Source organism: Loxodonta africana, chromosome 5 (genome assembly GCF_030014295.1).
Source record: "Loxodonta africana isolate mLoxAfr1 chromosome 5, mLoxAfr1.hap2, whole genome shotgun sequence".
NCBI lineage: Eukaryota > Metazoa > Chordata > Mammalia > Proboscidea > Elephantidae > Loxodonta > Loxodonta africana.
This window is the reverse complement of record NC_087346.1, coordinates 135,763,685-135,835,773: the sequence shown is the minus strand read 5'-3', so window position 1 is coordinate 135,835,773 and position 72,089 is coordinate 135,763,685. Positions and strand designations below refer to the sequence as shown.

Below are 72,089 nucleotides of genomic sequence, written 5' to 3'. Positions count from 1 at the left end.
GGGATAATGTGCACTGAAATACCTACCACAGTGCCTGTCACATTGTGAGTGCTCAGTAAATGTCAGCTATCATTCCTAATATGATCATTATCATTATTTAAACTTCCATCTACTACCAAGGAGCCCTGGTGGTTTAGTGGTTAAGAGCTCAGCTGCTAACCAAAAAGCCGGCAGTTCTACTCTAACCAGCCACTCTTTGGAAACCCCAAGGGGCAGTTCTACTCCGTCCTATAGGGTCTCTATGAGTCGGAATCTACTCGATGGCAGCTTGTTTTTGATTTGGATCTACTTGAGGGCACTGAATTCTTGCCTGCTACATGGGAGGCCAGCTTTGATTTCTGGCCAATGCACCTTATTTGCAGCCACCAATCAACTGTCACTGGAGGGTTGTATGTTGCTATGATGCTGAACAGGTTTCAGCAGAGCTTTAGACTAAGATGGGCTGTGAAGAAAGGCCTGGAGACTTGCTTCTGAAAATCAGCCAGCGAAAGTCCCATGGATTACAGTGGTCCGATCCAAAACCAATCATAGGGATGGCACAGGACTGGCAGCATTTCATTCCATTGTGTGTGGAATCTCCATGAGCTGGGGGCCAACTCCATGGCAGCTAACAGTAAGGACTACTTGTCAACATGATTTCGGTGCAATAACACCAGATAAGGAATCAGAACGTTTGAGTTCTAGACCTGGCTGAGATATTCATTTATTGCTATTCTCCTTACCTGTAAAAACAGACAAGGAAAACAAACCAACTGCTGTGAAGTTGATGGCAACTCATGGCGGCCCTACACGTATCAGAATAGAGCTGCTCCATAGGGTTTTCAATGGTTGTGATATTTTGGAAGTAGATTATCAGGCCTGTCTTCTGAGGTACCTCTGAGTGAACTCGAACAATCAATCTTTTATAGTAGCCCACCACTTAACTATATATGCCACCAAGGGATTCCATAACTGTAAAATAGGGTGTTAAATACCTGTCATGCCTCTTTCAAAAAGAACTTTGTAGAAGGTAAAGAGCTCTGTAAATGCCAGCCCTCACGCACGTAAGCATATTTCGTCATGATCCAGTCCCAGGGTCCTCTCTGGTGCACTCCATGCTGAGGCAGAGCTGGTGGGCTCTCTGACATTGCTCTGATTACCGGACCTCATTAAGGAGCCAGCTTTGCTGCTTATAACAATGCTGACAGAACACAGTACCACTCAAAGGTCAGCAAAGCCTTTCCCACCGCCTGCTGTGGCATCTCCTTTACTTTCCCTTCCCTATTCACGGGAGACTCGGAGCCACATGGAGCTGCTGTATGAAGCAAATCCATACCTCAGGCTTTTTTTTTTTTTTTTTTTTTTTGCTCTATTCATTTATTTTAGATATTCTGTCAATGCCATTTGCACCACTCAAGTTAGAAGTTGTCAGCATTTCCCATTTAGGCTATTTCTAGGGAATGATCATTTGGCTGCACCGTTTGTTCTGCGTAGCAATGGGCCAAGCAGAGGGCTCCTTTCCAAAGCATCTTCCACCCACTTAAAAACAACAGCCACATAACGCACTCCTTATGTGACCAATTTAAAATGATGTAGGTGGACAAAAAAACACTGATATTTTGCATTCTGGGGATGGAGAGGGGGTTGTCTCCACATCGGCGTGAAGCTCATGGTTGCAGGTCATCAAGAGTTTGTGCTCTAGGTCAAGGCCTGATCGCAGAGGCTGCCCAGACTCCTCCGAGCACAGCTGCAGACACAGCGGGTCCTTCCTTTCCTGGAAAATGGGTCTGTGTGTGCTGCCTCCTTGCCTTCCCTCCTCCTCTCCTCTCTTCTGTTCCCCGCTGGAAGATGGAATAAGTGGGGAGGGAGGTCAGAGTCAGCCCCTCCTTTTGGGAGTTTGCCCAGTGACAGAACGGTGGGGAGCTGGAGGGGGGGAAGTAGAAGACACGTTATCATTAAGAGGCTGGCGCTCCACATCTGCACGGCTTTTAGGTTTATCATCTCGCCTGCCATCATGAGAAGCCTGTGAGGTGCGTCTAAGGGAGGGACTGTAGCGCCTGTTTCACAGGTTTATTTGTTCAAGTGCCGTTTACTGAACATCTGTTACCTGTCTTAGAGGGCTTTAGTGGTTCAGTGGTAGCATTCTAGTCTACCAGCGGGTGACCAGTTCCATTCCTGACCAATGCACCTCCTGTGCAAACACCACTCATCTGTTCATGGAGGCTTGCATGTCGCTATGACGCTACACAGATTTCAGTGGAGCTTCCAGACTAAGATGAACTAGGAAGAAAGGCCTGGCAATCTGATTCCGAAAATCAGCCATTGAAAACCCTGTAGATCACGACTGTCTGATCTACAATGGATCATGGGGGTGGTGCAAGACTGGGCAGCATATAATTCTTTTGTGGGTAGGGTCACCATGAGTCGGGGCTTGGTATGAGTCAGGCGCCAACTTGAAGGCAGCTAACAACAACTATGTGTCTTGTGCTTTGTGTCTTGCTGGGTATATGAAGTTAAAAATGTGATAATTCTTCCCAGGGAATCTGCTACTGGCACGAAAGACAGTCACAAAAAGTGTGTACGTTATGATTATAAGGAGCCTTGGTGGTGCAGTGCTTAAGAGCCTGGCTAATAACTAGAAGGTTGACAGTTCCAACTCACCAGCTGCTCCAAGGGAGGAAGATGTGGCAGCCTGCTTCCATGAAGACTGCGCCTTGGAAGCCCCTTGGGGCAATTCTACCCTGTTCTATAGGGTTGCTGTGAGTTGGAATCAATAGCAACAGGTGTTCTGTTTTTATACATCGCAATTAGAACTTCAAAGGGAAGTCAGAAGTTGCTTGGAGAGGCCCAGCTGAATAGTCACATTAGAGAAGGCCTCTTTGAGGAAGTGATGTTGAACTTGAGAAAGTTAGGCTGAATTCAGGGTGTACGGAATACTTCAGTGGGCAAATCAGCAACCAACACTTCTGCTGAGCAATGAGTATGTTCGTTGGAGTCCCTGAGTGGTGCGAGTGGTTAACAAGCTCAGCTGCTAACTTAAGGTTGGAAGTTCAAAGGCTCCTTGGAAAAAAGTCCTGTGATCTCTTTCCGAAAAATGAGCCACTGAAAACCCTGTGGAGCACAGTCCTACTCTGACACACATGGGGTCACCCTGAGTCAGAGTCGACTTGGTGACAATTGTTTCTTTAGTATGCTCGTGTACCATGTGCCCTGGTCAGTGTTTGTCTGAGCCAAGGTACAGCAAGGTGTGAGAATCAGACACCTATTCAAACTGGCTTAAATTAAAAGGTCCTCATGGGAAGTGGGTTAGGAAATGAATGGCTGCCCCCTTCCACCCTGGAAGTGATGAGACCAACTCCATTCTGAATAGGAATGGGAGTAACTGGATACTGCAGAGAAGCCCTAGGTAGCAGCCTTTGAGAAGACTCTAAGCCACACAACCATCTGAGGGAACCCTAAGGCTCTTCAGCTGGAGTCTAGAAGGCATAGGAAGTGAAGAGAGTAAAGAAGTTGGGAGTGGTAGCGATGGCGATGGCCAGCCAAGACCAAATCATGAAGACCCCCCCTCCCCGTTCACCTAAGGGGCTTGCCCTTGCCTGGAGGTGGAGTCAATGAAGGAAAGAGAAATGACCAGATAAAGATCACATGGGGAGGATGAAGGAGAGGCTGGTGGCAGGGAGGCTCAGGAAGGAGGCCTTCTCTGTAAGGATTTGAGGGAAACGTTTGACATTTGTTTTGGCCCCAGCATCTGGATACAGTTTTTGCTTGTTTGTTTGGAGAACTTCTTACTTTATGAGTGTTGATGTGGGACAAAGACTGCTTCCCACTATAAAAGCAGAAAAGACAGACATTCCCAGCCTTCCTTGCAGCTGGGGCACAGGCATATGACCTTAGAGTAGCCAATCAGATACAGCCATGTGACATTATTATTCAGAGGCAGTGACATAAGACAAGAGTGTGTACTCTTTCTTTTATGCAGAGGTGCAAACCGTAGTGTTCAGTGCACATGGTGGCACCCCAGTTTCCTCCTCTGAGCAGATCTGTACCTCGGGATTGGTCATTTTCCCCAGAATCTTAGTCTCAAGCTGGTTTTTAAGACTTTTTAAAATAATTACGGATTCGTGTTGTTGTTGTTGTTGTCAGGTGCCGTTGAGTCGATTCCAACTCATAGCAACTCTATGCACAACAGAAAGAAACATTGCCCGGTCCTGTGCCATCTTACAATCGTTGTTATGTTTGAGCCCATTGTTGCAGCCACTGTGTCAATCCACCTCACTGAGCATTTTCCTTTTTTCTGTGGACCCTGTACTTTGCCAAGCATGATGTCCTTCTCCAGCTACTGATCCCTCCTGACATCATGTCCAAAGTATGTAAGATGCAGTCTTCCCATCCTTGCTTCTAAGGAGCATTCTGGCTGTACTTTTTCCAAGGCAGATTTGTTCATTCTTTTAGCATTCCATGGTATATTCAATGTTCTCTGCCAACACCACAATTCAAAGGCATTAATTCTTATTCAGTCTTCCTTATTCGTTGTCCACATTTCACAAGCATATGACATGATTGAAAATACCATGGCTTGGGTCAGGTGCACCTTAGTTTTCAAGGTGACATCTTTGCTTTTCAACACCTTAAAAAAAATTCTTACAACTCTACCAATAAGGAACATCATGATTAACAGAGAAAAGATTGAAGTTGTCAAGGATTTCATTTTACTTGGATTCACAATGACACCCATGGAAGCAGCAGTCAAGAAATCAAAATCAAATATGCATTCGTAGGAAGTTGCAAAGAGAGTATAGAGTGGTCCCCTTGACCCAGTTTCCTCAGATGGATACATCTTAAGTAACTCTAGAACATTATGAAAACCAGGAATTTGACATCAGCGAGTGTACGTGTATTTTCACACACATTTTATCACATGTAGCATTTTATCATGTATGTAGATTCATGTAACCACCACCCCAATCAAGACACCAAATGATTCCATCAACTCAAAGACCTCCATGGCACTACCCATTTATAATTTTTATAGTCATCTCCCCACAACCCTACTCCTGGCAACTGCTAACCTTTTTTCCATCTTCATGATTTTGTCACTTTGAGGATGGTTATACAAATAGAATCATAGAGCATGTGATTTTTTTTTGTACTTTAGATGAAGGTTTACAGAACAAACTAGTTTCTCATTAAACAGTTAGTACACATATTGTTTTATGACATTGGTTAACAACCCCATGACACGTCAACACTCTTCCTTCTCGACCCTGGGTTCCCTATTACCAGCTTTTCTGTCCCCTCCTGCTTTCTAGTCCTTGCCTCTTGGCTGGTGTGCCCTTTTAGTCTCGTTTTGTTTTACGGGCCTGTCTAATCTTTGGCGTAAGGGCGAACCACGGGAGTGACTTCATTACTGAGCTAAGAGGATGTCCAGGGGCCACACTCTTGGGTTTCTCCAGTCCCTGTCAGGCCAGTACGTCTGGTGTTTTTTTTTGTGAGTTAGAATTTTGTTCCACATTTTTCTCCAGCTCTGTCTGGAACCCTCTATTGTGACCCCTGTTAGAGCAGTCAGTGGTGGTAGCTCGGTACCATCTACTTGTACTGGCCTCAGTCTTGTGGAGGCTGTGGTAGTTGTGGTCCATTAGTCCTTTTGTCAAATCTTTCCCTCATATATTTAGTTTTCTTTATTCTTCCTTGCTCCCGATGGGATGAGACCAGTGGACCATCTTAGATGGCTGCATGTGATTTTGTTTTAAGATTAGCATTTTTTTCATTTGGTACAATAACTTTGGGATCTGTTCTAGTCGTTGTGGGTATCAATATTTTGACCTGTTTATTGGTGAGTAGTATTCCATGTTGGACATTAGTGGTTCAGTGGTAGAGTTCTTGCCTTCCATGAGGGAGATCTGATTTTGATTCCTGGTCAATAGACCACATGCGCAGTTACCACCCATCTCTCAGTGGAGGCTTGTGTGTTGCTACGATGCTGAACAGGTTTCAGTGAAGCTTCCAGACTAATATGGACTAGGAAGAAAGGCCTGGTGATCTACTTCTGAAAATCAGCCAGTGAAAACCCTGTGGATCACAATGGCCCAACCTGCAACTGATCATGAGGATGGTACAAGGGTGGGCAGCATTTTGTTCCATTGTGCGTGGGACATCTATGAGTCAAGGCTGGCTCAACTGCAGCTAACAACGACAACAATATTCCATGGTATGAAAGTACCAGAGTTTGTTTAATCACTTATCTACTGTAGACATTTTGTATATTTCTGGTTTTGGGCTATTACAAATCGTGCTGCTATGGATTACCAGAAGAACAAACAAATCTGTCTTGGAAGAAGTACAGTGAGAATGCTCCTTAGAAATGAGGATGGTGAGACTTTGTTTCACATACTTTAGACATGTTATCAGGAGGGACCAGTTCCTGGCAGAAGACATCATGCATGGTAAAATAAGGATCAGTGAAAAAGAGGAAGATTCTCAGCGAGATGGATTGACGCAGTAGCTGCAACAATGGGCTCAAACATAGCAATGGTTGTGAGGATGGTGTAGGATCAGGCAGTGTTTCCTTCTGTTGTGCATGCGGTCACTATGAGTGAGAACAGACTCGCGGCACCTAACAACATGAGCAATTGTGTGCAAGTTTTTTTTTTTTTTTCCAGTACTCGGGAGTTCAATTGCCAGGTCATATAGTAAATGTTGGATCCCTGGTGGTGCAATGGTTAAGAGCTAGGCTGCTAACCAAAAGGTTGGCAGTTAGAACCCACCAGCTGTTCCTTGGAAACCCTACGAGGCAGTTCTGCTCTGTCCTATACGGTCGCTATGAGTCAGAATTGACTCAATGGCAATGGATTAGGTTTTTCGAGTTTATGGTAAGTGTATGTTTAGATTTTTTAAAAAAGAAACTGCCAAACTATTTCTTAATGTGGCTGTACCATTCTACATGCTCACCAGCAACACGTGAAAGAGAGGTTCTCTGCCTCCTCACCTGCATCAATACTATTTTTTATTTTAACTTTCCTAAAAAAAAAAAAAAAGTATAGTGATATCTCATTGTGGTCTTAATTTTAATTTCTCTAATGGGTAATGTCCTTCTCATGTGCTTAATTCCCATCTATATATCTTCTTCCAGAAAATGTCTCTTCATGGCTTTTGACTATTTTCTGATTGGATTGCTTGTTTTTGTCATGTTGACTCTTAAGTGTTTTTTGTGTATCCTAGAATTGAGATCTTTGTCAGATATGTGGTTTGCAAATATTTCCTTCTGGCATGTAGTTCGTCTTTTTGTCCTCTTAACAGGGTCTTTGTTGTTGTTGTTAGGTGCCATCAAGTTTGATGAAGTTCAATTAATTGATTTTTTTTTCTTCTGTGAATTGTGCCTTTTTTGCCATGTCTAGGAAGAGGGCACTGGGTGTTTTTTTTAGCAACTCTTCATCAAACCCTAGGTTCCAAAGATTTTCTCGTATTTTCTGAAAGTTTTATAGTTTAACATTTTGCATTTAGGAAGCTGTATAATTCATTTTGAGTTAATTTTGTATAAGGTTTAGGTTGAGATTCATTTCTTTTTTTGCATATGGGTATCCAATTGCTCTAGCACTATTTGTTGAAAAGTCTGTCTTTCCTTCATTGAATTATTTTGGCATCTTTGTCAAAAATCAGGTAGCTATTTCTGGGTTCTCTGTACTGTTCCATTGATCTATATGTCTAGCTCTCTGCCAATACCACTCAATCTTGACTGTTTCAGCTATATAATAAGTCTTGAAATCTGGTAGAATGATTTTTAGGCATACCTCATTTTATTACACTTCACTTTATTGCACTTCACAGATATTGTATTTTTTACAAATTGAAAGTTCGTGGCAACCTTGTGTCGAGCAAAATTATTGGCGACATTTTTGTAACAGCATGGGCTCACCTGGTGTCTGTGTTACATTTTTAGTAATTCTCACAATATTTCATACTTTTTCATTACTATTGTATCTGTTATGGTGATCTGTGATCAGTGATCTTTGATGTTACTGTTGTAATTGTTTTGGGGCACCATGAACCGGGCCCATGTAAGACGGTGAACATAATCGATAAATGTGTGTGTTTTGACCGCTCCACCAACCAGCCATTCCCTGGTGTCTCTCCCCCTCTCCAGGCCTCTCTATTCCCTGAGACACAGTTAATAACCCTACAATGGGCTCTAAGTGTTCATGTGAAAGGAAGGGTTGCACATCTCTTACTTTAAATCAAAAGCTGAAAATGATTAAGCTTAGTGAGGAAGGCATGTTGAAAGCTAAGATAAGCTGAAAGCTAGGCCTCTAGTGCTGGACAGTCAGCCATACTGTGAATGCAAAGGAAAAGTTCTTGAAAGAAATTAAAAGTGCTACTCCAGAGAACACATGAATGACAAGAAAATAAAACAGCCTTATTGCTGATATGGAGAGAGTTAGTGGTCTGGGTAGAAGATCAAACCAGCCACAACATTCCGTTAAGGCAAAGCCTAGTCCAGAGCAAGGCCATAACTTTCTTCAATTCTGTGAAGGCTGAAAGATATGAGGAAGCTGCAGAAGAGAAGTTTGAAGCTAGCAGAGGTTGGTTCATGAGATTTAAGGAAAGAAGCCATCTCCATAAGATAAAAATGCAAGTTAAAGTAGCAAGTGCTGATGTAGAAGCCGCAGCCAGTTATCCAGAAAATCTAGCTGAGATAATTGATGAAGGTGGCTACACTAAACAAGAGATTTTCAGTGTAGATAAAATATACTGGAAAAAGATGCCACCCAGAACTTTCACAGCTAAAGAGAAGTCAACGCCTGGCTTCAAAACTTCAAAGGAAAGGCTGACTCACTTATTAGGGGATAATGCAGCTGGTGACTTTAAGGTTAAGCCAGTACTCAGTTACCATTCTGAAAACCCTGGGGCCCTTAAGGATTATTCTAAATCTACTCTGCCTGTGCTCTATAAATGGAACAACGAAGTCTGAATGACGGCACATCTATTTACAACATGGTTTACTGAATAAGCCCACTATTGAGACCTACTTCCAGCATCACAGCAATATGCAAGCATTGGAAGCTATGCCACTGATATTCAGATACTAGCAGGGTCACCCATGGCAGATAGGTTTCAGCTGAGCTTCCAGACTAAGACAGACTAGGAAGGAGGACCCGGCAGTTTACTTCTGAAAAGAAATAGCTAGAGAAACCTTACAAATAGCAGTGGAACGTTGTCTGATACAGTGCTGGAAGATGAGCCCCCGCGGGTTGGAAGGCACTTAAAAGATGACTAGGGAAGAGCTGCCCCCTCAAAGCAGAGTCGACCTTAACAACATAGATGGAGTCAAGCTTTCGGGACCTTCATTTGATGATGTGGTATGACTCAAAATGAGAAGAAATAGCTGCAAAAATCCATTAATAATTGGAACATGGAATTTACAAATTATGAATCTAGGAAAATTGGAAATTGTCAAATATGAAATGGAATGCATAAACATTGATATCCTAGGCATTAAAAAAAAAAAGGCATTAGTGAGCTGAAATAGACTGGCATTGGCCATTTTGAATCAGACAATCATATAGCCTGTTATGCTGGGAATGACAACTTGAAGAGGAATGGCTTTGCATTCATTGTTAAAAAGACCATTTCAAGATCTATCCTGAAGTACAATGCTGTCAGTGATAGGATAATATCCATACGCCTACATGGAAGACCAGTTAATACGACTATAATTCAAATTTACGCACAAACCACTAAAGGCAAAGATGAAGAAATTAAAGATTTTCACCAACTTCTGCAGTATGAAACTGATCGAGCATGCAATCAGAATGCATTGGTAATAACTGCTGATTGGAATAGAAAAGTTGGAAACAAAGAAAGATCGGTAGTTGGAAAATATGGCCTTGGTGATAGAAATGATGCCAGAGATTGCATGATAGAATTTTGCAAGACCAATGACATCTTCATTGCAAATACCTTTTTTCGCCAACATAAACTGTGACTATACACATGGATCTCACCAGATGGAACACACAGGAATCAAATCGACTACATCTGTGGAAGGAGACAATGGAAAAGCTCAATATCATCAGTCAGAACAAGGCCAGGGGCCAACCGTGGAACAGACTATCAATTGCTCCTGTGTAAGTTCAAGTTGAAACTGAAGAAAATTAGAATAAGTCCAGGAAAGCCAAAGTACAACCTTGAGTATATCCTACCTGAATTTAAGGACCATCTCAAGAATAGATTTGACACTGATTGAACACCCAAACCAAAAACCAAACCCACTGCTGTCAAGTCGATTCCGACTCATAGCGACCCTATAGGACAGAGTAGAACCGCCCCATAGAGTTTCCAAGGAGCGTCTGGCAGATTTGAACTGCTGACCTTTTGCTTAGCAGCCATAGCACTTAACCACTACACCACCAGGGTTTCCTGATTGAACACGGATGAGAGAAAACCACACAAGTTGTGGAATGATTTCAAGGGCATCATATATGAAGAAAGCGAGAGGTCATTAAAAAGACAGGATAGAAAGAAAAGACCAAAATGGATGTCAGAAGAGACTCTGAAATTTGCCTTTAATGTTGAGCAGCTAAAGCAAAAGGAAGAAATGATGAAGGGTCGAACAAAAGATTTCAAAGGGCAGGTTGAGAAGGCAAAGTATTGTAATGACACGTGCAAAGAGCTGGAGATAGAAAGCCAAAATGGAAGAACACACTCAGCATTTCTCAAGCTGAAAGAACTGAAGAAAAAATTCAAGCTTCAAGTTGCAATATTGAAGGATTCTACCTGGAAAATATTAAAGACACAGGAAGCATTAAGAGAAGGTGGAAGGAATACGGAGTCACTATACCAAAAAGATTGGTCATCGTTCAAACGTTTCAGGAGGCAGCATATGATCACTAACCAATGGTACTGAAGAAAGAAGTCCAAACTGCACTGAAAGCATTGGAGAAAAACAAGCCTCCAGGAACTGACAGAATACCAACTGCGATGTTTTAACATATGGATGCAGTGCTGGGAGTGCTCTCTTGTCTCTGCCAGGAAATTTGGAAGACAGCTACCTGGCCAACTGACTGGAAAAGATCCATATGGATCATTATGTAGTGATCTGTATTTATGCCTATTCCCAAGAAAGGTGATTCAACCAAATGTGGAAATTATAGAACAATACCATTAATATCACAGGAAAGTAAAATTTTGCTGAAGATCATTCAAAAGCGGGTACAGCAGTATATGAAGATCAAAGACCACAGCCTTCAGTACGGATTAAACCTCAACATAAAGAAAACAAAAACCCCCTCAACTGGACCAATAAGCATCATCATGATAAATGGAGAAAAGATTGACGCTGTCAAGGATTTCATTTTACTTGGATCCATAATTGACACCAATGGAAGCAGCAGTCAAGAAATCAAACGATGCATTGCATTGGGAAAATCTGCTACAAAAGGCCTCTTTAAAGTACTGAAAAACGAAGATATCACCTTGAAGGCTAAGGTGTGCCTGACCCAAGCCATGGTGTTTTCTATTGCTTCATATACGTGAGAAATCTGGACGATAAATAAGGAAAACTGAAAAAGAATTGATGCCTTTGAACTGTGGTGTTGGAGAAGAATATTGAATATACCATGGACTGCTAAAAATCGAACAAATCTGCCTTGGAAATACAACCAGAATGCTCCTTAGAAGCAAGGATGGTGAGACTTTGTCTCACAAACTTTGGATATATTATCAGGAGGGATCAGTCCCTGGAGAAGGACATCATGCTTGGTAAATTACAGGGTCAACTAAAAAGAGGAAGACCCTTAACAAGACTGATTGACATGGTGGCTGCTACAGTGGGCTCAAGCATAACAATATTGTGTGGTTGGCACACGACTGGGCACTGATCCATTCTGTTGTACATGGAGTCGCTATGAGTTGGAACCAACTCGACAGCACCTAACAACAACTGCTTGCTTTGAGTTTATTGTTTCCTTCTTTTTCTAATCTCTTAAAGTGGGAGTTTAGGTTACCGATTTGAGACTTTTTCTCTTTTCTGATACACTTAGAGCTATATATTTCCCTCTCAGCACTGCTTTAGCTGCGTCTTAAAACTTTTGATACTGTATTTTTATCTTCATTGAGCTTACCTTTTTTTTTTTTAATTTCTCTTAAGACATCCTCTTTCACTCAATGATTATTTAGAAGTGTTTTGTGCAGTTTCCCAATGTTTTGGGATTTTCCTCTTGTCTTTCTGTTGTTGATTTCTAGTTCAATTTCATTGTCGTCTGAGAATATTTTCTGTATAAATAAAATCATTTTAAATTTTTTGAAATTTGTGTTGTAGTCCAGCATGCAGTCTATCTTGGTATATGTTCTGTGGGTGCTTTAAAATAATATGTATTTTGCTGCTGTTGGGTAGTTGTTGTTGTTAGGTGCCATCGAGTCAGTTCCGACTCATAGCGACCGTATGCACGACAAAACGAAACACTGCCCAGTCCTGCGCCACCCTTACAATTGTTGTTATCTTTGAGCCCACTGTTGCAGCCACTGTGTCAATACAGCTCACTGAGGGTCTTCTTCTTTTCCACTGACCGTGTACTTTGCCAAGCATGGTGTCCTTCTCCAGGGACTGATCCCTCCTGACAACATGTCTAAAGTATGTAAGACACAGTCTCTCTCTCCTTGCTTCTAAGAGCATTCCGGTTGTACTTATTCCAAGACAGATTCATTCATTTGTTTGGCAGTCCATGGTGTATTAGGTATTCTTCGCCAACACCAGAATTCAAAGGAGTCATTTCTTCTTCAGTCTTCCTTATTCATTGTCCAGCTTTCACATGCATATGATATGACTGAAAATACCATGGCTTGGATCAGGCTCAACTTTGTCTTCAAGATGACATCTTTGCTTTTTAACACTTTACAGCAGATTTGCCCAATGCAATGCGTCTTTTGATTTCTTCACTGCTGCCTCCACGGGTGTTGATTGTGGATCCAAGTAAAATGAAATCCTTGACAACTTCAATCTTTTTTCCTTTTATCATGATGTTGCTTATTGGTCCAGTTGTGAGAATTTTTGTTTTCTTTATGTTGAGGTGCAATCCATACTGAAGGCTGTGGTCTTTGATCTTCATTAGTAAGTGCTTCAAGTCCTCTTCACTTTCAGCAAGCAAGGTTGCGTCATCTGCCATAACACAGGTTGTTAATGAGTCTTCCTGCAACCATGATGCCCAGTTCTACTTCATATAGTCCAGCTTCTCTAATTATTTGCTATTGTTTGGTAGAGTGTTCTATAGATACTGATTAGGCTCTGTTGGTTGCTGGTGTTGTTGAGTTCTTCTACGGCCTTGCTGATTTTCCGTTTAGTGTTTTTTTCAATTGTCTATTAAAGTGTTAAAATCTTCAATTACAATTATGGATTTGTCTATTTCTTTTTCCAGGCCTATCATTTTTTACTTTCACATAAGCTCTATTGTTTGATGCTTGAGCATTTGGATTGTTATATATTCTCCCTGGATTGACCCTTTTATCATTATGTAATGCTCTTCTCTGTCCTAGAAGATTTTGCTCTGAAGTCTACTTTATCTGATATTGATATAGTCACTCCTGCTTTCTTTTCATTACTGTTTGCATGGTATGTGTTTTTCCATGTTTTTACTTCCAGTCTACACATATCAATATATTTGAAGTGAGTTTCTTATAGATAACATTTAGTTGGGTCATGTTTTCTCAGTCACCTTTCCATTCTCCATACTCTGTTTCTAAATTGGTGTATTTAGATCATTTATATTTAATGTAATCATTGCCATTTTAAGCCTCAGCCCACCATTTAACTTTTGCTTTCTATTTTTTCATTTGTTTTAGTTTCTTTATTTTATTTTCCTACCTTCCTATTGATTACCTAAACAATTTTTAGAATTCCATTTTAATTTATCTGTAATGTTCTTGAGTGTATTTCTGTATAGTTTTTTTCCCCCAGTGGTTGCTCTAGGTATCATACTATATATGAATAACTTTTCAAAACTTATAGGTGTCAACATTTTACTAGTTTGAGTGAAGTATAGAAACCTTACCTTCCTTTACCTTCTCCTATTTTTAATACAATTTTCTTAAATATTTCCTTCATATACATTGAGAGCCACATTATACTGGTGTTACAATTTTTGCATGAACCTTCAGGCATAATTTAGAAAACTCAAGAGAAGGAAATTTTCTTGTATTTAGACATATTTTTGTTCATACTGTGTTCTTTCTTCCTTCCTGATATCACAAGATTCCTTATTTTATCATTTACCATCTGTTTAGAGAAATTCCTTTAGCCATTTTTTAAGGGTAGATCTGCTGGTGACAAATTATTTTAATTTCTTTTCATGTTAAAATGTCCTAATTCCCTCTTCATTCCTAAAGGATATAGAATTTTGAGTTGACAATTCTTTCTTTTTAGCACTTTAAAAATCTTGTGCCACTTTCTTCTGTCTTCTGTGGTTTCTAATGGGGAATCTTCTGAGACTCAAATTGCTTCCCCCCTGTGTTGTTTCTCTCCTACTGCTTTCAAGACTTTTTCTTTGTCTTTTTCAGAAATTTACTATGGTGAGTCTTAGAGTGAATATTTTGGGTTTTCCTGTATGGAGTTTACTTATCCGCTTGAATCTAGAGTTATGTCTTTTGCCAAGTTTGGGAATTTTTAAGCCATTTATTTCTTTGAAAGTTTTTTCAGCTTTACACTCTTTAGTCTTTCCATCTAAAACTCCAACTACCTGAAAGTTAGATCTTTTGTTGCAGTTGCACATGTCCCTAATGCTCTGTTCATTTTTTCCAGTCCATTTTTCTCTCTGTTGTTTGAGTTGTGTAATTTCTATTGTTCTGTTTTCAATTTCACTGATCATCTTTTTCTCTCCTCTGTATTCTGCTGTTGAGCCCATCTGCTGAGTTTTTAATTTCAGTTATTATTTTTTTTGTTCTAAGTTTTCTATTTGCTTATTTTTTAGGTCTTCTATTTGTTTCCTGAGACTTTTCTAGTCCTTTGCAGAGGCATCCTATTTTTTTTTTCTTCAAGATGCTTAAAATTCTTTGTTGAAGCATTTTTATGACTGCTGTTGCCATAAATCAGAATCAACTTGATGGCAACCACCATCACCACCAACAGCTTTAAATTCTTTATCTAACAGTTCTAACATCTTCTCATCTTAGTGTTGGTGTCTGTTGTTTGTCTTTTCTTATTTAGTTTGAGATCTTGCTGGTTCTTGTACCATAAGCGATTTTTTTAAAATAGAAATCAGAACACGTTGAGTACACCTATTCCTCACTTACTGATTATCTTGTTATCCAACATTTAGCATTTATGACAATAGTAAAAAGTCTACTATCTGACTATTTGGGATATTAATGATCCCACAGACCTGTATACCCTCACCATGCACAGCTCGTCCAGGGCGTGCCGAGGGAGGACTGACTCCATCCCTGGGGCATTTAACACCAATCTGGAACCCATGGGGCACCCCACTCCAGCTCCTTCTGGGCTACACCTCCCATCTCTCCTCCCAGCTCTTTCTCAGTGCACCTCGCCCTCTGCCCCATGCTTGCCTCACACGCAGGCACTGGCCAGCGGTTGCCGGGAACAGGGCATGGGCAGTGGGTGAGGCTTGCCTCTGTGAAGTCACCCCCTGTCTGAGACCACCTTGCACTGCCCAGTTTCCCACACTGAGTGCACCGTGGGGCTCAAGCTGGGACACCAGGCACCTGAGGACTTCTGGCCAGCAGCCTGTGGCATGGATTTGGATTCCAGTGAGAGAGTGAAGTCAAGCCCATGACTGCCACAGGTACAGAGGGGCCACAGCTGCCTAACTGAGAGAGCTGGAGCGAGGGAAAAGGGTAGTCTAAGGCAGGAAATTGCAAATATTTTGCATAATGCTGATGTTTGCAGAACAACTTGGTCTTTGGAAACTACCATGTCAACAAGTGAGGTGTGTTAGATTATACAACTTAGGATCTATTTAAATCTTGTGTTTTAGTAGGCCTCCTACTCTGGTGAATGAAGCAGGAGTGTTGCCTCATTACTGGCAGCTGGGGGTAGAAATTTAGGTTTTCCACTCGACCTTTGTTGGACTCCATGTTAGTGCTGGATGGAGTTGGGATTTCAGGCTCCCTACTAGTATGCACTGATACCACCCTGCTTGGGAGGGGGAGTGGCATTTTGTGGCTCCCACTGACACTGTGGGAGGTGGTCTTGTTACCACTGAGCAATAGTCCTGACTCTTCACTAGGACTCCTCTGGCACATCGCAGCAAGAAGAGGTAGGGGTGTCTTGTTACCACGGTGGTGTGGGTGGATGTCCAAGCTCTCCAGTGGTCTCCACTGACATCACAGGAGAGGAGGAGTCATTACTGTCCGATGGGGAAGAAAGTCCTGGCTCCCCCACTTGGCTGCCTCTGATACCACCCAGGAGGGAAGTTAGAGTGCCTTGTTATAGCCTGGTGAGAGTGGAAATGTAGGCTCTTCTCTTGGCCTTTGTCGGCAGACGTTGGGTGGGGCCATAGTTTTTCTGGCTGTAGTACAGTAGTAATCATCTTAACATTTTCTTTCTTGGCTTCTTCTGTCCTGGTCATTTGGATAAAAACAGCAGGCTTTTCTTGGGGCTATGTTGCATTGGTGCTTCTAGTTTGCCATCTTCTCCAGTATCCCATCTGGAATATATGAGGCTAAAAGAAAGTCCAAGTAATTTGTCACAATGTCATTTCTGGGTCCCAAGATTCCTAGCCAGTCTGTCTTATTTTCTCCACTTTTCAGAGACTTATCATGCTTGTTTATATATAATATTTAGTATTTTCAGTTGTACTTAGCAGGAAGAACAGGGAAAAATATGTCTAATCTATTTTCACAGAAGTAGAAGTCATTCCATATCCTTTTAATCAACTGCTTTCTGTCTTATCAGTCAAAGTCAGCTTCTATTGTTTAAAACTAAGATCCTGTCTGATACAGAACTTGTAGTGGTGAATAACAGAGAACCACACAAGCTAGTTTTATCAGAACAGGACTTATTAGAGAATAGTAGGCAAGTTCTAGAATCTCTTGAATGGCCAGAGAGGAGGTGTGGAGCCAGAAAAAAGGCCCAAGTTATATCTGGGAACAGCTGCAGTGGAGATGACAATGCCACCATCACTGAGCACAGATACTGGGTATGACGGCCAAGACCACTGCCCCTGGAAATGAAATAATTTTACCACTACCCTTGCCAGGGTGATTTCACTGTGGCCCCTGCTTCTCTACATCACTTTTTCTGATTCGAAGTCTTGTATGTGGGTGTTTGGTGGCACACAAGTCACGTATCTGTATCCTAGCTGCAAGGGATGCTGGGAGAACTAGTTTTTGGCTTCTGCCTGAGAGATTTGAAGACATTTCTCGAGTATAGGAAGAGTTCTGGGTGGTCCAAACCATGGCAAATGCCCATTACAGGGTTTATTTTAACATCACGTGTGAAAAGGGTAAGGGTCCAAACTAAAAAGAGGGTGGTGGGAGTGAAGAGGAGAAATTTTATTTGAGAAATAGGAAGGAGGTAGAATCAAGAGAAGTTCATAATGGATTGGATGTGAAGCATGAGTAAGACAGAAGAATCTAGTGACTGTCAAAAATCTATGATTTTGAGCAAAAGATGGCTAGCTATTGAGTCAGTGGCTGATGAAGAATCCAGTTACCAATGCCTGTTACTCTTTTGTGTCCTCTATGAGTCAGAATTGACTCGATGGCAATGGGTTTTTGGTTCTAATACTCTTGTGTGGGGGTAACTTTCCTGAAGAAAAGCACGTGAAACAGAGCTCATCTCTTTTTCAGCATTACCAACCGTTGTTACGGAACTCTCAACAAGTCATCTTTAGTTGTGTGGGTACACCCAGCTGGGACCTTCAACAACAATCTAAGCAGATTTTCAAGAATAAACAAACAAATACATCTGAAGACTATCTTTCCTCATGGTGTCGCAACACAAATCCTTTATTGTATTTATCGTATTTAAATCCAACCCACTCTCAAAAATTTGGAAGATTTATCATTAAAACGTACCTACAAAGATGGAGTAAATAAACAGAGAAACACTGAGAATAAAACAAAATTTTTCATTATCACAAGGGTGAAACACAAGTGCTGATTAATGTGGATAAGGGGGCATGGAAGAGTTACAAATGAAAACCTTAGTTAAAGAAGCTAATGAAACTGAGTCCTAAACTTTGTTATGATATTCTTAGCATCGAGGGAGAAAATAATATTGGATGGGTTGTGTACATGTGCACTGTGCATGTCTGGTTATCCAGAAAGAAGACTTCCCACTTCTGAGCTTTGAGGGTATCCCAGTCTGCAGGTTGCTTAGATAAGAAACATTGAAGAATAGGTTAAAATTTGATAGAAGTTCCTCAAAATACTTGAAGATAACCTTGTAACAGCCCCTGATAAAAAGTTGATGCCTGAAAGCTATATTACAGTTCTTTGAAAAGATTTTTGGGACCAAGTAATATCATACAGGTTCTGAGCTTCTTGGTGATAGAAATTGATAAAAGGCATGTAGCAATCAGCTTCAAGGTGGAGGTCTTGTTGGGGTCCAGAAATTGGTGTTACTCCCAGCCCATACTTTCTCTGCTAAACCCTATAATTCACAATATCCATGAGAGTGTGAGAGGGGTGTATGTGTGTGTGAATTTCACATGTGCCAAACGGAAGAAAAGAGGTGAGCCCAGTGTTATGGATTGAATTGTGTCCCCCCAAAATATGTGTTGTAAACTCTAACCTATGAATGTAATCCCATTGAGGAATAGGTTTTGTTTGTTACATTAATAAGGTGATATCAGTGTAACCTGTTGCCATTGAGTTGATTCCAACTCATAGTGACCCTATAAGACAGGGTAGAACTGCCCCGTAGTGTTTCTAAGGAACAGCTGGTGGATTCGAACTGCTGACCTTTCTGGTTAGCAGCTAAGCTCTTAACCACTGAGCCACCAGGGTTCCTTTTGAGATATAAAGGGAGCAGAACAGGCACAAAAGCAAGGAAGCAGAGATGGGGGAAGATAGAAGCCACTCCACATGAAGATTGCCAAGGAATCGAGGAACAGAAGTTGAAAAGAGACACTGTCCTTTCCTCAGAGCATTCTCCCTCAGAGGGAAAGCCTTCTCCTAGAGTCTGTCTCCTGAATTCAGACTTCCAGCTTCCTAAACTGTGAGAAAATAAATTTGTTTGTTAAAGCCACCTACTTGTGGTATTTCTGTTATAGCAACATTAAGAAACTAAGTCACCAGCTTTGGAGAAACATTTGATCAGGATCACAAACTCACAAATGCTTTTAGGAGCTGGACAGGTGAGGTAGTGGGTAGGGTGGACCTGAAGAGGGCACACCTGGTCAAAAAGGGTAGCTGATTTTTACAGAAGCTAATAGCTGCCTTGAGGACATTGATGGTTCTGTGGTTGCTTTGAGGACATTGATGGTTCTGTGGTAGAATTCTCACCTTCCATGAGAGACGGAGGTTGGATTCCCAGCCAATGTACCTTATACACAGCCATCACCCATCTGTCAGCGGATGCTTGCATGTTGCTATGATGGTGAATAGATTTCAGCGGAGCTTCCAGACTAAGATGGACTAAGAAGGAAGGCCCAACAATCTACCCGAAAATCAGCCATTGAAAATCCTATGGGTCATAATGGTCTGTCTGCAGTTGATCATAGGGATGGTGCAGGTCTGGGCAGTGTTTTGTTTTGTTGCTCATGGGGTCACCATGAGTTGGGCCAACTTGACGGCAGCTAACTGTGATGGTTAAGTGCTCAGCCTTACACTAATACTGCCTTATTAACATGACAAAGAAAACCCATTCCTAAAGGGGATTATAACCACAAGTGTAGGGGTTAGGATTTTCAGCACATATTCTGGGGGGACACAATTCAATCCATAACAAGTAGTAATGACCATATCAGGACTATATCACAAGAATTTGGAGAATCAATATATTTTCCCATATTGCAGAGTGGCTTTTTTTTTTTTTGCTTTTTCCTTGGATTTTACTTTGGCTTGTTTCCCAACTGTGTCCCCTTCAGTGGGGTTTCTAAATGGGTTCACAACACCACCCACCCCCGAAGTGCTTGGTCAGGACATCTGTGGCTGTTTTGCAGCCATGGAAAATGCACACAGGGATTGAAAGGCCCAGTTCATGCAACATTGCTCAAAGGATTTGAGGATTCCATTACCGCACAAATCCTTTAATTAAAACCAGTTCCTCCAGGCCCCTGTTGCCCAGCCCAATCCATGAAGTCCCTGGTGACCTTGGGAGGGTTGATTAATTGACGAGTTGGCTGTGCAACCATTTCTTCAAAGATCCCAAGATACATCTGCTAAAGCAAAATGGTCCTGTGTTTGCGGTGGCTCTCAGAATTTATCTGCTACTTCTCCCCTGTGTGACTAATGCCTGCTGCCTTCTACTCAGTGGCTGTTGCGACCCATCACCCTTCTTCTCTGAGGCAAAGAACTCCTCAGCAACGAGGTATTTTTGGAAGCTCAAGAGGGCATCTTTGCAATTTGGCAATTGGAAGTAGTATTCTCCACTGGGCCCAAGTCATTATTGATATCAAAGTGGCCATATTTTTGAAAAATATCTCTGCCTTGGCTTTTCAGGGATTCAGCAGCAAGCAATTATATCTGGGAAGCACCACCATCTAGATTCTGCTTATCAGAAGAGTGAATTGAAGGGAAACCAAATAACAGAAATGTCAGACACGTTATAGGTGGGAGCGTTTTTCCATGGCAACTCTTAAGGGTGACTCTAAATATTTCTTTATAATTCTGGGTTTTTTTCACTTACCTTTGTCAGCACCCTATCGATAATATACGAGAAAAACTGAGTTCTTATTCCTCATCTCAGAAATGAGAGAAACACGGGGGTTCGGTAAAGATAAACTTTTTAAAATTGTTTAAAGGTGAGTGGATCCTATGACATTTTTCCACTTGAGCACAATGATGGGTCTGGGTATGCAAATGTCAGAGAAGAAGCTTGATAAAAGTTGTATAATAAAGGGAGGAGAATTTGAAGTTTCCAAGGCAATTCTCGTGGAAGAAGTAAGAAGGGGAGAGAGAGGAGGAAAAGAAAGAGGCTATTGAGGAGGGAGAAGGCTGTGAAGTTATCTCATGATTCCACTCTGTGAACTATCCACCTCCATCTTCAGTAAAACTCAAGCATTTTTTGCTGTTGGCTACCATTAAGTCAAGCCCTCGACTCCTGTTGAGCCCATGGACAACAGGGTGAAAAGCTGCCAGATCCTGTGCCATACCCATGCACAGAATGGGAATTCCAGAACACTTAATTGTGCTCATGTGGAATCTGTACATAGACCAAGAGGCAGTCTGAACAGAACAAGGGGATACAGTGTGGTTTAAAGACAGGAAAGGTGTGCTTCAGGGTGGTATCCTTTCGCCATACTTATTCAATATGTATGTTGAGCAAATAATCAGAGAAGCTGGACTACATGAAGAAGAATGAGGCATCAAGATTGGAGGAAGACTCATTAACAACCTGTGATATGCAGATGACACAACCTTGTTTGCTGAAAGTGAAGACGATTTGAAGCACTTTCTGATGAAGATCAAAGACAACAGCCTTCAGTATAAATTACTCCTCAAAATAAAGAAAACAAAAATCCTTATAACTGGACCACTAAGCAACATCATGATAAACGGATAAAATATTGAGGTTGCCAAGGATTTCATTCATCTACAATCAATGCCCATGGAAGCAGCAGTCAAGAGATCAAATGATATAGTGCACTGGGAAAATCTGCTGCAAAATCTCTCTTTAAGGTGTTAAAAAGCAAAGATGTCACTTTGAGGACTAAGGTGCGCCTGACCTAAGCCAGGGTATTTTCGATTGCCACGTGTGCATGCCAAAGCAGCACAGTAAAAAAGACAGAAGAAGAATTGTGGCTTTGGCAAAGAATACGGAATATACCATGGACTGCCGAAAGAACAAACCAACTAGTCTTAAAAGAAGTACAACCAGAATGCTCCTAAGAAGCCAGGGTGGTGAGACTTCCACTTCCACTAGCTTACTTTGGACATATCATCAGGAAAGACCAATGCCTAGAAGAGGACATCATGTTTGATAAAGTAGAGAGTCAGTGACAAAGAGGGAAATCCTTAATGAGTTGAACTGACACAGCAATGGACACAACATACCAATGATCATGAGATTGGTGCAGGATCGAGAAATATTTTGTTCTGTTGTACTCAAGGTCACTATGAGTCAGAGCCCATTCAATGGCAACTAACAACAACAAAAACAATACAATAAGGGACTCGAGCACACCAATGATCATGAAGGTGGTGTAGGACTAGGCAATGTTTCATTGTGTTGTACATGGGGTTGCCATAAGTCAGAGCCAACTCGACAAAGAACTAACAACAACAGTGAGTTCAGTTCACTTGTCAACTCATGACAGACATGGAGCATGAGCGAGAAATGAACTTGGTTGAGTTCAGCTGCTAGGGTTTTCAGATTGTTACCGCAGCACAACCTAGCTTATTCTGACACATACAGTGCTCATTCAATTCTTCCTGTTTTATTCTCTCAAGCCTCTGACCCCAAACACAGGCAATACTGAGCCAGCAAAAGAAGGGAATTGCAATTCCAAGGTCCCCTCCAAGTGCCCAGGCTGGTGGTAGGTGTTATTCCCAAGCCATTTTATTTCAACCTCTCAACAGCACAATGAGGTGGATAGGGAACCCTAGCTTCAGTATGTTGTTGTTGTTGTTAGCTGCCATTGAGTCAGCCTCCAACTTATGACAACCTCATGCATAACAGAATGAAATGCTGCCTGTACCATCTCCATGATTGGTTGTGAATCAGACTATTGTAATCCAGAGTTTTCATTGGCTGATTTTTGGAAGTAGATCTCCAGGTCTTTCTTCCTAGTCCATCTGAGTCTGGAAGCTCCACTGAAACCTGTCCAGCATCATAGCAACATGCAGACCTCCACTAATCACTGGTTAGTGGTTGCTCAAGAGGTACATTGGCTGAGAATCAAACCCAGGTCTCCTGAGTGAAAGGCGAGAATTCTTCTAGTGAACCACCAATGTTCTCAGCTTCAGTATAGAGTTGAGGAAATTGAGGCTCGGAGAGGTTAACCACCCAGTGCAGGGACCCCCTGTTTCCACTCCAAAGTTCTCACTGTTTCCACTACAGGAACTGCCACCCACTGAAATGCCTGCTAAGGTCATTCTAGGAGAGCTGCTTTTGGATCTTAAAAAAATAATAACCTTTACTAATGACCTGGTAATTGTTTTTATAGCTTCCCAATGAAGTGTGAAGTGTTCTGAGAGACAACACAGGACAATTTCCTTTGATGGTGAAGTTTTCGAAAGAGTGATTGCCTAACTCTTCTGGTGTCCTGGCTTTGAAGCGATATTAAACAGATGCTGAACCACAGTCCTGGGAAGGTTGAGAAAACTGCCGAGCCTGGGCGGAATGTTGGTTCAGCCTCATCTTTATTTTAAATTCTTCTCTTTCTTTTTTGAAAATGGTTATATAATAATATATGAGCGAATAGTAAATAGTCGATGTTGTTAGTTACCATTGAGTCCATTCCTACTCATGGTGACCCCGTGTGTTACAGGGTAGAACTGCGCTCTGTACAGTTTTCAAGACTATGAACTTTCAGAAGCAGATTGCCAGGCCTGTCTTCCAAGGTGCCTCTGGGTGGGTTTGAAGTGCCAACCTTTTGGCTAGTTGGTTGAGTGCTTAACCATTTTTGCCATCCAGGGCCTGCAAAAAAAGGGACTAGTGGGTTAACCTTTTGGTTAGCAGCTGGGTGCCTTAACCACTGTACCACCAAGGCTCCTAAAGTAGAGGGTGAGCGAAAAGAGGAAGACCCTCAATGACATGGATTGACGTGGTGGCTTTAATAATGCGCTCAAACATAACAACGACTGTGAGGGTGGTGCAGGACCAGGCAGTGTTTTGTTCTATTGTGCATGGGGTGGCTATGAGTTGGAACTGACTCGACAACACCTGACAATGACAACATTTACCAAGCACTTTACCCTGTGGCAGCCTGGACTAAGCATTTAAAGCAACCACCCCCTCTGTCCAGTGCACAGGGCAGAGCCTGACACACACTGAGAGCTCCGTAAACTTTTCCGCAATGAAGGAATGACCTACAATAGACATTAGTGGGACTTGCTGTTTTGAGCCCTGCTCAAACGGAATGCAATGCTTTCAACGGGAAAATTTATTTAGAGAGGGGGGAAAAAGTGTTCAGACTATTTGGTCATCTAAATCACACCCAAAAAACCATTCTAAATCCCAAGATGGTGAGAACATTGATTTTAACTGGAAACTTTAATGATTATGTGAGCTCACATATTAGAATTAGGTCAAACTTATGACATAGTAGAGTTGCCTTTATTTGCTTTAGTGCACATAATTGGACCCAATCTTTCCAGGGCATTACTTTGCTTGCAGAATAATGCCTTATATTAAGACATTTAAGAGTTTACTTGCAAAGCCTTTCCAAACAGTTGCCACATTTTATTCTCACCATTCTCTTGTGCAGTAGGCAGGACAGATGTGTTCCTTATGAAGTTTGGAGATGTTCAGTGGCCTGCCTAGAAATCACACATTAATCAAGGGATCAAACCCATTGCCATTGAGTCAATTCTGACTCATGGCACCCCTACAGAACAGAGTGGAACTGCCCCATAGGGTTTCCAAGGTTATAATCTTTAGAGAAGCAGACTGCCACATCTTTCTCCAATGGAGCAGCTGGTGGGTTCCAAACACTAACGTTTCGGTTAGCAGCCGAACACTTAGTCACTGTGCCGCCATGCTCCTTAATAAAGAGACAGAGAGGGCTAAAAGTTGGGCAATGAGCTTCAAGTGTGGCATGATTTCCATCACTACAGGTACCTTTCTTCTTCATGACTTTGTATAGGTCCTAAAGAGGTCTAATCAGGAGACTGGCTGTTGTACCTCTATTGTTTTTATACTTTTTTAATGGTGTGTTGTTAATCTAAGATGTATTCAATGCTCACTGTTTGGTTAGGAATGCTATCCCCAAAGGTAAGATTTTCCTAGAAGTCAGAGATGACATACGTATATGCCTTCTATTAGCTAATGATGGTGATGATCACTCCCACTCTTTTTTTTTTTTAATTTTTATTGTGCTTTAAGTGAAAGTTTACAAATCAAGTCAGTCTCTCATACAAAAATCTATATACACTTTGCTGTGTACTCCTAGCTGCTCTCCCCCTAATGAGACAGCACACTCCTCTCTACCCTGTATTCCCCGTGACCATTCAGCCAGCTTCTGACCCCTCTGCCCTCTCATCTCCCCTCCAGACAGGAGCTGCCCACATAGTCTCACGTGTCTACTTGAGCCAAGAAGCTCAGTCCTCCCCAGTATCATCTTCTATCTTATAGTGCAGTCCAATCCCTGTCTGAAGAGTTGGCTTTGAGAATGGTTCCTGTCTTGGGCTAACAGAAGGTCTGGGAACCATGATCCCTGGGGTCCTTCTAGTCTCAGTTAGACCATTAAGTTTTGTCTTTTTATGAGAATTTGTCCCTCCCACTCTGGATTGCCTGCTGTGTGCTAGATGCTTTCCTTGAGTTATCTCATTTAATCTGCACAACAACTCTTTGTGGTGAACACAGTCCCCTCCTCCGAGTTTCAAATGAAGAAACTGAAGCGAATTAAATAACTTGCTCAAAGTTAGAAAACTAGTTAAGTAACAGAGAATGAAGCCAGGTTTTCAGTCCTAAGCACTCAAACAAATATTTGTGGAATTCATCTAGCATTTCATTTGCTAAGGCAGCCTGAGAATACATTACGGCAAAATTTGGGCCATTGACTATATTTGCAGATGTGATATTTTATTCCATGGGAAACAACGGCTCATTGCTGAAATACGATTTGGGCAGACATAACCAACCAACCAACCAGTTGATGTCAGGTTGATTCTGACTCATAGCAACCCTATAGGATGGAGTAGAACTGCCCCATAGGGTTTCCAAGGCTGTAATCTTTACAGAAGCAGACTGCCACATCTTTCTGCCACGGAGCAGCTGATGGGTTCGAACTGCCAATCTTTCTATTAGTAGCAAGCACTTAACCACTGGGCTACCAGGGTTCCTTTCAAATAGACACAGTATAGTGATATTTGACTAATGCACTGTTATTTCTCATAGAATAAAATTTGGGTAGACACAGTATGAAAGGAGCCCTAGTGGCACAGTGGCTAAGCACTCAGTGGCTAAATGAAAAGTCGGTTGTTCAAATCCACCGGCAACTCTGTGGGAGGAAGATGTAGCAGTCCGCTCCTGTGAAAATTATAGCCTTGGAAACCCTATAGGACAGTTCTACTCCATCCTATAGGGTTTCTGTGAGTCAAAATCAACTCAACAATGGGTTTAACTTTTTTAGATGTAGTATAAGAAGCTCCAGTGGAGTAACAGTTAAGCATTTGGCTGCTAACCAAAAGGTTGGTTGTCCAAGCTTACCCAGTGGCTGTGAGGGAGAAAGACCTGGCAATCTGCTCCTATAAAGATTACAGCCTTGAAAACCCTGTGGGTTAGTTCTCCTCTGTCACAGGGGTCGCTATGAGCCGAACATTGACTCGAAGTCACCCAACAACAACAGACATATTAGCATAAAAAAAAATAAAAGAAAGTGGAAAACCTCTTTGAATATTTACCTCTTTTCCAAATTCATTACAAAGAGGGCTCCGATATCTGTCAACTGGCGACTCAAAAACCAAGTTCCATTTGTGGGACAGAAGAAAAAAGCCTGTCCCTTTCAGCTTGGTTTTGGGTATGCAGAGGTATGGGACTCAAGGTGGGGCATGGGGGAGAAGCTGAGCAGTGATAAGTGATCCTCAAGTTGGTGCTTTTCTCTTTGCAGGAAACATGGCCCTCAGGAGCATAAGCTAATGTTCCAGAAAAAAAAGAGATGAAAAAGAGATGGAGTCTGAGAGCGGCTGCCACCTGGCCTTGTGTAGTAGGTACACTATCGGTGTCATTTATTTCACCTGTCACACATACACAAATATGTAAAAACCCCAGGAAAATGAGCTCTCCATCTTTCTGTGGGAAATTTGATGTGAGCTCTGGAAAAAAAAAAAGGCAGGGAGCCTCCTTCACAGGCGCTTATTTTTAGCTCCTCTCTCCTTTGCAGAAGGGCTAACGCCAACTCAAACTATTTCTGAAAAGAGTTGCTGGGGACAAAGTGGAGATGTGGGTAGACCTCCCCTAGCTGGGCTCTCCGAAGCAGGTGAGATGCACGATAAAGCAATCGCTTTGCAGCCACCTTTGACGTAAGTGCTAGAGGTTTCTTCAATTAGCTTAATCCTTTCCTCCTGACACGCACTTTATAGGAAAGCAAATTCCATCATTATCCTCCCCCATCCTCTCTAATCCCTGCCTGCGTGGAATGCCGACAGATGTTTTCTGCCTGCCTGCCTTGCCTGTCTCTCGGAGCCTGGTGTCACGATGAGGCGGGCTGTGTGTGACAGATTGCTAAATCTGGCCTCCTTGAGGCAGGGGACTCGGCGTTCAAGTGGTACCGGCTGCTCACTCCTCCCCGAGGGGCTGAGGCAGGCCTGGCTCCGGGCAGGCCAGGAAAGTTCTGGAGGGCTGCCATATGAGTCAGGAAATCCCTTGAAAAGAAGGCCAGCCCTCCCCTGCCAGCGGAGCCCGCTGTAGGTACTAGCCTTACTTAGGATTTAAATCTGGGACCCTGCCCAGAAAAAGCCTCTCTCATCCAGCAAAGAATGCGCAACCCCCAGATGCCATGGTGGCATGGGGCAGTCATTTGATAGCAAAGGGAATGTACCTGGTTTTGCCTCTCCTATCTAAACCAGTGGGGCCCCACATATTTGAAGCCGTTTAGTCATCTAATTATCTCTCATTTATGGCCCTCAAACATTTACATTTCTGTTTGGGGGCAACTGTTTTAGTGACCATGGGGTCACTAGTTAGAGTTCAGCCCTACCTCCAACCACTTTTGTGACCTAAAGCCACAGTTTCTGAGCCATGGTTTCCTTGACTATAACCTGGTGAATAACAATCTCTTCTTCGTATGATTTTTGTGAGGGCTGAGTAGGACCATGGAGTAATGTATCTAAAACCAAACCAAACTCGTTGTCATCAAGTCGATGCCAACTCATAGTCACCCTACGGGACAGAGTAGAGCTGCCGCATGGGGTTTCCAAGTCTGTAAATGTTTACGGAAACACATTGCCATATCTATCTCCCTTGGAGCGACTGGTGGGTTTGAACCACTGACCTTTTGATTAGTAGCTGAGCACTTAACCACTGTGCCACCAGGGCTCTTTGTAATGCACCTAGTATACCAAAGAATCGCATCAGTTGCTGTCAAGTCGATTCTGACTTATGGCGACCCCTTGTGTCTCAGAGTAGAGCTATACTCTGTAGAGTTTTCAATGGCTGCAATCTATTGGAAATAGATTGTCAAGGCTTTTTTTCAGGGTGCCTCTGGATGGATTAGAACCTCCAACCTTTCAGTTAGTAGCTGAGTGCTTAACTATTTGTGCTGCCCAGGAGCTATGTTACTGCTGCTACCGGTAATGCACACTTCTCTAATGCTTTAGTACACTGTACCCGTTGCCATCAAGTAGATTCTGACTCATGACGACCTTATAGGACACAGTAGAATTGCCCCATTGGGTTTCCAAGGAATGACTGGTAGATTTGGACTGCCAACCTTTTGGTTAGCAGCTGAGCTCTTATCCAATATGCCACCAGGGCTCCTAGCACATTATAGTTCTCAAAAATAATTTTATATAACATTTCTTCATTTGCTATAAGACAGACAGAATATCCCCAATGTGCTTTTTCAAATAAGGTTTGATATGCTAGAGGTCACAGAGATAAATCAGCTTATTGCTTTAATCTATCCCTCTGACTGGGCGTGTCTCCTCCGATCATCTTTTTGCTGGATCTTAATACCTTGTGATCTTCAACATTTGCCCATAACCATTAAAAAATCTGGGTCCCATTGCATAATTCAGGACCAAGGGTGTGGCTTGGATCCTTATCATTCCGTTAGACAAATACCAAAATGGTACACATGCTATGAGTTAAGCAAGGGAATATTTCCATGCATTTGAAGACAATAAGACAACCAAGGGCCATGGTTTATCATGCATGGTTTGCTCTAAGAAGTGAGTGAATTCTGATCTTCCTTAATCCAGGTGCAGTTGAAATTGCTTAATTGGGGTGAGTCCAGAATACTCTCTTAGTTCCACCAAGGACATCTTGATAGGCCAGGTCAAGCCCTGCGTTACATCATGAGGAAAGGAAGTTCCAGAGACTTTAAATGACTTACCCAGAGCTTCCAAACATTTAAAGACAAAGATGGGTCTTGAGCCATATGACGGTTAACATTATGCGGCAGCTTGGCTAGGCTATGATTCTCAGTGGTTTGGTAGACACTAGACTGCTGCTTCCACCTTCTGCCATCTTCCTGAAGTTGGAAGGAACACACAGTCACTGTACCAAAAAGAATTGCTCGATATTCAACCATTTCAGGAGATAGCATACGACCAAGACCAATGGTATTGAAGAAAGAAATCCAAGATGCATTAAAAGTATTGGCAAAAACAAAACTCCAGGAACTCACAGAATACTAACTGAGACGTTTCAACAAATGGATGCAACTCTGGAGGCACTCGTTAATCTATGCCAAAAAATTTAGAAGACAGGTACCTGGCCACCTGACTGGGAAGAGATCCATATCTGTGCCCATTTCAAAGGAAGGTGATTCAATTCAATGTGGAAATTATCGAACAATATCATTAATATCACAGACAAGTAAAATTTTGCTGAGGATAACTCAAAAATGGTTGCAGCAGTACACTGACAGGGAACCCGCCAGAAATTCAAGCTGGGTGTCAGATGGATCCTGGCTGAAAGCCAGGAATATCAGAAAGATGTTTACCTGTGTTTTATTGACTATGCAAAGGCATCTGGCTATGTGGATCATAACAAATTATGGATAACATTTTGAAGAATGGGAATTCCAGAACACTTAATTATGCTCATGAGGAAACTCTACATAGCCTGAGAGCAGTAGTTCGAACAGAATAAAAGGATACTTCATGGTTTTTTTTTTTTTTTTTCATGGTTTACGATCAGGAAAGGTGTGCATCCGGGTGGTATCCTTTCACCATACTTATTCAGTCTTTATGCTGAGCAAATAATCCGAGAAACTGGACTTTATGAAGAAGAACGGGGCATCAGGATTGGAGGAAGTGAAGAGGACTTGAAGCACTTACTAATGAAGATCAGAAACTACATCCTTCGGTATGGATTACACCTCAACATAAAGAAAACAAAAATCCTCACAACTGGACCAGTGAGCAACAACATAATAAATAGAGAAGATATTGAAGCTGTTGAGGATTTTATTTTACTTGGATCCATAAGCAACACCCATGGAAGCAGCAGTCAAGAAATCAAAAGACGCATAGTGTTGGGCAAATTTGCTGCGAAAGACCTCTTTGAAGTGTTGAAAAGCAAAGACGTCACCTTGGAGACTAAGGTATGCCTGACCCAAGCCATGATATTTTCAATCACCTTATATGCATGCGAAAGCTGAACAATGAATAAGGTGACACTGAAGAACTGATGCCTTTGAATTATGGTGTTGGGGAAGAATGTTGAATATACCATGGGCTGCCAGAAGAACTTGCTCCCTGCCTTTGGGGTCCTGGCAGGCTGGCTGCATCCTTTGCACAGCTCCTTTCAACCATCCCTCTCTCGCTTCTGTTCTCTCTTCACTCCACATGACCTTGTAAGTCTAAGAACGCCAACAGCTTCCTCTCCAGCCTTTGTGGGGGTCCCTGTTATTAGCTGCCATTGAATCGGCCTCTAACTCATGGTGACTCCATGCCAACTGAACGAGTGCTGTCTGGTCCTTTGCCATCCCAGACTGGTTGTGGATTGAACTGTTATAATGCATAGGATTTTCATTGGCTGGTTTTCAAAAGCACTCTCCAGGCCTTTCTTCCTACTTTGTCTTGGTCTGGAAGCTCTACCAAAACAATACACAAGCCTCCACTGACAGACAGGTGGTGGCGGCAAATGAGGTTCCTTGGCCAGGAATCGAACCCAGATGAGAATTCCACCACTGAACCACCACTGCCCCGCTGTTCAAAATTTTTTAATGACAGTACACATGATCAAAACATTTTGGAGAACAGTGGGCTAAGACACTTTCCCCAAGTAGTGTCCAAAAACTGCTTGCTTGAGCCTCACCTAGGGGTGCTGGTTAATATGCAGATTCCTGGGCCCCTTCTGAGACCTCCTATATCTGGAAGCTGCATTTTTTAATAAGCACCATGGTGATGCTTAGCACATTAAAGCTTGAGACCCACAGGTCTATAGATGAAGAGGCTGCTACATGTCCTTTCCAGGGCAGCTTCTGAACACAGAGGATTACAAAACGAGAAATACAAAAAACTTTTTTTTTTTAGTTCAAGTATGTATCTTTTCGAGGAAGTGAGGTTCAAAGGGTAAGTATGGGGTCAGCTACATGAAAGAAGGCAAGGGTGGGAGGTGAAGGAGAACGGAGAAGGGGCAGGGAAGAGCTTTCCAAACAGAGGGACTGCCAAGAGGTGACAGAATTGTGATGGCTGCAAATATTCTTTCTGGAGGAAGTGAAAGAGGGAGAAGGCAAGGAGCAAACAGTAGGCCGGAGGCAGTCTGTGGCATTAGCGTATAACTCTGTGTGTGTGTATGTGTGTGCACGTGCATATGTGTGTACACATATGTGTGTACACACACGTGCTCACATGCTGCCAGGAACCTTTGGCGGGACAAAGGCATAACAGTCACTGGACAAAGGTACAGCCTTTTTAAGCACATCCCTCGAAATGAGTCAGGGGACTGTGAACCTGGATTCTCACCTCCTCTTTCCTGCACGTAGATGTAAGACTACAGAAAGAAACCAATCTCAAAGAACTGAGGACAAAAAACAGATGAACATATAAATAAATAAATAACAACACATACACAGAAAACAAAAGGAACAGGAATTGCAAGCATCTGTTCATCCCACACAGATGGGAATAGTTTGACGTCTGACACAACCAAGTACCCGGAATGGAGACAAGAGTGACATGACTTAGATGCTAATCATGGTGTTTTTGAACAAGTTCTTCAGTTGTGTTTGTGTTCAAGACCTCAAGCGCCCCCAGAGGACTCCTGGGTCAGTTATCTGTAGTTGGAACTTGTGTATCAAAAACAGGGCCCACTTCCAAGAAGATATTATGTTTTCCCAATCAATAAAGCTTGATTTTTATGGGTGTTTAAAATCATACTAGCAAGACCTACTGGTATTTTGGTTAGGTGTTGAACGGGCTCCAAGAGGCAAATCTGCCAACGTCCATCATCCTCATGAGCTCAAATGCCCTGAAATATTGCCCTTGAGGTTCTTCCCAGAGAGGTCTGCCTTGCCAATTTTGCAGCACTCTTGAAAAAAGAATCTTATGAAGATTGCAAGCTATTTTGTAAGGTACCATGCACTTTCCTCGGGGGGAGTGCTCCTCTTTAATTTCAGCATGCCTAATTCAATGGTGGCAGAGCCCCACTGTAGCAATGGTTAAGAGCTCGGCTGCTAACCAAAACGTCAGCAGTTCAAATCCACCAGCCACTCCTTGGAAACCCTGTAGGGCAGTTCTACTCTGTCCTATAGGGTTGGTAAGAGTTGGAATCGACTCTACAGAAACAGGTTTGGTTTTTTGTTTGTTTGTTTATATTCAGTGGTGGCAGAGCCCCATGGAAGCAGTGGTTAAGAGCTCAGCTGCTAACCAAAATGTCGACAGTTCATATTCACCAGTCATTCCTTGAAAAACCTATGGGGTAGTTCTACTCTGTCCTATAGGGTTGCTATGAGTTGGAATCAACTTGATGGCAGCAGGTTTGGTTTCCTTTTAATTCAATGGCTGGAATCCCTGGCTAATGCAAACAGTTAATGTGCTCAGCTGCTAACCAAGGGTTGGAGGTCGGAGTCCATCCAGAGGCACCTTGGAAGAAAGACCTGGTTATCTACTTCTGAAAAATCAACCATTGAGGACTCTACAGATCACAGGTGGACTCTGACACTCATGGGGTCGCCACGATCCAGCATTGACTCGATGGCAACTGGTTGGTTTTATTCAACGGCTACTCCCATCTAATCTTCTCAACTACCAGTCCCCTTAACTTCTTCTCTTCTACTATTCACACAGTTTTTAATATGGGAGGCAGACAAACCTGGGATCAAATTCCCTGTCTCCTCAGTTTTTAGCTGTGTGACTTGAGCAAATTGTTTTAACTTCTCTCCGGCTGAGTTTCCTCAGTTCTAGAGCCAGACTTGTCTTAAGAGTTTTGGGGAAGATTAAATGAAATGGGATGATTTATCCAACAAATCTTCACAGAGGATCTCTTTGGTGCCAGGCACAGGAGATGTAGCCATGAACAAGCCAAACAAGATTTCTGTCCACATAGAAGAAATACTCTAATGAGTGAGATAAACAAGCATTTAAAAATTAATGAGATGCTTATAGGCAGTGTTAAGTGCTAAGGAGAAAAAAAATGTATCCAACCAGAGCAGCGGGATGTCACATGCTGGATCAGGAAGCTGGGGGAGGGGTATCATGGAAGGCTTTTCTCCAGTGGTCACCTTGAAGCTGAAACCTGAGTGATGAGAAGCAGTCAGCTATTAGAACATTCAGAGGGAAGAAATTACAGGCTGAGGGAAGAGCTAACGCAAAAGTCCTGGTGTGGGAACGAGCTGGGCGTGCTGGAGCAGCAGAAAAGAAGTCAATGAGGCTGAAGCTAAGTGAGGGGGTCATGGCACTTAAGGACAGCAGGTAACTTCCCCAGAAAGGCCTTCAAAGTCAAAGCCCTCTCACTACAATCACTACAAGGCATTGCACGGAAGATTTTGTTGCTCATAGTTTCCCTCGAGTCAGCTCCAACTCATGGCAATCTTGTGTACATCAGAAGAAAATGTTGTCTGGTCCTGTGCCATTTTCTTGATTGTTGGTATGTTTGAGTCCATAGTTACGGCTATTGTGTCAATCCATCTCATTAAGGATTTCCCTCATTTTCGTTGGCCCTCCATTTCACAAGACATGGTTCCCTTTTCTAGCAATTGGTCCTTCCTGATGATGTGTCTAAAGTAAGTAGGTTGAAGTCTCCCCATTCTTGCTTCTAAAGAACATTCTGGTGTATTTCTTCTGAGACTGATTTGCTCATTCTTCTGGCAGCCTATGCTATATTCATTATTCTTTGCCAACAGCACAGTTCCAGTGCATCAATTCTTTTTCTGTCTTCCTTTTTCATTGTCCAGCTTTCACAAGTATATGGAGCCATTGAAAAGACAATGGTTTGGATCAGATGCACCTTAGTCATCAAAGTGACTTTGCTTTTACACGAAAGGCATAAGTTCCTTAATTTTGAATCAGAAGGGTCACAAAAAGGAGACCCTGAAGGAAGGAGAGAGGGTTCCCTGGCTGAACTAGTTAGAGGTCCAACTGGAGAGTATTTTTAAAGAAATGCAATCTTGCAGAGGCTAGAATGTATAGACAACTAGATGAACTTTTGCCAATTAGAGATTTGGCAAATTTCCTCTGTGAAAATTGATAACGACTTGAAAGTAGCACCTTAGCTGTTGCAAACACAAAGCTCCTAACAGGTATTTTTAAAGTATTGGGGAAGAGTTTGGGTTCTCCAGTGTTTGGTGGGCCATCAGTCCTCCTTGTCTGTGCATCTCACCTCCATTACTTTCCAGATACACAGAGTTTGAACAATGTACTCGAACTGTATAAGCCTGAGTTTCTTCATCCTTAAAATGGGAATGATGATGATAGCAGCACCTTTCTTAGAGGATTATTGGAAAGGTTAACTGAGATAATCCATGGAAAACCCTTGGCATATCATGTGTGGTCCTGATAAGAGTCCCCAAGGTTAATAAATGAAATATTTTCTGTAATATTTGTCCATTTGCTTTTTCAATACAAAGAATATAGTCACATTTGGCTTTGGTTTGAATTATTATACGTTCTGAGTTATTGGGATGTGACTAAATAAGCTTTTCCATTGCTCATCCGCTCAATGCTGCTTGATATTAAGATGATTTCTCCAGATACTTTGTGGAGCCGTGGTGGCGCAGTGGTTAAGAGTTATGGCTGCTAACCAAAAAGGTCAGCAGTTCAAATCTACCTGGTGCTCCTTGGAAACCCTAAGGGGCAGTTCTACTCTGTCCTATAGGGTCGCTGTGAATCAGAATGGACTTGATGGCAGTGGATTATCTCAAAATTTCTTGTAAAATTGTTTTTGATTATAAAATTAGTAGAGCTTCACCATAGAAAATGTAGAAAATACAAGTATAAAGAAGAAAATAAAAATCATCCATAATTTTATGCACTCAGAGCAGTCACTACCATTTTTTTCCTTTTAGGTTTTTCTGCATGCATTTTAAACATGGTTTATATCTTATATGTATAATTTTACCCTCATTTTTAAGTTAGCATTATAATATAAACAATTTCACTGTTATTTAAAATTGCCATAAACTTTTTTTAAAATAATTTTTATTGTGCTTTAAGTGAAAGTTTACAAAGCAAGTCAGTCTCTCATAAACTTTTTTTAATGGCTACACAATATTCTATTATTTGGATTTACCATAATTTCCCTCCTATTTTCCAACCACCGACCATTTGAGTTGTTGATAGTTATTCTATTATAAATAACGCTAGGATAGAAAAATGAGCACATTTGATGCCTATCTCCACAGATCTGGGTCCTTTATCAAAAATGATAATTTCTTTCATGAGTTTCACAATAAAGATCATTGCTACCTGATTATAGGGGAGTGTCTAAGTTTGCTAATGCTGCCATACCACAAGTGGGTGACTCTAAAGAACGGAAATGTATCATCTCCAAGTTTTGGGAGGCTAGGAGTCCAAATCATAGCATCAGGTCTAGAGGAAGCCCTTCTCTGCCTCTTTTAGATTCTAGTAGCTGCCAGCTCTCCTTGGCATTCCTGCACTTGTAGATCCACCTGCCTCTATTATCATGTGGTGTTTGTCTTCCCCCGTGTGTGTCTCTGTGTCTGTATCTCCTATTTAAGACACCACTCAGGAAGGATTAGGTGTAGTACCCAACCTCCTCTACTATAACCTCATTAACATAACAAAAGAAAACATCTGTTTCAAACAGGGTCACATTCATAGGTACAGCCATTAAGACTTCCTATCTTTTGGGGGAACACAATTTGGCCCATAAGAGGGAGGAAACACTCAAAGTAGTATTTCAAACAGGGTCTGGCGCACTATAGGCTGTGGGCCAAATCCAGCCAAACATGCTTATTTGCTTTCATATTGTCTATGAATGCTTTCAAGCTTCAAGGTCGAAGTTGAGCCGTTGAGGCTTACAAAACCTAAAATATTTACTATATGACCCTTCAAGAAAAAGAGTGCCAACTAGTATAGGATGTGGAGGAGCTCAGGTCATCTCATTCAAAATCCAACAATCTTAAGCCTAAATGCATCTTTTCACTAATATTTTAACATGTTTTTCTTTTATTCAACATATTAAAATCTATATTATAATTAATGTAAAGTAACAAAACAGCCAAAAATCAATCCAACCTTCAATTGGAGACTTTATGGGTATACCCATTCCAGGTCTCCCTCCTCTCTCCCTATCTACATTTTAGAATTTTAGCTTGGAAGGATGTGATGTGTACTTGACAAACTTTTTCTGAAATTTATGCAAAAAATAGAGCTCCTTGAATAACTAATTAAATTGATAAATGGGGACAAGTGGGGAAGACTAACTTGCAGATACTTAGGCATATTGCAAATTACAGTAATAAAAACTAATGTGGTACTCACTCTGGACCAGGTAAAGATTGATAAAACAGCACAGAAACTCAGGAACAGACTTAGGTATGTGTCATGTATTGAATTGTGTCCCCAAAAAATATGTGTATTAATTTGACTATGCCTGATTCCCAGTATTGTGTGATTGCCTACCATTTTGTCATCTGAAGTGATCTTCCTTGTGTTGTAAATCACTATGATGTTAATGAGATGGATTAGTGGCAGTTATGTTGATGAGATCCGCAAGATTAGATAGTGTTAAGCCAATCTCTTTTGCAATATAAAAGAAAGAAGCGAGCAGAGAGACAGAGGGACCTCATACCACCAAGAAAGCAGTCCCAGGAGCAGAGCTCATCTTTTGGACCCAAGGTTTCAGCTCAGAGAAGCAACTAGACCAAGGGAAGATTGATGACAACAACCTTCCTCCAGAACTGACAGAGAAAGAAAGCCTTCCCCTGAAGCTGACACCCTGAATTTGGACTTCTAGCTTACTAGACTGTGAGAGAATAAATTTCTCTTTGTTAAAGCTATCCACTTGTGGTATTTCTGTTATAGCAGCACTAGATGACCAAGACAGTATGTATAGAAACTATGTCCTAATAAAGATGGCACCATAAATCGGTGGAGGAAGAAAAGGATTACTCTGCATACAGTGTTAGTATATGGTGTGAGGCAGGGATCTGATTCAAACCATGTACAAAGATGAACTTCAGATTAAGACAGAAATGTGAAAGATACAACTATACAGAAGGGTTGTTAACCTGTTTTATAACATAGATCTTTTTGGCAGTCTTGAGAACTCTATAGATTCCTTCTCGGAATACTGTTTTTAAATGCTTAAAGTAAAATAGATAGGAAAAGAAAATCAATTATATTGAAATACAGATTTTTTAAAAAATGTAAGTAAAATATATGCTTGTTTATTAAAGCATTAACAAGTAAGATCTAGCAGTAGATCTAATAATTGCAGCAGTTTTTGAAATAGTGATGAGCATAAACAAAATTTTGATATGCAACAACTATAACATAAGATAAAAATATATTTACATTGGTGACAAAATAAAAAGTCCGCTAATAATATTGTTGTGGTTTGTTGCCTGCATCCATCATGGAAAGAAATGCTAAGTGTCTATTAGAGGTTAGCGAAAATAAAAACGTGGTTTTCTTTTTTTATTCAAGTTCACCGGCCCCTTGACTTCTAGGTCAATGCTCCAGAGGTTAAATATCCCTTCGATAAAGTGAATAGAAGTGGAGGAGACTATCTTTGCATTCTAAAGGATAGGGAAAAACTGGCTAAACAGTGGTCTCAAAACATGCAAAAAAATTAATAAATGTGTCTCTATCAAAATTAGGAGGTTTTATTCAACAAAGTTCTTCTGATTGTAAGAAAGGTGACAAACTGGAAAACAACATTTGTAACTTCCAAAACTAATAGGGTATTAACATCCAGAATCTCCAAGGAACCCCTGTAAACCTTTAGAAAAGTTACCATTGGACAGGGAGTGAAGGATATTAATGTTGCTGTTAGGTGCCGTTGAGTCAGTTCCAACTCATAGCGACTCTGTGTACAACAGAACTAAACACTGCCTGCTCCGATGCCATCTTGCAATCTATGATTGAGCCCATTGATGCAGTCACTTTGACAATCCATCTTGTTGAGTGCCTTCCTCTTTTTTGCTGGCCCTGTACCTTACCAAGCATTATGTCCTCCTTCTCCAGGGACTGGTCCCTCCTGATAACATGTGTAAAGTACGTAAGACTAAGTCTTGCCATCCTCACTTCCAAGGGGCGCTCTAGCTGCACTTCTTCCAAGACAGACTTGTTCATTCTTTTGGTAGTCCACGATATATTCAATATTCTTCCCCAACACCATAATTCAAAAGCATCAATTGTATTTCGGTCTTTCTTATTCATCGTCCAGCTTTTGCATGCGTACAAGGCAATTGAAAATATCATGGTTTGGGTCAGGTGCACCTTAGTCCTCAAAGTGACATCTTTGCTTTTAAATGCTTAAGAGGTCTTTTACTGCAGATTTGCCCAATGCAATACATCGTTTGATTTCTTGACTGCTGTTTCCATGGACATTGATTGTGGATCCAAGTAAAATGAAATCCTTGGCAACTTCAATCTTTTCTCCATATATCATGATGTTGCTTATTGCTCCAGTTGTGGGGATTTTTGTTTTCTTTATGTCAAGGCATAACCCATACCGAAGGCTGTAGTCTTTGATCTTCATCAGTAAGTGCTTCAAATCCTGTTGGCTTTCAGCAAGCAAAGTTGTGTCATCTGCATATCGTAGGTTGCTAATGAGTCTTCCTCCAATCCTAATGCTGCTCTTTTCTTCATATAGTTGAGCTTCTCAGATGATTTGCTCAACATACACATTAATTATGGTGAAAGGATACAACCCCGATGCCTACCTTCCCTGACTTTAAACCTCGCAGTATCTACTTGTCCTGCTTGGACGACTGCCTCCTGGTCTATGTACAGGCCCCTCATGAACACAATTAAGTGTTCTGGAATTCCCATCCTTTGCAATGTTATCCATAATTTGTTATGATCCACATAGTCAAACACCTTCGCATAGTCAATAAAACACAGGTAAACATCTTTCTGGTATTTTCTGCTTTCAGCCAAGGTCCATCTTAATGGAGGAAGGGGAAATCTTGAATGTGTAATAAATATATGGTTAGATGCTCAACCTCACTTGTAATAAATAAACAGAAAATTAGAACATTAATTAAATAGATTCTACTTTACACCACCTATTTTCTATAAATAAAAAGCCTGTTATTATCAAGGGTTAGCCAGGGTGTGGGAAAATGAGAATCTTTGTGCACTTTTGATGGAACATAGACTTTTATAGCCATTCTGAGAACAATCTGGCAGTACTTACTGAAACTCAAGATGCACATAAGTTAGGACTCAGCTGTCCTATCCTGAGTATATAAAGAGGGAACCCTGGCTTCTGTTTCGTAAGTGAACACACATAAGGATATTGATCACAATGTTGTTCATGATGGCAGATACTGGAAACAACTTGATCTAAATGTGGAAGGTGCGTGCTGGTAGGAGGCAATATATTAGACAATATTCTGTTGTGATTCATAAGGTTTTCATTGGCTAATTTTCAGAAGTAGATTGCCAGGCCTTTCTTTCTGGTCTGTCTTAGTCTGGAGGCTTCTCCGAAACCTGTCCACCATGGGTGACCTTGCTGGTATTTGAAATACTGGTGACATAACTCCCAGCAGCATAGCAACATGCAAGCCACCATAATACGACAAGCTGGGTGGTGGTTTAACATAATACCATTTAATAAATTAAACACACACAGAGGAAACAGTACTATGTATTTTGTAAGATACCTGCATCCTCAAAGGCGTCTGTCAGGCACATTTCAGTGATGCCCCTTTAGAGGATGGGAATGAATTGGAATGAGGGTCAGAGCCTTCCGTAGATCAATGTAGACTGTGTGCCATACAGGAGTGCCTGGGTGGTGCAAATGGTTAAGCGTTAGACTACTAACGAAAAGACTGGTAGCTCGAACCCACCCACAGGTGCCTGGAAAGCCTGGAAAGAAAGATCTGATGATCTGCTTCTGGAAGGTTACCGTCTTGAAAACCCTACGAAGCCAGTTCTCTGCACACGTGGGGTCACCGTGAGGCAGAATCAATTCAACGGCAACTGGTTTACTGTTTTATGCACCGTGAAGTAAGGATGTATTTTACTGAGCTCTCGGAAGGCCACAAAAAATAAATGAAATCATTTAAAAAATTAGTTCGTATTCACTTCTTTCTGTATTGTCCCTGTCTCTTCTAAAATCTTTTCTACTTCTGCCCTTTTCCAGGCTTTTCTCTGGGTTTAGGGGCCAAGTATCCAGAGCCTTCTTCAACTAGATGGAGGCGTTGAAGTGGTACAAGGAAGCTGCTTCCTCCACTAGGTGGCGCCTCGCCGTTCTGGGCCAATGGGTAGCAGAGGTTCAGATGGTCTTCAAGATCCTTGCCAAACCTGGACCTGAGCTTCTCTGAGACTCCCTCAGTCAATGGGCTGAGGCAACAGTAGTGTTGAGTCTGGCTTTTCTGCTGGAGGCCTGGTTATATCTGTTAAGAGCACAGTTCAAGCTCGCTTCCTCCTTCTTGCGTAAGGGAAAAAATTGCGCTAATGATTTCTTCTCCCTCTTTTCCCTCAGAATTATTTTTCAGAACTATTAAATCTTCTATGAAGGTTAGAGTAGAGGACTTAGGTTCAGTTTAGCCCATTTATTAAGATATAGGCTAACAATCCACCGTAGAAAAAATAAACAACTAGCAGTTTACTGGGATTTATGCACAGTTTGTCTAATCAATCAATCTGTAAACAGTATGCAAATATGTGCAAACCCAAACCTAGTCCAGACTTTACGTATGCATCGTTATGTAAACAATCAATCTCGTTAACGCAAATATTAATATAAACCTGACATTAAACACAAGTTTACACAGCCTGGCTGGGTGAAGTCCCCTTGATTTACATTGAAATGTAAATAGCAATAGTGCTTTTCTTTGGACTTTGGAAAACAGTCTGACTAGAGGTCACCAGGTGGCCCATTCCCACCAGGCTCCCCATACTTACAATCCCTTCATTCAATGCATCTCATGTGGAATTTAGGGACTCATTAGTCCCTACCGGTGTCCTTGTTTTTGATATCTAAGCTCCCTAGAATGGGATCTCTCTAAGGCCACCTTTAGGACCAGGCAGCCCCAGTTTCTGAAGCAACGATTCAGGGAGCTCGTTCACCAAGTTCTTCTCCAACATTGGTTGAAGGCTTGCAGCTGAGCTGTTTTGCTAAAAAGATTTGCTGTTAGGTGGTCCGCTGGGCAGCTCTGCCAAGGCCACGTTTCCGTGCAGTCTTACCATCCTGTCCCCCCATTCCGCTGGCTGCCTCCTTATCCCACCAGTTCACCAGTCGCTGCTGAGCGATTCCAACTCACAGGAACCCCATGTGTGTCAGAGTAGAACTGAGCCCCACAGGGATTTTTTCAATGGCTGATTTTTTTCCGAAACATGTCACGGGAACTTTCTTCCAAGATGCCTCTGAGTGGACTCAGAACTCCAACCTTTTGGTTAGCAGCCAATTGCCTTAACCATTTGCACTACCCAGGGACTCCTTTTTTTTTTTGTACAACTCTGTTTTAAATGTCACCTCTTCAGATAGTCCTTTCTTGACTAGCTATTTTAAATAAATTCTTTCTTTGGATGTTTCCTATTATAGCATCCTGCACGTCACTGTCATAGAGCATTTCTCAACATGAATGACATATTTATGTGTTACTGTTGGTCCATCCTACCACCTATGAGCTTCATGGAGGCAGATCTATGTTTGTTTTGTTTATCACTTTATATTCAGGCCCAGGTACATAAGATGTAATGAAAAAAGACCTTGTTGGATGGGTAGATAAATGGATGGATGGATGGATGGATGGACAGATGGATGAAAAAAGACTTTGTTGGATGGATAGATAAATGGATGAACAGATGGTTGGATAGATGGATGGATGGATGGATGGATGGATGGATGGATGGATGGATGGATGGATGGATGGATAGATGGATGGACACCACACACACATGAGTAAGCTTGTTGCTTAACCAAAATATCTGCCTTCCTTTCCATTGCCATCCTCAGGAATTTGCAGTTCTGTCTTTCTTCTAGGACCTGGAGACCTTTCTTGAATACATGGATAATCTGCTTGGCTTCTCCCAATGCTTTCTGCCAGAGCTGGATTCTGTTCTCTGAGCTCCCACCCTTGGCATGACAATAATAGAACTGGAAGTAGTTATCATGTGTACAATACCTAGTAGTTATTAGGTATTGTGCTAGGTGCTTTATACTCTTCCTCTCATTTGAACTTTAACCTTTGAAGCATCTCTTTCAAAAATATCAGGCTTTTAAGCAGCAGTCCCAGATAAAAGGACTTGAACTGGGGCAACACAGTGCAGGGCTCAGAGTCCAGCTTTGAAATCAGTTGAATCTGAGTTTGAATCCTGGCTTTACTAGCTATGTATCTTGGAAAGACACGTACCCTGAACCTCTGTTTCCTGAGCTGTGAAACGAGGGTATTAATATCTATTTCTCAGTTCTTGTAAGGATTAAATGAGATTGAGAGAATAGCACAGTATGAATTTAGTAAACATTAGTAATTACTACAAGCTTTTAGATGAAAGTTCAGACATCTGGAGACTAAGGACTGGGTTTTTTCTTCACCCACAAGTTTCTTTTCAAACCCTTGACTGCTTTTAGCTCTCTCATGTCACCCAGTGTTTCTTCCTGTAGAGCTCTTCGGATGGGACGTAGCTTTGGGTGCATCCTCCCCAATCAATCACCCCAGGCTGAGATGGGGGAGATAATGGCCCATGGCCCTGCAGGTGATAAAAACAGGCACTAAAAATGACCTGAAACCTTACGTAATATATACAAGCCAGTCCTAACCCTAAACATGCTGAAACAAAGGGGAGCAAACTGGACTCCTCAAGGCCCAGCTAGGTGATCACGTGTTCAGCTAGAGAGCTTACTGAGCATATCTGTGTAGGTCTGGCTCCTCTTGAGAGCAGGCCTGCTTCTTACTCATCTTTGCAACTCATCAGCCAACATAGTGCTGGGCATGTCAGGTGCCTAATCACTGTTTGTTAAATGAATTTTCCTGCCCTAATCCCTCCCACCCAGACTCATTGGACTTCTATGTTTTTCATTTTAAGGGAGAGTCCTTTAGGGTTGCCTTTGATCTTTATTTGGGTGGAGACTGAAGGTAGGCTGGGAAGAAGACCACTCAAGTACGATTTCTCAAAGCCTCTACAGATTCCTCGTGGAGGCCTGCCTGAAAATTGCGTTTATATGGAGGCTTAGTTCTTAACCAGGGGGAGCTCAGCTCCAAGTCAAATCTCAGGGCGCTTCTCTCCCTATCATTGACAGCAGCTGCAGGTCCCAAGAGCTCCCTGCAAGAGCTGCTGGCAGAAACACAAGCAGAAACAAGAAACTTTCCTTTGCCTGCAGCAAAGGAAAGAAAAACTAAGATGGAAGGAGAAGGTAGGGCCTCCGTATTATTTATAATGACTCCTTACGTTTGAACAGGGCTTTGGTGTTTATAAAATGTTTTCTCCTGTATTATTCATTTCTCACAACCGCGTTTGAGGTGGATATTATTATAACCAATCTGTAGTTGGAAAAACCACTCAGAGACAGGCCACAACAGCAGCCAGAACCTCATAGAATAAGCTCTCAGCATCCTCTAATGCATTCTCTGATATTTCTCTGGGACAGCTCAAGGTGAATAAGGACCTAGGGGCAGTCATCTAGGTGATCCCTGGCTGAGTGACTGTAATTGTTCTGTTATAGGCTTACAAAACCTTTTTGGAGAAAGGAGATGCTCGCCAGGATGGGATTTTCCCAAAAGAAATCTTGAGAAAGAGCACCACAACCTTTACCTTCCACCTTGACAGTCCCCAGAGACAAACTGAAAGGACCTCGCTTTATGTCTCATCCGAAGGGTATTTGCAGTGCTGGCTTCATCATTCAAAGTAGGAAAGGCCTTTGTCATGGTCAAGTGGCTTTAATGTATTTTGAATGCTACATAAATTCAAACTTGATGGCTCATTTATTTGTTGGATTGAAGTTTTATACAATAAACTAAGCCTTGGTATTTACTAATAACTTGTGCACTGCCCTTTGTTTGTTTAGAATAGCCAGAAGACAAAAAAGTTGACTGAGCTCCTCCTGGCCAATATGGTGCTCAGATCCTGGCATTTCCTAGGATGGTTTATGGATTGGTGGGAGGGGGGGATAAGAGGGTTGTTTGTAGAGGGGGCAGGGAAAACAGTGGGAAGAGTGGAAGAAGGAAGAATATTGCAGCCAGGTGTTTTATTCCAAACTTATTATGACCTAGCTCCACCCTTGTTGAATCAACTGCTCAGTTCAGTGATCTGGGAATTCAGAACTTTGAGTGACATGCCAGGCTTGGCTAGTGACTTGTGGGATGACCTTGAAAGATTCATTGCCCTGGCCTATGTCTCACTGTCTCCCTCTGCTAAAAAAAAAAAAAGAAAAGAAAGCTTATGATAAATTTTATTCATCCTTCAAGGTGAATTCATCATTCCCTAAACTACTTTCCTCTCAGGAACTCTGCTTTTTGTCCGTGCCCCACCACAAAAATTTCTCTCTCAAACTCCAGTAGCTATTATTTTTTCCACTTATTTGTCAGCAAAATCAGAGGCTTTGATGTTAGAGAGGGTTGAGTGCCAGTCTCAACTGTGCCACTAATGTAAACTCAAGCAATTTTGGCACTGTTTTTGAGCTTCCTTTCCTTCATCTGTAAAATGGGAATAACAGTGTATGTCTCATTAGGTTGTTGTGAGAAACAAACGATAGGATACATGTCAGATTCTCAGTATGGCACCTGACATTTAGTAAAGGATCCATAAAAAGGAGCAATATTAATTATACCCTCATGTCCTTGGGTCCAGAATCAACTGTAAGCTCCTTGAGGGAGGGGATCAGCTGTTCCTGTTCCTTTGCAGCACTCAATACATGGGAATAGACTTGTTTTCCATGATAACAGGTGTTCACAGCCTTCCTCCCAGAAAGAGGTAATATGTTCACCACTCAGAGGACTCACTAAAAAGGAGCAGTAATTTGAAGGCTAAGAATGAGTTTTGAATGACACAAGTCTGGAATGGCAAAATCTAGAACTCTTTGGATTTCCATGACGTAGGAAATACCTGGAGTCCCTGAGTGGTGCAAATTGTTAAGTGCTCAGAAACACCTTAGAAAACTTGGCAATCTGCTTCAGAAAGGTCATACCCTTGAAAATCCTATGGAGGAAAGTTCTACTCTAACACACATGGGGTCACCATGAGTCTTAGTCAACTCAACAGCAATTAATTTGGGAAATAGTTATTTCTATTGAAATGAGATGACAGGTTGTACCTTCAGCACCTCTCCATTTCCAGACACCTTCCTTTCCCTTCTAGCTTTCACATAGAGATTCCAGATTTGCTGGGAAAGGTTCTGTTCCCAGTAGGATGCACTAGGAAGCGCCTTGCTGAACTAGAGCCTTGACTCAGATTCATTGGTCCCTATGGACTCCACAATGTTGGCACCTATCTGCCTGGCTCCTAACCTAAGGCTTGCTTGACCCAGAACTTCCCTAATCTCTGCTGTAGTAGACACCAGCAAGCCTTTCCTCTTTCTTCCATGCTGGTGGAGTCCTAATTTTGTTCCAGTATCCACATCTCCTCCAGTCATGTGAGTAAATTTTAATTTGTCTAAGTCAGTTATGGTAGACCCATTCCCCCAAATTTGACCGAAGAGAATAGAACTCCTAAAAACATTTTCTTAGCTCTGAAAAATGAAATATGGTGGAGAGCTTGCTCCCCTTTCTACCTTAGTGCCTGAGGCTGTTGTGCCATCTTGCTACCATGAAGGGTGCTCACAGACACACTGAGGGGGACAACTCAAAGAGATGGGAAAAATCTGGGCCCTTCATGACTGTCTTAGTTATCTAGTGCTGCTACAACAGAAATACCACAAATGGATGGCTCCAACAAACACATTTGTTCTCTCACAGCCCAGTAGGCTAGAAGTCCGAATTCAGGGTGCCAGGTCCAGAGGAAGGCTTTCTGTCTGTGTCAGCTCTAGGAGAAGGTCCTTGTCATCAGTCTTCCCCAGTTGAGAATTCTCAGCACAGGGACCCCAGGTCCAAAGGCTGTGCTATTCTCCTGGCTCTTATTTCTTGGTGGTATGAGGTCCCCATGTCTCTCTGCTCGCTTCTGTCTTTTATATCTCAAAAGAGACTGACTTAAGACAAAACCTGATCTTGTAGATTGAGTTCTGCCTCACTAACATCAAAGAGGTATGATTTACAACACATAGGAAAACCACATCAGATGACAAAATGGTAGACAGCCACACAATACTGGGGATCATGGCATAGCCAAGTTGACACATGTTTTGGGAGGATACAATTCAATCCATGACTTTGAGTTTGTTGGGCCACCAAATTAACCAGTTTGGAAATTGCGTTACCTCTCAACATCTTGTCATATGAGATAGTACCTACCCGTATTGTCTCAATCATTTGGGATTAAGTTTTCTAATATTTGCAAGCAAATGCATCTGACTGAGGGATTGACCTCATATCTTCCCCACTTAGACTGACCTTCTTCCTGTGTTCTTTGTCTCAATGAATGGCATCACCATATGTCTAAATGCCCAAAGGAGAAACTTAGCTGTCATCCCTGATGCCTTCCTTTCTCTCATCGCCTGAACCTAATCATTCATCAGGCTCTTCCACTATTTTATCGCCTTATTGGTTTTCAATCTCATCTGTCCACTTTGTTCCACCTGCATCCTTACTGCCTCAGTACCATCTGTCTTAGTGATCTAGTGCTGCTATAACAAAATATATCACAAGTGCATAGCTTTAAAGAACAGGAATTTACTATCTCACAATTCTGAAGTGGAGAAGTCCAAATTACGGCATCAGCTCTAGGGGAGGGTCCTTCTTTGTCTGTAACTCCAGGAGTTCCTTGGTGTTCCTTGGCATTCCTTGGCATCTGTCTCCCCCTATGTGTGCCTCTATGCCTATTCTGCTCTTTCTTTAACTCAGAAGTGATTAGGCTTAGGACCCACCCTCCACTAGTATGATCTCATTAAAATAATAAAAGAATAATCCTATTTCCAAACAGGATCACATTCACAGCTACAGGGGCCACGACTTCAATACACATTTTGGGGGGACACTATTCAATCCATAACACCCTCCCCATTTTTATGTGTTATTACAACAGCCTAACTGGACTCCCTGTGTCAAGTCTTGGTCAGTTGAAACCATCTCTTCACCAGAGCCAAAGTAACTGTTATATATTTTGCTCAGGTCACTCTCATTGTCTTAGGACAAAGTCCAAACTCCTTAACATGGTGTTCAATATCATTCATGACCTGGCTCTGTTTTAGCTCTTATCACTTGCCCTCTGGTCAAACTTGCAAACTGCCAAAGTTCTCTCTCTCTCTTTCTCACCTCAGGGCCTTTGCACATGCAGCTCCCTCAAGCTGAGATGCTACTCATCTCTCTTTGTTGGCCTATTGCCAACTCATTCTGCAGGCCTCAGCTCAGCCCATTCCCTCATCCAGGGGGCCTTTTCTGACTGACCTCATTATTTCCAGTGTTCCACGTACCATTTGGATGTTTTCAGATTCCAGAACAGCATGGACGCTAAGGGGAACATGGCCTAGGAAGCCCCACACTGTGGCGGCAAAAGCAGTGGACAGGGAGTGAGGAGCCCTAGGTTCCCGCTGTCAGGGCAACAGTCATATGGAACACTGCCAGTTGCCGTGAGAGTAAAGAGGAATGCTCTGGAGCTTCTTGCATTTAGTCAACCCCTAAAGAAGCTGTGGGAATTGGGGGAAGTCCTTTCCCCTCTTGGGACTTCAATTGCCACACCTGTAGAATGAAGGAGTCAGGCTATGTCAGTATGTCTATGTCAGTAGTTTCCAAGCTACAACCTGCGGAGTCCTAGGGGTTCCAGAGAGATGGCCTCGGGTAAGGGGGAGGGTGGTCTGCTCCGGTAAAGATTACAGCCAAGAAAACCCTATGGGGCAGTTCTAGTCTGTCATAGGGGGTTGCTAGGAGCCTAAATTGACTGCACCTCACAATGACAACAAGGGGGAGGGGCAGAAGGAAGCAAAGGCAACCCCTGGCTCTCATCCCTGATTCTATTTAAAAAAAATTTTTTTTTGCATGGAATCAATTCCAACTATGGTGACCCCATGTGTGTCAGAGTAGAACTATGCTGATTTTTCCCATTTTGGTTGCCTTTCTTTCAAGGCACCTCTGGATGGGCTTGAATTACCAACCTCTGGCTAGCAGTGAGGTCTTCACAGTTTGTGCCATGCAGGGACTCCTGGTTCTATTCCGGTCTCCGCTAATATCTACATCATATATTGCACTTTCATATAAGAATTTATTAGAAAAAATAATAGGAATCAAGAGCTTAAAAATGTCAGAAAACCACCAATCTTTCTTACTAATGTCTCTGTGAGCTCGAATGTTCTGTTCCGACACAGACTTCCTGGCAGGTGAAGAGACAGAGATGGCTGAAGAAACAGGATGATTATGCAGGGTCTGTGAGAGGGAAAGGGTGACGCAGAGGTTAAAGCGCTCGGCTGCTAAACTACAGGTTGGCGGTTCAAACCCCTCCCAGCCGCTCTGTGGGAGAAAGATGTGGCAGTCTGCTTCCACAAAAATTTACAGCCTTGGACACCCTATGGGGCAGTCCTACTCTGTCCTATAGGGTCGCCGTGAGTTGGAAACAACTGGACAGCAGTGGGTTTGGGTTTCTTTATGAGAGGGAAAATGAGCCTGGGTGGTGCAAGCACTTTGCAATCCGCTGCTGACCTAAAGGATGGCTGTTTGAATCCACCCAGTGGATCTGTAGAAGAAAGGCCTGGTAAACTGCTTCTATAAAAATTATAGCCAAGAAAACCCTATGGAGCAGTTCTCTAACATATGGGGTCAACAGAAGCTAGAGTCTACTCAGTGGCAACAGGTTTGTTGGTTTGTTTTTTTGGTATGAGAGCAAAATGAAGAGAACGTGGCAGCTCAAGCCCATTGCCTTGGACAAGTCAAACCTAGTCCAGTTTGCACAGAGCAAGAAGCTCTGTGGTGAGACCGACTACTAAAGGCTTTGAAGACAAAAGCCTGGTGTTCTGGACTCCAAACCAGTTCATACACTCACTATTCAATAGAATCACCTGGGAGCTTTTAGGAAACGCTGACTTCAAGACCCCACCTCAGACAGTGGAATCGTTCTGTAAGGGGAGGGCTGAGGCGTCTAATGCTGAAGCATCTAAACATTGGGAGAGGAGGGACTGTGATGGTCTTGCTCATCATCATATTCCTGGAGCCCAGCATACGATCAGCAGGCAATAGGCAACAGCAAGTATTGAATAAGTGAGTAAATGAATTTTATATCAGCAACTTACGGGCTTATGTCACCTTAATCAGGTTACCGAAATTCGGTGAGGCTCAGTTTTCTTATATGTAAAAAGAGAAAAGTAATTTGTATTCGGAAGTGATCCTTTGAGAATTAGAAATACGCCAAGTACCTTGCATAGGTTATGGTACATAGTAGTTGATTAATAAATGGTATGACAATCATTAGTGACCATTGATATTGCTCAGATACAGAGCACAAAGGTACTGGGCTTCAATTTAGTTGCCTTGCATCAGTCAGGATAGGCTAGGTTATGCTGTGGTGACAAAGACCTCAAAATCTCAGGGAGCCACGTTACCTGTCTATCAGCTGGGAGCTATGCTCATCGTAATTGTCCCAGAAACCAACTTGACAACAACTGGTTTGGTTTTTTTTTGGTTTAAGTATTGCAATGGTTAATGTTATATTTGGAACTATGAGACTATAGTTTCCAGCGGTTTGGCAGACATTGAGCTGTTTGCTCTTCCATAATGTAATGTAATGTCATCACCTCCATGATGAGATCTGATATAATGCAATCACCTCCATGATGAGGTCTGCTATGAGCAGCCAATCAGTTGAAAGGAGCATTTCCTTGGGGGTGTGGCCTGACTCCAGTATACTAATGGATGTTCCAGCAAAGCTCTCTCTCACTCTGGATCCTGCGCCTGACTCATCAATATGTGACTTCTGGTTCTTGGGACATGAGTCAGCAGCCTGCCATTAGACTTGCTGATTTTGGTTTCCTCAGCCACTGCAACCACATGAGTAAGGAGAAGTCTCCAGCCTGACTCATGGATTTAGGTTCCATCAGCCTCCCCAGCTGAGTGAGCCATTTCCTTGAAATAAATCTCTCTGTACATGAGGTACATCTCAAGGCCATGTGGAACCCCCGGCTGGTGCCGCTGGTGTTTTAATTGCAAGTACCCCCTTTGATCTGCTAGACTTCATCAAGTGCATGAGCACCTAGGAGATGAGGGAGGCCCTGCAGGAGAAGGAAGAACAGAAGATCATGAAGTCAAAAATTCAAGAGAAGATCTGGCCTAAGTTGGAGAAGATCAACATTGACTACCAGAAGCTACACAATGCCTTCTTCAAGTGGCAGACCAAGCCAAATTTGACCACTCATGGGAACCTGGGCTACAAGGAGAAGGAGTTTGAGACATGGCTGAAGGAGAAGCCAGGAGATCTGTCTGATGAGCTGAAGATATCCTTGGGGTTGCCAGCAGAACCAGACCAAATGCCACGCAGTGGCAGGGACCACTCCCATCATACCACAACCCTGAACATTCTGGGACTGAACTCACCCATCCTCAGGAGCTGTTCCTTTGGATACCACGCTGGTGGTTGAGGCATCCCTCAGAAGATGAGAGTGGGGAACAGCTCTATAGGGATATGTTTGGAACCAATGCTGCTGATGCACAGACCAAGACTGAGAAAGAAGGGATTGATTGGACGCTTTGGGGGGGAACTGGAGCCATGTGATGAAGAGTCTTCAGAAGAAAAGGATGAGGAGGACAGTGATGAAGACAAACCAGATGAGATAGGTTTTATTACCCCTGCAGACAGTGGTCTTATCACTCCTGGAGGGTTCTTGTTGGTGCCAGCCAGAATGGAGAGTCCTGAAATCGTTGAGCTGAGGAAGAAGATTAAGGAGGCTGTGGACACAAGTAAGACACCTCAGCTGTTCACTGTGTTCCCAGAGAAGAGAGCAGCCACTTTTGGGGGAACCATGATGGGATCGACCCACACCTATGACATATCTACTGTTTTGAGCCCGGAAGGGCTCAAAACTCTTCAGGTGCCAGGGCTGCAAGGTGTGGAAGTGGACCTGACACCTGAAGAGTTGGAGCTGGATCTCATGGCCATGACCCAGAAGTATGAGGAGCATGTGCAGGAGCAGCAGGAACAAATGGAAAAGGAAGACTACAGTGACATGGTGGCTGAGCATGCTGCCAACAGAAACAAAAGAAGCGGAAAGCTCAGCCCCATATCACATATCTATATCATCTATCTGTCTGTCTGTCTGTCTATCTATCTATCATCTATCAATCATCTATCTATTAATCATCTATCTTTCCATCTATCTGTCTATATATAAAAAAAATTTTTTTTTTTTTTTCTTTTTTTGATGGTTAAATTGTGTGTCAACTTAGCTGGGCTTTGATTCTCAATGTTTTGGCAGTCGTATAATGTTGTGATCATGTCCCTGTTGAGATTTGATATGTGATCACCCCCATGATGGGATCTGCTGTGAGTAGCCAATCAGTTCAAAGGGAATTTCCTTGGGTGTGTGGCCTGCATCCAAATACAAGCGGACATTCTGGCAGGGCTCGAGGGCTTTTCTTGTTCTGGATTCTGCAGCTGGCTCCTGTTCATCTGACCTCCAGTTCTTAGGACATGAGCTAGCAGCTTACCTGTGGTCCTGCCTGCCCATCTTGGGATTCGTCGACCTTCACAGCCTGTGAGCAAGAGCCCGGCTCTCTGACCTGCCAATCTTGGGTTCTCCAGCCCCTGTGGCTATGTGAATCAGGAAAAAGCTTTATCCTGATGCACAGGCTTGGGACATCCCAGTCTCTACAACAGCATGAGCCATTTCCTTGGTATAAGTCTCTCTCTTTTTTTGATGGCAGTGGGCTTTGGGCTCTCTCCCTCCATATATATTTATATGCTTTACTGGTTTTGCTTCTCTAGAGAATCCAGTCTAAGACATACATACGTACATACATACATATACGTGTTGCTATTGTTACGTGCTGTCAAGTCGGTTCTGACTTGTAACAACCCTATGTACAACAGAACAAGACACTGCCCAGTCCTGTGTCATCCTCACAATTGTTGCTGTCCTTGAGCCCATTGTTGCAGCCACTGTGTCAAATCCATCTCACTGAGGGTTTTCCTCTGTTTCAGTGGCCCTCTACTTTACCAAGCATGATGTCTTTCTCCAGGGACTGGTCCCTCCTGATAACATGTCCAGACTATGTGAGACCAAGTCTTGCCATCCTTGCTTCTAAGGAGCATTCTGGCTGTACTTCTTCCAAGACAGATGTGTTCATTTCAACACTTTTTACAGGTACAGTTCGGCGACATTAATTACATTCGTCACGTTGTGCTATCATCAATCACCACTATCCTTTTCCAAACATTCCATCACTCTCAACAGAAGCTCAGTGTCCCCTCATAAAATATTTGTCCTTTTGTGACTGGCTTATTTCACTCAGCATGATGTTTTCAAGGACTTCATTTCTCTTTAAGCTAAGTAATATTTCACTGCATGTATATATATAGCACGTTTTGTGATCCATTCACCTGTTAACGGACATTTAGTTGTTCCCACCTTTTGGCTATTGTGAATAGTGCTGCAATGAACGTTGATGTGCAAATGTCTGTTTGCATTCTTACTTTCAATATTTGTTGTGCTTTGATCTCCAATATTAATTCCTCTTTCTTTTGGAATCAGTACTCCAATGCCTTTTTTTTTTAACTTAATGAGATATAATTTACATGTCATAAATTTTACCCATTTTAATTGTACAAGTCAATAATTTTTAGTAAATTTATGGACTTGTGCAACTATCACCACGATCCAATTTTACAGCATTTTCATCAACCCAGAAAGATCCCTAATCCTATTTACAGTCAATCCCCATTCACATCCCCTAGGCCAAGCAAAATATTAACCTGTTTTGTCTCTATAGAGTCTCCTTTTCTGGAAATGTCATACAATATGTGGTCTTCTGTATCTGACTTCTTCCACTTCATGTAATTTTACTGACGTTTACCCATATGGTGGCATATTTCAGTTACATTTTTTTGGCTTTGTAGTATTTCATCGTGTTGCTATTTTATATTTTGTTTATTCTTTTATCAGTTAATGAACATTTATATTTTTCCAATTTTTCTATTATGAATATTTAAGGGCAAGTCTTTTCGTTGAGACATTCTTTCCTTTCACTTGACTATATTTGTGGGAGTGGCACAGCTTGGTTGTATGGTAAGTTTATGTTTAGCTTTTTCAGAAATTATCAAACTGTTTTCCAAAGTGTCTGTAACCGTTTTACATTCCCAACAACAATGCAGGAAGGATCCAATTTCTCCACATCCTCACCAACGCTTGCTGTTCTGATTTTTTTTTTTTAATAATTTTTATTGTGCTTTAAGTGAAAGTTTACAAATCAAGTCAGTCTGTCACATATAAGCTTATATAAACCTTACTCCATACTCCCACTTACTCTCCCCCTAATGAGTCAGCCCGCTCCCTCCTTCCAGTCTATCCTTTCATGACAATTTTGTCAGTTTCTAACCCTCTCTACCCTCCTATCTCCCCTCCAGACGGGAGATGCCAACACAGTCTCAAGTGTCCACCTGATACAAGTAGCTCACTCTCCATCAGCATCTCTCTCCAACCCATTGTCCAGTCCCTTCCATGTCTGATGAGTTGTCTTCAGGAATGGTTCCTGCCCTGGGCCAACAGAAGGTTTGGGGACCATGACCACTGGGATTCTTCTAGTCTCAGTCAGACCATTAAGTCTGGTCTTTTTATGAGAATTTGGGGTCTGCATCCCACTCATCTCCTGCTCCCTCAGGGGTTCTCTGTAGAGCTCCCTGTCAGGGCAGTCATTGGTTGTGGCCGGGCACCATCTAGTTCTTCTGGTCTCGGGATGATGTAAGTCTCTGGTTCCTGTGGCCCTTTCTGTCTCTTGGACTCATAGTTATCGTGTGACCTTGGTGTTCTTCATTCTCCTTTGATCCAGGTGGGTTGAGACCAATTGATGCATCTTAGATGGCTGCTTGTTAGCGTTTAAGACCCCAGACGCCACATTTCAAAGTGGGATGCAGAATGTTTTCATAATAGAATTATTTTGCCTATTGACTTAGAAGTCCCCTTAAGCCATAGTCCCCAAACCACCGTCCTTGCTCTGCTGACCTTTGAAGCATCCAGTTTGTCCCGGAAACTTCTTTGCTTTTGGTCCAGTCCAGTTGAGCTGACCTTCCGTGTATTGAATATTGTCCTTCCCTTCACCTAAAGTAGTTCTTATCTACTAACTAATCAGTAAATAACGTTCTCCCACCCTCCCTCCCTCCACCCCTCGTAACCACAAAAGTATGTGTTCTTCTCAGTTTATACTATTTCTCAAGATCTTATAATATTGGTCTTATACAATATTTGTCCTTTTGCCTCTGACTAATCTCACTCAGCATAATGCCTTCCAGGTTCCTCCATGTTATGAAATGTTTGACAGATTCGTCACTGTTCTTTATGGATGTGTAGTATTCCATTGCCTGAATATACCATAACTTATTTAACCATTCATCCGTTGATGGACACCTTGGTTGCTTCCAGCTTTTTGCTATTGTAAACAGAGCTGCAACAAACATGAGTGTGCATATATCTGTTTGTGTGAAGGCTCTTATTTCTCTAGGGTATATTGCGAGGAGTGGGATTTCTGGGTTGTATGGTAGCTCTATTTCTAACTTTTTAAGAAAACGCCAGATAGATTTCCAAAGTGGTTGTACCATTTTACATCCCCACCAGCAGTATATAAGAGTTCCAATCTCTCCGCAGCCTCTCCAACATTTATTGTTTTGTGTTTTTTGGATTAATGCCAGCCTTGTTGGAGTGAGTTTTAATTTGTATTTCTCTGATGGCTAATGATCGAGAGCATTTTCTCATGTATCTGTTAGCTGCCTGAATATCTTCTTTAGTGAAGTGCGTGTTCATATCCTTTGCCCACTTTTGGATTGGGTTGTTTGTCTTTTTGTGGTTGAGCTTTAACAGAATCATATAGATTTTAGAGATCAGGCGCTGGTCTGAGATGTCATAGCTGAAAATTCTTTCCCAATCTGTAGGTGGTCTTTTTATTCTTTTGGTGAAGTCTTTAGATGAGCATAGGTGTTTGATTTTTAGGAGCTCCCGGTTATCTGGTTTCTCTTCGTCACTTTTGGTAATGTTTTGTATTCTGTTTATGCCTTGTATTAGGGCTCCTAACGTTGCCCCTATTTTTTTTTTTCTTCCATGCTGTTTATCGTTTTAGTCTTTATGTTCAGGTCTTTGATCCACATGGAGTTAGTTTTCGTGCATGGTGTGAGGTATGGGTCCTGTTTCATTTTTTTGCAAGTGGATATCCAGTTATGCCAGCACCATTTGTTAAAAAGACTGTCTTTTCCCCAATTAACTGACACTGGGCCTTTGTCAAATATCAGCTACTCATATGTGGATGGATTTATATCTGGGTTCTCAATTCTGTTCCATTGGTCTATGTGCCTGTTGTTGTACCAGTACCAGGCTGTTTTGACTACTGTGGCTGTATAATATGTTCTAAAATCAGGTAGAGTAAGCCCTCCCACTTTCTTCTTTTTCAGTAATGCTTTACTTATCCGGGGCTTCTTTCCCTTCCATATGAAGTTGGTGATTTGTTTCTCCATCACAAAAATGTCATTGGAATTTGGATCGGAAGTGCATTGTATGTATACATGGCTTTTGGTAGAACAGACATTTTTACTATGTTAAGTCTTCCTACCCATGAGCAAGGTATGTTTTTCCACTTAAGTAGGTCCTTTTTAGTTTCTTGCACTAGTACTTTGTAGTTTTCTTTATATAGGTCTTTTACATCTTTGGTAAAATTTATTCCTAAGTATTTTACCTTCTTGGGGGCTACTGTGAATGGTATTGATTTGGTGATTTCCTCTTCGATGTTTAATTTGCATATCCCTAATGACTGATGATGTTTAGCATCTTTTCATGTCCTTTTTGGTAATTCATAATATTCTTCGTGATGTCTATTCAAATCTCTTGTCCTTTTTTAAAATTGGGTTGTCCTTTTATTTATATTATTTATTCTGAGTACAAGTCCTTTATCAGGTGGGTGATTTGCAAATATTTTTTCTTACTCTATGCTTTGTTTCTTTCATTTCTTCATAGTATTTTTTGTACTTATCCTTTTTTTTTAATTCTGGTATATTTTATTTTTTAGAGAAGTTTTGGGTTTACAGAAAAATTGTGAAGAAAGGACAAAGAGTTCTCATTTGCCCCGTCTTTTCTTTGCACACAGTTTCTCCTACTGTTTTTTAATCATACTTTAGAAGGTTTACAGAATGAATAATTGTCTCATTAAACAATTAATACAAATATTGTTTTGTGACATTGGTTACCAACCCTTCTCAACCTTGGTTTCCCTGTTACCAGCTTTTCTGTGCCCTCCTACCTTTTTGTCCTTGCCTCTGGGCTGGTGTGCCCATTTAGTCTCTTTTTGTTTTGTGTGTTTGTCTAATCTTTAGCTGAAGGGTGAACCTCTGAATTGACTTCAGTACTGAGTTAAATGGGTGCCCAGGGACCATATTCTTGGGGTTTCTCCAGTCTCTGTCAGACCACTAGGTCTGGTCTTTTTCTATGAATTAGAATTTTGCTCTATATTTTTCTCCAGCTCTGTCTGGGGCCCTCTATTGTGATCCCTGTCAGAACAGTTGGTTGTCGTAGTTGGGTACCATCTAGATGTGCTCGACTAAGTCTGGTGGAGGCTGTGGTAGTTGTGGTCCACTAGCCTTTGGACTAAATCTTTCCCTTGTGTCTTTGGTTTTCTTCATTCTCCTTGCTCCAGACGGGGTGCAACCAGTGGAATATCTTAGATGACCAGTCACAAGCTAAGACCCCAGATGTTACTCACCAGATGTTCTTTATAAAGAACATTTTCTTTATAAACTGTGTTATGCCAATTGAGCTAGATCTCCCCTGAGACCGTGGTCCCCAACCCTTAGTCTAGTAATTTGGTCCTTCAGGGAGTTTGGATGTGTCTACAGAAACCCTGGTGGCATAGTGGTTAAGTGCTACGGCTGCTAACCAAAGGGTCAGCAGTTCGAATCTGCCAGACGCTCCTTGGAAACTCTATGGGGCAGTTCTACTCTGTCCTATAGGGTTGCTATGAGTCGGAATCGACTTGACGGCACTCCTATTCTTCTTCAATAGCGCTTTACTTACTTGGGGGCTCTTCCCTTTGCATGTAATGTTAATGATTAGTTTTTCCATCTCATTAAAGAATGCTGTTGATATTTGGATCGAGATTGCACTGTATTTGTAGAGTGCCTTGGGAAGAATTGACATTTTCATAAAATTGGGTCTACCTCTCTATGAGCATGGTATGTTTTTCCATTTATTTAGGTCTCTTGGTTTATTTCAGTAGTGTTTTGTAGTTTTCTTTGTATAAGTCTTTTATGTCCCTGGTTAGATTTTTTTCTAAGTATTTTATTTTTTTAGGGGCTATTGTAAGTGGTATTGCTTTCATGATTTTCTTTTTGTAGTTTTCTTTATTAGTATATAGGAATCCAACTGATTTTTGTCTTGAATCCTGCTGCTGTGCTGAATCTTTCTATTATTTCCAGTAGTTTTCTTGTGGAGCCCTGTAGGTTGTGTATGTATAGTATCATATCATTGGGAAATAGGGATAGTTTTACTTCTTCCTTACCAATGTGGATGAGCTTTATTTCTTTTTCTTGGCTTACTGCTTTAGCCAGGTCTTCCAGCACAATGCTAAATACAAGTGGTGATAAAGGGCATCCTAGTCTTGTTCGTGTTCTAAAGGGGTGTGTTTTCAGCCTCTCTCCGTTAAGAATGATGTTGACCATAGGTTTTGTATAAAAGCATTTTTTTATGTTGAGGAATTTCCCTTCTATACCTATTTTATTGAGAGTTTTTACCAGTAATGGTATTAGACTTTATTGAATGCCTTTTCCACATCAGTTGAGGTGATCATGTGACTCTTTCCTTTTATTTAAGTGATGGATTACATTAATTTATTTTCTGATGTTGAGCCAACCTTGAATACCTGGTATGAATCCCACTTGGCCATGGTGTATTTTTTTTTTTTTTTTTGACACCATGCTGAATTCTATTGGCTAGAATTTTGTTGAGATTTTTTCATCTTATATTCATGAGAGGTATCAGTCTGTGATTTTCTTTTTCTGTGGCGTCTTTGCCTGGTTTTGATATCAGGGTTATGCTGGTTGCATAGAATGAATTTGGAAGTATCCCTTCCTTTTCTATGTTCTGAAATAGTTTGAGCAGTACTGATATAATCTCTTCTCTGAATGTTTGCTATAATTCTCCAGTGAAGCCTTCTGGGGCAGGGTTTTTTTTGTTGGGAGCTTTTTTTTATTATTACCTTTTCAATCTCTTCTCTTCTTATGGGCCTGTTCAGATTTTCAACATCATTTTGTGTTAGTTTGGTTAGGTAACGAGTTTCTAAAAATTTGTCCATTTTCTCTAGGTTTTCAAATTTGTTGGAGTATAGTTTTTCATAATGCTCTGTTATGATCTTTTTTTATTTCAGTTGGGTCAGTTGTTATGTCCCCCATTTCATTTCTTATTTGGGTTATTTGCATCCTCTCCTGTTTTTCTTTTGTCAGTTTGGCCAGTGGTTTGTCGATTTTGTTGATCCTTTCAAAGAGCCAACTTTCATTTATTTCTGCTCTAATTTGTATTATTTCCTTTCTTTTGGTGGCTATGGACTTCTTTTGCTGTTCTTTCTACTTGTTTGAGTTGTGTAGCTAATGTTTTGATTTTGTAGCTTTCTTCTTTTTTGATGTGTGCATCTATTGCTATAAATTGACCTCTGAGCACTGCCTTTGCTGTTTCCCAAATGTTTTGGTATGATGTGTTTTCATTTTCATTTGATTCTAGGAATTTTTTGATTCCATCTTTGATTTCTTCTATTACCCAGTGGTTTTTAAGCAAGACATTTCAGTTCCATGTATCTGATTTTTTTCCTTGCTCTTCCTGTTCTTAATTTCTGCTTTTTTGGCATTGTGATCAGAGAAGATGCTTTGTGTTATCTCAGTGTTTTGGACTTTGTTGAGGGTTGCTTTGTGGCCTAAAATGTGGTCTATTTTGGAGAATGTTCCATGTGCTTTGGAAAAGAATGTGTACTTTGCTGCTGTTGCATGGACTGTTCTATAAATGCCTATGAGGTCAGGTTGGTTGATCGTGCCCTTTAGATCTTATGTATCTTTGTTGAGTTTCTTTCTAGATGCTCTGTCCTTTACTGAGAGTGGTGTGTTGAAGTCTCCTAATGTTATTGTGGAACTATCAATTTTTCTTTTACAGATTGATGTCTCTGATTCCCTGTTGTAAATCTTTTAGTTTTGTTTTATCCTTGAGAGTTCATTACCTAGGTTGGTGTCTGGCTGTTGCTGTCTTGTATCCTAGACTCAGGTTGTTGTCTGATGTTGTTTCTCTAACCAAAGGACTCCCTTTAATAATTCTTGTAAATTTTTGTTTGTTTGTTTTTACATATTCCCTTAATTTCTGTTTATCTGGAATTGTCCTAGTTTTGCCATCATATTTGAGGGAGAGTTTTGAAGGATATATTATTCTTGGTCGGCAGTGTTTTTCTTTCAAGGTTTTATATGTGTCATCCCATTACCTTCTTGCCTATATGATTTTTGTCAAGTAATTAAAGTTTAGTCTTATTGTCTCCCTTTGTATGTGACTTTTCATTCTTCTCAAGCTGCTCTCAGGATTCTTTCTTTGTCTTTGGTTTTAGCGAGTGTGATTATGATATGCCTTGGTAATTTTCTTTTGGGGTCTATCCTATATGGGTTTCATTGAGCTTTTTGGATGGTCAGCTTTTCATCTTTCATGATATTAGGGAAGTTTTTTGTCAGCAAGTCTTCAATGACCCTTTCTGTGTTTTCCATTTTCTACCTTTGTCCTGGAACTCTGATCACTTGCAAAATTTTCTTTTGATTGTATCCCACATTGTTTTCAGAGTTTCTTCATTCTTTTTTCCTGATTTTTCCTCAAATAAAGTAGTATCTGAGGATTTGTCTTTAATTTTGCTGTTTCAGATTTAGTCCTAAAACCTTCTATTTCACTGTCCGTTTCTAAAACCTTATTGTTTATTTTTTAAATTTCTTATTGACATTTTTGTATGATTTCTAGCTGTGAATTTATTTTGCTGTTTTGTTCCTGTATTATTTTCCTGAATTCTTCCATTGCTTTGTGTTTTCTCTGATTTTGTCTATTTTTTCCTTTTTTTAAATCTTCATTTCCTTCATCTCTTGAAGAACCCTGAATATTAAAGTTTTGAATGCCCTGTCAGATAGTTCCAGTGCCTTTTTTTCTACTGGAACATCATCTGGTGTTTTATTTTGGTTGCTTTCTGGAGCCATCCTGTCCTTTTCTAATATATGTTTTGCCATTGTCTGCTATCTTTGGGATATTGAGGAATTATTCTCTTCATTTGTTGATTGCAGAATTGATTGTTTCATTTTGCTTTTTTTGCTTTATTTAGTTATGTCTGGGCAGGCTGGCTGGGTGTGTTTTGTTGCTTGCTTGTCTATGGGCATGATACTTCTTACTACCTTTTCCAGGTGGGCAGGGCTGGCCTTTCTGCTATGGTGCAGCAGGGTGGGTCTAGCAGCAGTGGAGAAGTGGGGATGGGTAATTTGCAACATGAACTGGGGCTGATGGGTCAGAGCCAGGGGACAGTGCAAGGTGGTGCCTGGGGGACCTTGTTGGTGCTTTCTGGGGTTGTGGCATTCAGTGCATGGCGAAAACAAGAAGGAGGAAAGGAAGAAGGTATGTTGTGTGGAGCTAAGTTGGTGAGTGAAAGAAAAGAGAGAAGCAAAAGAAAAAAAGTAAATAAAATGGCGGCACAGTAGGATTTGGTGGGTGGGGGTGGAGCAGACCCAGTAAGGCTATGTGCCAGTGGCTCTCTATCTGAGTGGTGTGGCTCAGCCTGTGGAGAAGGGGTATGGGCAGTACACAGGGCTAGGTCTGTGGGGGAGAGGAAAGGAAAGAAGGGAAAGAGAGGGAAGAAACCAACCAAATAAATAAATAAAAACACCACCACCAATAACAAAATATGGTGTTGTGGAGCCAGCCATTGGGAGTGGTGCAGAATTGGGGTGGCAGTGAACTGATGTCTCTCTCACAGGGTGGACCAGCACAGCATGTAAGGAAGGGAGAAGGAAAAGAGAGAAAAGGAAAGAAAGAAAAAAAAAACGGTGCTGACTGAGGTAGCCAGCCTGTGGAGGTGGTACAGACCTGGGGAGGGCGCTGTACCAGAGGCTCAGGGTACAGCACAGCCCACAAAGAAGTGGGGGTAGGCAGCACACAGGGCTAGGTGGGTGGGGGAAAGGAAGGGAAATAAGAGAGAGAGGGAGAATAAATAACAACAACAAAAAAGAAAACAAAAACAAACAACAAAAAATAAGTAAAATAGCACTAAGGGAACTGATCAGTGACAGTGGCGCAGACCTGGTAAGACTGCACCAGTGACTCTCCAGCTGAGCAGTACAGCATGGCTACTTAAGAAGGAGCAGGTGTGGTGCACAGGACTGGGTGAGAGGGAGAAAGAAAAGGAAGTGAAGGGGAGAGAGAGAAGAAACAGAAAAAAAGCAAAAGAATAAAAAAATCACAGCTCATCAAGAAGAGGAGAGGACAGCACACTGGGCTTAGCTGGATGGGAGAAAGGAAAGGAAGGAAGGGAGAGAGAAGCAACAACAACAAAAAAAGAAAAGAAAAAAAAAAACCCAAAACAAAAAAAAAAAAGGCGCTGAAAGGGCCGATCGGTGGGGACAGCGAGCTGGTGTCAGGTCACAAAAAAGAGGATGACCACATCACTACATAACTGCTAAATTTCATCATTTTATAACAGCCTAATTACATCATTACATAACTGTCAAATTACATCATTACAGAACTGACAAATCACATCATTATATAACCGGCAAACCACTGATCATCATGGTCCAGCCGAGTTGACACATAACCTTAACCATCACAGCCAGCATTACTCTCGTCTCACACTTCAGTGTTTGTTACTGAAAGACATTTGTCATTAATGTGCAGAATAGTCAAATAGTAGATTTTTTTTTACTATTGTCGTAAATACGAAATGTCAGATAATCAGGTAGTTGGTAAGTGAAGAGTAGGCGTAAAGTCATGTATTCGTCATTACAGTATCATGAAGAATAGCTTAACTGACCTTAAAATATCCTGTGCTTCATCTGTTGTTAACAGTATCTTTTGAAGTGTGAAATTGTTCATTTTGATGAACAACTTACTAATTTTTTTTTCTTTTATGGAAAACATATGGCATGAGACAAGGGTCTAAATTCATTTTTTTTCATGTAGCTATCTAATTATCTCAGCACCATTTTTCAAAAAGATTTTGCTTTCTCCCATTGAGTCATCTTGGCAGCTTTGGCAAAAATCAATTTACCATGAATAAAAGGGTTTATTCCTGGTGGCATAGTGGTTAAGTGCTATGGCTGCTAACCAAAGGGTCGGCAATTTGAATCAGCCAGGTGCTCCTTGGAAACTCTATGGGGCAGTTCTACTCTGTCCTATAGGGTTGCTATGAGTCGGAATCGACTCAACAGCACTGGGTTTGTTTTTTTGTTTTGGCTTATTCTTATGCCAGTGCCTCACAGTACTATTACTGCTGCTTTATGATAATTTTTTTTAAATTAGGAGGTGAAAGTTCTCCCACACTGTTCTTTTCCAAAATTGTTTTGACTATTCTGGGATCTTTGCTTTTCCATTTACATTTTAGGATCAGCTTACGATTTTATGCAAAAAATCCTGCAGGAATTTTGATGGGGATTGTGCTGAATCTATAAATTAATATGGGGATAATTGTCATCTTAACAATATTGATTCTACTAATTCCTGAGCATGAAATGCCTCTCCATGTATTTAGATCTTCGTTAGTTTCTCTCAGCCCAATATTTTGTAGTTTTCAGGGCATAAGTCTTGCATTTTTTTAGTAAACTTTCTCCTAAACATTTCAACCTTTCTGATGCTATTGTGAATTAAATCGTTTCCTTAATTTCATTTTTTTGTATTGTTAGCTACTAGTATGTAGAAATAAAATTGATTTTTGTATACTGATCTTATATCTTATGATCTTGCTGTACTCGTATATTAATTCCAACAGTGTGTTTCTGTGTGTGTGTGAGAATTTCTTACGTAGAGAATCATGTAATCTGCAAATAAAGACCATTTTACTTCTGGCGTTCCAATCTGAATGGCTTTAATTAAAATTTTTTCACCTTATTTCAGTAACTAGAGCCTCTTGTTGTTAGGTGCCATCGAGTCGATTCTGACACAGTGACCCTGTGTACAACAGGACAAAAAACTGCTCTGTCATGTGTTATCCCCACAATTGTGTAAAACCAAAGACGTCATCTTGAAGACTAAGATGAGCCTGACCCAAGCCATGGTTTTTCGATAGCCTCATATGCATGCAAAACTAAACAATGAATAAGGAAGACGAAGGAAGAACTGACGACTTTGAATTATGGCATTAGTGAAGAATATTGAGTACACCATGGACTATCAGAAAACCAACAAATCTGTCTTGGAAGAAGTACAGCCAGAATGCTCCTTAGAGCAAAGGTCGTGAGACTTCATCTCACATGCTTTGGACATGTTATCAGGAGGGACCAGTCTCAGGAGAAGGACATCATGCTTGGTAGAGGATCAGTCAAAAAGAGGAAGACCCTTAACGAGATGGATTGACACAGTGGCTGCAACTATGGGCTCAAGCATAAAGGTTGTGAGGATGGTGCAGGACCAAGCAGTGTTTCATTCTGTTTTGCATAAGGTCGCTATGAGTCAAAACTGGACTCGACAGCACTTAACACACACATTTCTTCAAATATTTTTTCTGTCTTCTTTTTCTGGGATTCCCATTAAATGCATGTTGACACACTTAATGGTATCTCAGTTCTTTCAGGCTATGTTCAATTTTCTTAATTTTTTTCCCTTCTCTTTAGATTTTTTTTGTTTTTTTAGATTGGATAATTTTTATTGCTTTATCTTTAAGTTCACTGATTCTTTCTTAGGCTATCTCAAATCTGCTCTTGAGTCCTTCTAGTATAATTTTCATTTCAGTTACTTTAGCTTTCAACTCCATGTTTTCCATTTAGCTATATATATATTTTTTAACAAATTCTGTTTATTGATAGTCTACATTTGATGAATCATTGTCATCATACTTTCTCTTAATTCTTTAAATATGATTTCCTATAGTTTTTTTGAACTTATTTTTATTAGCTGCTTTGAAGTTTTTTCTGTTAAGTCCAACGTCTTACAGAACATCTCAGAGACAGTTTCTATTGCCTGCTTTTCCCATTAGCATAGGACACACTTTCCTGTTTCTTTGCATGTATCATATTTTTTGTTGTTGTTGAAAGCTGGACATTTTCGATAATATTAGAGCAACTCTGGATTCTCATGTCTCCTCTGGAGGTTGTTGTTATACCTGTTTGTTTGTTTCTTTCTTTAGTGAGCTTATTCTGTAAAGTCTCTCTTCAATTCAGTGTGTGACTGATAATGTCTCTGCTAAGTTTTTTGTTGTTCTTGATTTTATTTCTAAGCCTGGCTTTCTACTGGTCATCCTTGGTTTAGAAGACCTTAGTAATTGGTGAGAGGTTATGCTCTAACACCCTGAGCTTGAAAGGCTTCTGTCCTTTTCTGATGGACTTCTGTGTGGTTTGGGGAACACAATTAAAGTTCAAGCAATTTAGAAGTCTCCTCTGCTTTTACTTTCTACTGAACCTATTTATTTCTCCTCTGCATGTGTACAAGTTCTCATAGCCAGCTAGGAATGTGTAGATAGCTAGAGCACTCTCCAGTCTCTCCTGAGCCTACCTTCAGCCTTGTGCATGCTTGCACCATTTCAGATCTCCAGGGGAATGGTGAAGTTATCAAGGGACCCTATGATTGTCTAATTCCTGGACCTACTAGTCAAATTTCTCACCAGGCTTCAAGTTTATTGCTTTCCCCAACCAAGATCACAATTTCAAACTAGCTGCAACATTGGCCTTCTCCATTCATTTGCTTGTGAGAGCATAACTGTTCTCCATGATGTCTAGGAGCATAGGATTTTTACTTGCTCCATTCCAGTTCTCCAAAATGATTCCTTCAAATTGTGGTATTGGTGAAGAATATTGAATATATCATGGACTGCCAGAAGAATGAACAAATCTGTCTTGGAATAAGTACAGCCAGAATGTTCATTAGAAGCAAGGATGGAAAGAATTTGTCTCACATATTTTGGACATGTTATCAGGAGGGGCCAGTCCCTGGAGAAGAACATCATGCTTGGTGAAGGGTCAGTGAAAAAAGAGGAAGACCCTCAGCCAGATGGATTGGCACAGTGGCTGCAACAATGAGTTCAAGCATAGCAATGATTGTGAGGATGGTACAGGACTGGGCAGTGTTTCATTCTGTAGCACATAGGGTTGGTATGAGTCAGAACCAACTCAATGGCATCTAACAGCAACAGCTCCAAATTAAGTCAGCCCTTTCTGGCAGCCAAGCTGTTGGTTTTCATGTTTTGCTCTATCCTAATACACCTACTCTGCTGATGGAACTGAGAAGAGAATGGAAGCAGCCCTAGGCTAAAATGTCAGAGTTCCACTACAGACCCAAGTTTTAGTAGGTTTTCTTGATTATCTTTTTTAATTTTTTGTATGCTTTTGGTCAATTTTGTTATCCAAAGTAGGTTTTTCTTTTTTTTTTTTTGACAATTTTGTTCAGTTTTATAGTTGTTTCCTAGGGAAGGAATTTGCTGAGTTTCTCCCTTTGCCCTTCCAGAAGTCTCAGTTTTTCAATAAATTTATGTCATTATCTCTCTATAGAGTTGCTGCCTTGCTGTGGCTGCCAACTAGTGGTCCCACCCTCCTCTAACCAGGAGTTATACCTAAGACACAATTTGAACCATCAAACTCTCTTGACCCAAATTCTAAATCTCGATAGGAGGGATACAAAAATCAAAAAAATGGATGTACTTCATTTATTATAGCAGCATCCTGGCAAGGTTCCCAATTATCTCCTGCTACCTATATTGGGCTCCCCTGGTTCCTATCATTTACGAAGCTGGTTCTCTGGCCTTTTATCAACTCTGGAAGAACCCCCACGTCTGTCCAATAAATTCCTTTTCTGCTGAAGTTAGCCTGAGTCTGTTTCTGTTGCTTGCAAACAAAGAACCTGACTGATACAGCTTTTCAAAGGATCCGTAAAAGGGAACCTTCTAAAGATCTCGGATAAGAGACCAATTATTGATTTGACAGTTTTCAGGATTGCTACAACACGTACGCCTGTGTGAAGCTCCTGTGCCGGCAGTGTGCTGTGCGCCTGATGAGATCCCACTGGAGGGGCCAAGTCTACACTGTCACCAGCCACAAAGAGGACCCAATTTTTATCCATTTCATCTGGAGAACCATCTAAGCTGCGAATAGAAGTAATAATAACATATCATTGTCATCAGATTTCCTCACAGATAGCACTTCTTTTTTGTTGCTTGTGTTAAAAATCAAGTTTTCAAGTCTGCTGGTGAGGAAGCACCCTACAGTAGTCTGTCCTGAGCTGTGGTGGGGCAGAATTGGGACTGGGCCTGGGAACATGGGTATGGTGGGTCTCAGATGCTGATAGTCTGTTAGGGAGGGGCAGAGGACTGAGGAAAAAGCTGTAGAAGGCTATGGTAGAAAAAAAGTCCTACTGAAAACTCTTCATGGGAGTGTTGGGTAGCAAGAGCTCACTTGTCAGCATCATGTATAACAATTTTGGGTTTTGTGAGTAGCAGCAGGATGTGGTTGCTAAGAAAGCAGTCTCCTACATTGAACATTGAACCTTGGTGGTGCAACAGTAAAGTGCTTCACTGCTAATCGAAAAGCTGGTGGTTTGCACCCACCCAATGGCTCTGCAGGAAAAAGCCTGGCGATCTGCTTCAGTAAAGATTACAGCCTAGGAAACTCCATAGGGCAATTCTACTCTGTCATGTGGGGTCGCTACGAGTGGAAATTGACTCAATGGCACCCAACAACAACAATCTTATCTTAAACAAGGGAGGTGATAGTCTTTCTCTGTTTCATGCTTCACAGACCACTTAAAGTTGTCTTCATTTTAGCCATTGCATATTTTGTGTGCTATAGACTAACACAAACACTTTAGAGAACAATCCAGATGATAAAGTGACTTAAACCACCCATGTGATGAGTAGTTGAAGGTCCAGGGGACATTTAGCTCATAGAGGGGAGAATACCACAAAAAACACCAGCTGCCATGGAGTCGATTCTGAACTGTGCTCCATAAGGTTTTCGATGGCTGTGATCTTTCAGAAGTGGATTGCCAGGCTTCTCTTCAGAGGTGCTTCTAGGTGGATTTTAACTGCCAATCTTTCATTAGTAGGTGAACGCTTAACCATTTGTACCACCCAGGAACTTCCCAGAGGAGAAAATAAGGAGGTGGAAATTGTGAAGAAGAAAAGGTGTGATAACTATTTTCAAAAATCTGTGGAAGAAAGGTAAAAGTTGTTCTCTCTGTCCTCAGTGGCAGATCACGAACCAATAGGCAAAAGCTACAAATAGATGTTTTTAATGCTTAAGGCACATGAAATGCTTAGATATATTCTTCCAAAAGTCATTGGGAATGGGTTTTCACCAGATCACTCCAGTCAAAGAAGGTATAATTATGAAGGTCAAATTTGTTAATTTATAATTACTAATACTGATAGGTGGCAGGTAGGTGATAGCTTTAAGAATTATATACATAAATAAGGTTTTACTCTTTTAAAAATTAAGCTTAGCAATTCTACAACCTGCAATGGTAAGTATGTGCTTTCTCTTTTGAAATTAATAAAGGGTACAAACCCTGTTTATAAAAGAACTATGTATATTTTGAGCATTTTTAAAAGAATTGGCAGAATCACGTGTAAGAGCTGTGAGAAAGGGAAGATGTGTTAATAAAACCTTAGAGGAAAGACCAAATACTTGACAAGTGAGAGACTAACAGTGAACCTGGAAGAAAGAGTAGGAATTAGAAGAAGAGCAAACAGCCCTGTGACTGTCAGTTACAAAGACCAGACGAGAATAATCCATCAGCTGTAATCAAGGTGGAGGGGTACAGCATAGAAAAGGTGTGCTATGAGTCAGAACTGACTTGACAGCACAAAACACCAACAATAGAAGTGTGTCACTGTTGATGTTGGACAGTAGTGCCATATGGTATCAAAAAAAAAAAAAATTTTTTTTTTTTTTTTTATGGTACACAGCCATTTAAATGATTGACCACAAGTCACAGGAATAAGACTGAAGTCCACAACTAGCTCATCCAACATATTTGGGCAAACTAGAAAAAGGCATGCTCTTGGGCAGATGCAGCCTGTAGGTGAATCACTTGAAGAGTGAAGCATTGGGAAGATTTCAGTTTTCTCATTCCCCTTCTGCTCAGCATCTTTGGGTAGGGAATACCTATCATTCTGGATAGTTTTTACATGAAACTCATATTTAGAATTCTACCCCTGGACTCTTTAAAGGTTGGTTCAGAAGAATGAGGTTATTTACTGTACTTGGAATGGAAAGAAATATGTCATAACACACCCAACTGGTAAGAAAAAACTTCCGAAGCTATCCAGATTTCGAGTGTAGAGCCTTAGGAGGAAATGAATTCCTTATAATTAGAGGAGTTGAAGCAAAAGCTTGGTTATAGGAACTAAGAAAACAATCCAGTTACTACAACCAAGATCTAAGATTAAGGTGAAATTAGGAGCAAAGATGGTGAGGTTGAGCCAGGACCAGTGGTTTTCAAACTTTAGCATCAGAATTGGGTTACAAACACAGATTGCTCAGAGTTTCTGATTCAGTAATAGTTCTAACAGGTTCCCAGGCCATGTTGATGATGCTGGTCCAAGGACTACACTCTGAGAACTACTGGCCTAGATAGGACATTTGCAAATTTTAAAGTGGCTACAAATCACTTGAGGATCTTATAAAAATGCAGATTCTGATTCAGTGTGTCTGGGGTGGGGCCTGCATTTCTAACAAGCTTCCCTGTGCTTTGAGTAGCAAAGGGCCTAGTTTCAGTCCCATCGCAGAGGCTAAGCATGAAGGTGTGTGACAAATTATCCCAGCTGTGTAGATAAGAGAACTGTTGGGCAAGGAGCCAGGTAGTTCATTCATTCATTCAACAAATATGAGCCTCTACACCCAAGACACAACAATTAGTCTCTATTAGCTTGGAGCAGCAGAGGAAGAAGGAGACCCAGGAATGGGAGAAGGAAATGGACTGCAGGTTTAATTGCCTCCATAAAGTACTACCTTCATTACCATGAGAGAAGAAATGGATGGTGCCCAGCTACCATTACTGAACATTTTGATCAAGGACCCAACAGATGGATTCTGATCAAAAGGAGGAAAAGTGTGGAACAGAGCCTCAAACTCATATGGCAACTAAACTTGCTGGATACATTGAGACTGGGGGAACCCCCAAAATTAAAGCCCAGAAATAATCTTTAAACATTGAACTGAAACTATCCCACGAAGCCATTGTTAAACTAAATGGTTTAGCCCAGTTAATAAAAAATGTTTGCCTTGTTGAGCATAGCACTCTTATAAAGAATTATATATATGAGCTTAATCTGATGACAGTTAATCTACAGCACAAATGAGAACTTTAAGCATCAGCGAGCCTTAATTAATGGTGATGAAACAATATAGAGAGAGATACTGAGAATGGTGACAAATTGTGACATATGTAGCCAATGTTATTGAACTCTTCATGTAGAAATTTTGAATGAGTGTATGTTTGGGTGTGCATATTGCCACCAAAAATAAATAAAACATTTTTTAAAATATATGAGTATCTAGTGTCACCATGAGTTGGAATTGACTCAACAGCAACTAGTGTTGGTGGTGGAAATGTGGACCAGGTGTTGTTAGAGGGCTGGGGGTCCAACAGTAGACAAAACGACGCCCTTGTTTTTATGGAATTTACATTCCAGAGTAGCAAAGTCATGTTTATAACTCACTCTCAACCTCTCAGAAGAGTCCTCCTCCTTTTGTTTTTTTTCCTTCAGTTTTTCATATCACAGTGTATCCTGAGGAAAGAGTAGAAATATAAAGGACTGGGGGAAAGTGGAAACCCTGGTGGCATAGTGGTTAAGTGCTATGGCTGCTAACCAAAAGGTCGGCAGTTCAAATCTGCCAGGCACTCCTTGGAAACTCTATGGGGCAGTTCTACTCTGTCCTATAGGGTCGCTATGAGTTGGAATCCACACGACGGCACTGGGTTTGGTCTTCTGGTTTTTGAGGAAAAGTTGGATAAATTCGAAGACTTTTTCCTCCGTACTTATCTAGGAAATGTTTTCCCCCAAAAAACCAAAACATATATATATGGCTTATAAAAATTTCTTAGATTCATAAATAAATAAATATATTTCAGATATTTTATTTATATATGCATATACTTATGTATACATGCTCCTATTTCTTCCAAATAATTTCTAACAAAGTTTTATCAAGAAACATCTTAATATTACTGTCATATGGGGATATACCCATTGCCATTGAGTTGATTCCAACTGGTGGCACAATGATTAAGGGCTTGGCTGCTAACCAAAAGGTTGGCAGTTTGAATCCACCAGCTACTGCATGAGAGAAAGATGTGGCAGTCTGCTTCCATAAAGATTTACAGCCTTGGAAACCATATGGAGCAGTTCTACTCTGGGTCACTACGAGTCAAATGTGGGGACATAGGCACAGTCAAAACCTGGACACTGGTTTTCAAATTGGGGCAATTCAAAAATATAGATCAGTACAGTGTTTGAAGGAAGCAAATAATATTTGAAGGGAGCGATGGGAATTTTCCACTGCCTTCTAGTTTCTACCCAGAGAGTCCAGGTAAGTTGGAAAGAGTGGCTCAGTAGATTGGCAGTATGGGTGAGACATTGAAGTATAGTGGCCAACAGCCTGGGTTAAAATTCTTTTCCTATCACTTCATCTCACATACTTAGACATGTTATCAGGAGGGACCAGGCCCTGGAGAAGGATATCATGCTTGGTAAAGCAAAGGGTCTATGAAAAAGAGGAAGACCCTCAACAAGATGGATTGACAAAGTGGCTGTAACAATGGGCTCAAACATAGCAACAATTTTGAGAATGGCACAGGACTGGGCAATGTTTTGTTCTGCTTTGTACATAGGGTTGCTATGAGTCAGAACCAACACGATGGCACCTAACAACATCACTTACAAATTATGTGACCTTGGCAATATACTTTCTCTTTTCCCTAATATCTTCATCTGAATAGGGGAATGAAGTCTACCTTGCAAGATGGTTGAGAGAAGGAGTAAAAGAACATATGTATGGCTCATGGTAAGCTCTCAATCAATGATAACTGTTGGTATAAGATGGGAGGCCAACCAAAATGTCAACATAGCTAAGGGCTA

General features: G+C 41.4%; 1 pseudogene; it reads left to right on the top strand.

Annotated features, from left to right (window-relative positions):
• Nucleotides 1-49,705: 49,705 nt before the first annotated feature.
• On the top strand, nucleotides 49,706-51,924 carry LOC135231491 (splicing factor 3B subunit 2-like; annotated as a pseudogene).
• The last annotated feature ends 20,165 nt before the right edge of the window (nucleotides 51,925-72,089 follow it).